The sequence below is a fragment of the Aquarana catesbeiana genome, linkage group LG05, assembly GCF_042186555.1.
Source record: "Aquarana catesbeiana isolate 2022-GZ linkage group LG05, ASM4218655v1, whole genome shotgun sequence".
NCBI lineage: Eukaryota > Metazoa > Chordata > Amphibia > Anura > Ranidae > Aquarana > Aquarana catesbeiana.
The window spans coordinates 229,653,295-229,725,383 of NC_133328.1; positions in this window are offsets into that span (position 1 = coordinate 229,653,295).

Consider the following 72,089-nt stretch of genomic DNA (forward strand, 5'->3'; position numbering starts at 1 on the left):
CGGCATCAATGGACGTCACACATCAGGTGCGTGGGGCGTGGCGTCTATGTGCGTCGGCACTCACCAACCCCCCGCATCCAGGGGGATAGAGGAGGAAGAGGAGGCCCCAGCAGACGTCGCAGCTCCCGGACATGTAGAAACTGAGGTGACTCCCTCCAACCTCATAGTAAAATAATGACATAAATCATCCCATGTGTCAGCCAAAGGTCACAGTGCAATATACAAGTAAAATAGAGTGAATTCCTTTTGCTATCTTAGCTGATGTGCTTCCATCCCTGAATCATATAAAAAAAGGGGGACAGGGGGTTTGGGACTTTATATGAGGCAATGAGTGGGTAGGTTCATCTGCCTCCATCCCTGTTATGTTAGAACAAAGAGACGAGGTTCGTTGGGACTTTATATGAAGCACAGCTAAATGTATTGAATGAGCAATCACATGTTAATGGATTTGAAACTATTTATACATAGAATAATTAAATAACATGATAATAAGAATAATATTTTCACAATTTATTGTCCATAATGACAACATAATTCACAGTATAATAATAGTAATTTAATAAAACGTCATTGTAATTCATCATCAACATAATTGAGTTAATAGTGACAATAAAATCCATAATTTATCGATCTCAGAATCAAGTGATTGCGATGGTGTAGCATAAGGCTATATTGAGAAAAATTGCAGAGTGAACAGATGGTTGGCACAGAGGGGGAGTAAGGGGGAGGCAGAGGAAGAAGAAGTGGAAATATTTGTATATTTATATACACCTACAAAAAGTTGGATATGTAAAAAGGTGGTGTTGGATGGCTGGGATACCCCGGATAGCAAGGCAAAAGGAGTGCAAAAGACATCAGTGATAATGTGATCCCCTATTAGAAGTTGCATCTGGTGCAAGTTATATAATAGTGCCAACAGATTGCTATGAATAGGAACATGGGAAAAGTAAATATGTGGAAAAAGAGCTGCACAAGGCACATTGAGGAAATTAAATCAAGAGGGGTAGGTGATGGTATCAAGAGCCGAGTGGGGGGTGAAAACATTGAACGATAGAACCCACAATAACAAGTCAAAGAGCTTAGAATAGTGTGTAGCCAATTAAACCAAATAGTGAACCTATGAACGAAAAGTTATTACCTTGAACTGAGACAAGTGTGTGGACCACCCAGTGTGTTGGAGTATGAGGTGAATATGGTATGTGCTCCACCCAGGTGCGAACCCATATAGCCACAGGTGGCCGCGGTGTGCCGCCAATGTCACCCTGTGTAATCAGAGGGGGGTGGCGTCAACACCAAAACACAAAGCGTCACTCGGCAATGGAGCTTAAACCCTCTCCTCATGTGGATTGCAGATGGATTACATCACGTCTGCGTGCGGGGTCAATGGACGTCACACGTCAGGCACGTGGGGTGTGACGTCGATGTGCGTCGGGCACCTGCCCACCCCTCTCATCCAGCGGGATACCATCGCATTCACGTGATTCTGAGATTGATAATTATGGATTTAATTGTCACCAATATTTATTTCTTATATTTATTACAGATAGTAAACCATTAATCAGGTAGTAATTTAAAGAATGCTTTAGTTTTTTTTTTCTTTTTTTTTTTTATTGAATCATATTAGTTGAAGAAGGGTACTCTAAACAGGATTTATAAGGTGGTCTGAGTATGTAAATCAGGGGTTCTATTTCTTCTCAAGTATATGCGTGTGTTGTGTAAAGTGTGTAAATTTTTTTCAATGAGATAAATATTATTAATTCTAATTTTCAGTTGGGTTATTGGTAGCAATGAGGATTTCCAACGGTAAGCTATAAGCCAGTAGCAGGGGCGGACTGATAACTCATGGGGCCCCCGGGCAATAGGAGATTATGGGGCCCCCAGGCAATCAGAGATTATGGGGCCACACAGTATACACACACACAGTATACAATCACACAGTATACACATACATGTACACACAGTATACACAGGCAGATGTAAAAAAAAAACCACAGATTTATACATACTGTCCCTGGTTTTACTGAGGCTGGCAACCCTGATGGGGCCCCCTAGTGGCCCAGGGCCCTCGGGCAGTGCCCGAGTGGCTCAATGGTCAGTCCGCCCCTGGCCAGTAGTAGTTAAACCTGTGATTGGTGTGAATAATAGACAGTTGGGGAGAGTAAGTTTTATGTTATTCTCCAAAATTCTGAAGGAAAATTTTTCTAGTTGTTTCCATAGTAGAGATACTTTATCACATTCCCAAAAAATGTCTGAGAAGGAACCAATGGAAATGCAATCTCTGAAGCATGTTTGGAGAACTGAGGGAAAAATAGCATGGAGTTTTGCTGGTGTGTAATACCTTTATTGCAGTTTCTCTAATAGTGAGTGATCTTGTGCATCTAAGTAGGTTGTTGATGCAGTCAGACCATTTTTCAGGGGGGAAGTGAGATATCGCATTTTTGTTCCCATTAGAGCATGTCTATTCCACCAAAGTTATTATACCTATTTAGAGCCCTCCCAATTAGATTAAATAAGTTGATGATCACTAAATTTCAATCAGAGGTTAATAAATTTATATGGTCAGATTTCCACCCTCATATAGCTAAATCAGTACTGTTTAAATCCCCAAAAAGTGGTGGTTTGGGACTCCCAGACTTCTGGTCATACTACCTAGCCGCACAATGGTCCCAAATAGCCCAATGGCACTTACACAACCCGAAAATGCCATGGGTTATATTTGAGATAGACTCAGTGCTGCCCTATTCTATAGCTGGGCTTTTATGGGGTAATAAAGTTCCCAATCACACCTTAGAAAAACTTAATCAAATGGTAGCTCACTCATATCAGTTATGGAAACTACATAACAAAAAACTCAGAATGACCTCCATTACTTTTCCCAATGCATCATTTATAGGTGATCCTAAATTCTTAATATACCATCAAGACATAAGTGAATTCACATGGTGGATTAACAATAACCTAATCACCCTCAACAAATTTATTGAAAATACCTCATTTATCTCCTTTTCATCACTAACAACTAAATATAACTCAGGAGATTCCTCCAAATCAGATCCTTCTATGACTCATATTTTCCAATTTCAGACATGGAAGAACCCACATTTTACGAAAATATTTGCTCCAAATTGCCAAGGGGTACCAGATTAATATCCGAGATATACTTAAATCTGATCAATATAGACACTGGAAAACGAGTTTTTAAATCATTAATAATGTTGTCCAGCAAGGGAATATGCAATGATTTCCTGTAGTATTCTTCAGTTGATTCTACATTATAATTGAATCTGTGCACTTGTCTGTCTACAAGACGTGGCAATTTTAGTTCCACTCCAAGCTCTGATGCCAATTCTGTAGCCTCCATATGCAAAGTGGAAAAAGTGCCATCAGCGTTACATCGCATATTCTCCAGGGTTGCCATGGTATCAGTCAAACAGTCAGATGCACTTGTTAAATCAATTGTTGGGGATTGAAGGAATCGACTCAGAGGAAGGGTTACTTTCAGAACACTGATGAGTGAAACCAAGGAAAATATGAATTCTGCACTGCACAGAGAATGTATGAGAGTAGATGCTGTTGAGCTAGTGCTTGAGCATTTCGATTGATATATTGCAGATAGTGCACTCACTACTTTTACACATCCATCTTGAAATCTTATGAGAGAATCTTAGTGCTCTACTCATCTAGAGCCTAACTCCTGCTTTAAAATAAAATAACGCTTTGTTGATTGGTTAAAGAATGAATTGTTTGATTTGACCACTGCTACTGAATTGCGAACTGCTGACACTTGTGAGGACTTTGAAATTGAATTGTTCAGAGAATGATTGTAGCAAGGACATCTGCAATTGTTGGGTGCTAAACGGAGAATCTCTGATACAGCACCAGCCCCCTCTGAAGACATAACACTGTCTGTTCCAATGCCAACACAATGAGTGATGTCCAGGGAGAGGTCTTTAATTATATGGATAACCATCTAGCCTAAAACTTTTCCAGTAAGACTTGGTTCTGAACCTGAACTATCAATTCCCAATCCCTTCTGGGTTGCAAATTCATAAGCATCTACACATTTTATAAAATCCTCAGGAATAGATCCATTGTAGACATATCTAAAATTGAGTGTAAGTTGTTCTGTATGTGAAATGTCTGTAGTTTCATCAAATATTATACTAAAATAGCAAGCCTCTTTAATTCTAGCTAGAATGACATTGCTGATTTCATCACTACAACACCCGATTAAATCATTTTGTGTGGATTTTGAAATGTATGTAGCGCAAGAAGATGCAGTAAGGAGATGCTTCTCTAATATTTTGTCACCGGATGCAACACGGTATCTCAGCAATTCCCGAAAGCTGCCTTCATTCACCTCCGGGGTGGAGTCATCCATTAACCACTTGCTTACTGGGCACTTAAACCCCCCTCCTGTCCAGACCAATTTTCAGCTTTTAGTGCTGTCGCACTTTGAATGACAATTGCGCGGTCATACAACACGGTACCCAAATGAAATTTTTATCATTTTTTTCCCACAAATAGAGCTTTCTATTGATGGTATTTGATCACCTCTACAGTTTTTATTTTTTGTTAAAAAAAATTTAAAAAGACAGAATTTTTTTTTTTAAATTATATTTTTTTTATATTTTGTTATCAATTTTTGCAAACAGTTAATTGTTCTCCTTCGTTTATGTACGCCGATGAGGCGGCACTGATGGGCACCGATAGGTGGCAGTGATGGGCACTGATGGGTGGCGGTTATGGGCACTGATGGGTGGCAGTGTTGGGCACTGATTGGGCACTGACTGATGGCAGCACTGCTAGGTGGCACTAATAAGTGGCACTTGTGGGCATTGATAGGTGGCACTTTTGGGCATTGATAGGTGGCACTTGTGGGCTTTAATAGGTGGCACTTGTGGGCTTTATTAGGTGGCACTTGTGGGCTTTATTAGGTGGCACTTGCGGGCACTGTGGGCACTGGTAGATGGCACTTGGAGGCACAGATGAGGCATCTGTGCCTCCTTCCTCTTCGGGACCGATGTCCCTTTGACATGAGCCGGTGATCGGCTTTTTTTTCCTCCTCACGCTGTCAGCGTGAGGAGAAAACGAAACCGATCACTGAGCTTTTGTTTACATCATGTGACCAGCTGTCATTGGCTGACAGCTGATCACATGGTAAGGGCCGGGACCGGCCCCTTACTTGGATCTGTGATTACCCGAGTCTCCGTGACTCGGTAATCACAGCGCGCACATCGCGCGCCCTGCAGGGTGCGCGCGGTGCGCGTGCATAGGGGAGGACGTCGTATGATGTCCTCCCGGAAATTGAGGTCCGCGCTGTAGCCGTCATTCGGCTATGGCCCGGACCTCAAGTGGTTAAAGCACCATCATCTTGGTGGTCACGCAGAGGTATATTTTGTCTACACAAGAATATATTTTTTTTTTTTTTGTTTAATAAATTTTTATTAAAGAAAAATATATCATGTATACAATTACAACACAAAATAGATAACACTTCTATTTTTTCAACAACATAGGATACAGTACTCATAGAATCCACCAATTAGAAAATTATAGTAGGTACATCCAGGAAGCTACATAGAGTCAGCTAAACAGCTAATTTGGATAAAAAATGTGAACTAGGTGAGCACTATACTCTAAATATAGTTTAAATAGAAAATATTGCTTTAGTTTAACATAAGTATACATCAAGACAGAGTAGTGGTAGAAAAGGAGAGAATAGAAAAGAAAGAGTTAAAAGGTGGGAGGGGAAAAGGGTAGGAAGTTGCTGGTATACTAGACCATGTATTGAGCAGAGGGGAAAATTAGCATGAATAAGTGTTTAATGGCTATGCTAGAGTGTTAGGGTTGAGGGGTTAGAGTAGGAGATTTGTATATGTGGTGGTAGACTGAAATTTTTTCCAAGGTTAGAGAGTGTTTCTGGGAGGTCCCTCTAATATTGTGGGTGATACTCTCCATGAGGTATACATTGTCAACCATTTGTAGCCAGGCCTTCATAGAAGGAATAATTGGTTGGCCCCACAAAGTGGGGATTAAGGCTTTGGCAGTGTTCAGTAGGTAAGGAATGATTGAGTGTTTGTACGCCTTTATGGGAGTTTTTGTGACATGAAAAAGAATAGCCCATGGGTCATTTGGTATATGAACATCAGCAATCTGAGCAATCAGAGTGCGAATATCCTCCCAGTACGGTTTAATCAGTGGGCAGAACCACCATATGTGTGCATGAGTAGCTTTGTTCCCACAGTTCCTCCAGCACAATGGGGAACTGGCGGGGAACATTTGGTGTAAGCGAACTGAGGTGTAATGCCACCTAGTGAGCAATTTATAGTTGACCTCTGCCCACAAGAATATAATTGACTCGACGATAGGACAAATTCGCTCTTGGTTCTCTTTCACTTTCTGAAGACGATGCAAGTTTATTTGATTAACAATTTCATTTTCCGGTGCATGGTAGGGTTTTAAAAATGTATTTCCTTTAAATACATTCTCCTGGTGATAAACAAGCCTTGCATGGACTTCCAAATCTCCATCCTTGACCTTAAGCTTTTTAAAATTAGCAAGGGGCTCCATTATCAATTTCCCATGGCCATGCCTTTGTTATGACCACCTTCCCAATGTTGCACAAACAATGCACAGTACTTGCAAAACAATCCCTTTTTGGCAGGTGAATGTACTAGCCAAGGAAAACTGTCAATATGTAGTTTTGACAAATATCTCTTTATTTTCAGAGTTTCTCTATTCTTGGAAGTCATGTCCTAACAGAGAAAGGTAGTTCATATCCAGGAGGAGGTTGCCATGGATTTTCCAATAGCAAGCATTTGGTGTAGTCATTGATTGTTTTTCCAAGATGTGTGCCAATGTCATTAATTAGGATACTGTTGGTTTGAGACGGGGTATCAACAGAGAGTGGGGACACATTAGGATCTGTTTCACAAGATATTGGCTCTACAAATGTACCAGAACAGGATGGGTGGGTAGTGTCAATTTCCATAGTGAAGTGATTTCTACTATTGGCTTTTCTCCTGATTACTTTTTTGCAATAGTACTGAAAAATGAATCTATAGTCCTGCAGTTCACTCTTTTCTAACTCATTTTGCTGTTTCTATAATTAAAGTACAAAAGTGCACACTACATAAAGTAATTGGCTTTATAGAACAGCACTGCACACACATTGTTGACATGTACATGTACCATAACTGAACCAACCCCTGTTTAAATATTGCAGGAAAACATTGCAGACATGATACAAGAGATGATCAGAGACTGCAGACATGATACAAGTGATGATCAGAGACTGCAGACATGATACAAGAGATGATCAGAGACTGCAGACATGATACAAGCGATGATCAGAGACTGCAGACATGATACAAGTGATGATCAGAGACTGCAGACATGATACAAGAGATGGTCAGAGACTGCAGACATGATACAGGAGATGGTCAGAGACTGCAGACATGATACAAGAGATGGTCAGAGACTGCAGACATGATACAAGAGATGATCAAAGACTGCAGACATGATACAAGAGATGATCATAGACTGCAGACATGATACAGGAGATGGTCAGAGACTGCAGACATGATACAAGAGATGATCAGAGACTGCAGACATGATACAAGAGAGGGTCAGAGACTGCAGACATGATACAAGAGATGATCATAGACTGCAGACATAATACAAGAGATGATCAGAGACTGCAGACATGATACAAGAGATGATCAGAGACTGCAGACATGATACAAGAGATGGTCAGAGACTGCAGACATGGTACAAGAGAGGGTCAGAGACTGCAAACATGATACAAGAGAGGATCAGAGACTGCAGACATGACACAAGAGATGATCATAGACTGCGGACATGATACAAGAGATGATCAGAGACTGCAGACATAATACAAGAGATGGTCAGAGACTGCAGACATGATACAAGAGATGGTCAGAGACTGCAGACATGATACAAGAGATGATCAGAGACTGAAGTCATGATACAAGACATGGTCAGAGACTGCAGACATGATACAGGAGATCAATGCAGCCTCACCAGTGCCCATCAAATGCAGCCTTATCAGTGCCCAACAGCAATAATTAAAAAAAACTTGTCAGGGGTTCTAACCCTTCTATCTCTATCCAAAACTACATACACTTACATTTTCAAATACCTTCTTCTAGAGCAAAGTCATTTAGCATATGGAGCATGGCCCTTTTACATCAACCTGCACTTTAAGATCCCTTTCACATGGGAGATCTGATCAAGTCTGCTGGTGAGTTTTTCAGGGGGACCTGACAAGAAAGGTCCATGCATTCCTATAGACAGGCAGATGTAAATGGTCCATTTATACCTGTCTACCTCCTATCCGATTTGCTATAAAAAATGGAAGGGGATCTGTCCTTATCTGTGTAGGCAAATCGAATCAGAAGTAGTTGGGTGTAAACAGACAGCGCAGTCCATTTACCCCCAGCCGCCCATAGAGTAGAGCAGGCTTAGTCTGTGTTTGCTCTTCAGAAACTTGGCGGAGGCAGATGTGTCATCTGCCCGCTCTGCTCCGATCAACAGGGGATTTGTCGGCCAATTCCCTGCTAATTGAAACAGAATCTGCCAGAGAAGGCGCCTGCGCTGATTGGCCGGGGGGTGCCAATCAGCGGGTCTGGAGGAAGCGATGTCCGCGGCCACCCGCGATCGCTCCCCACAGAGATAGAACAGCGGTCTGCAGATATAAACAAGGCAGACCGCCGTTCTGTCAGAGTTGAACAGAGTGATCTTTTTTCCTGCTAACCAGGAACATGGATTACTCTGTTCATCTAGTGAATCCATCCCCCACACAGTTAGCAAGCACCTCCTAGGGACACAGTTAACCCTTTGATCACCCCTGATGGTAATCTCTTTCCAGCCAGTGTCATTAGTACAGTGACAGTACATATTTTTAGCACTGATCACTTTATTAGTGTCCCTGGTCACCAAAAAGTGTCAAAAAAGTCAGTTAGGTGTCTGATCTGTCCGCTGCAATGTTGCAGTCCTGCTAAAAATCACTGATCACCGCCATTACTAGTAAAATTAATTAAATAAAAATGCCATAGATCTTTCCCATAGTTTGTAGATGCTATAAATTTTTGCGCAAACCAGGATACGCTTATTGGGATTTTTCTTTTACCAAAAATATGTAGCAGAATACATATCGGCCTAAACTGATGAAGACATTTTTTTATCGCAAAAAGCAAAAAATATTGCTTTTTTTTCTCAAAATCGTCGCTCTTTTTCTGTTTATATCGCAAAAAATAAAAACTGCAGACGTGATCAAATACCACCAAAAGAAAGCTCTATTTGTGGGAAAAAAAGGACGCCAATTTTACTTGGATACAATGTCGCACAGTCGCGCAATTGTCAGTCAGTTAAAGCAACGCAGCGCAGTATAGCAAAAAATGGCCTGGTCATAAGGGGGGGTAAAATGTTCCAGTGCTGAAGGGTGTTAAGATTGAACAAGTCAAGACTAAAAGGGCATTTTTTTTTCATACATAATGGCACACATGTATTTTGCGATTTGACTTGACACATGAATTCATTCATTTTTTTTTACTCACCTTTAGTCAAATAATTTGGTGCTCTGGTGGGGGGGGGGGGGCTCCCATGCAGGAGCAATGGAGTCCAGTTGGTTGGATCCAGTAATTTTATTGTCTGCAACCTTCTTCTTCCTGTATTCACGCCGCTCTGCAGACTGCAAGGTGGACAAGATGGAGGGAGGAGGTGGGTGGAGCCAACACTCATCAGGGGTGGAGGCCTGCAGTCAGTGTGAGTGACTGTGTGGACAAGATGGAGGGAGGAGGTGCTGCCGGTGGGAGGGGCCAATACACTCAGGGCGGCCACAGAGGAGGAAGATGATGTCACTTGTTGCTAGATTCCAGGTGGCCCAGGCGCTAGCAATGAGTGCAGGGTTGCCAAGCCAACGGTGCAGCTCTACCTACCTCCAGGCTCCGCCTGGTCCCAGCACCGCATAACTACACACTAAAGTCTCTCTGCGCCACTGATCGGCTGATGTGAGAGTGGGACAAAGAGAGACTCAGGCAGAAGCAGCGCTGCAGCCTGCAAGTGACTGTGACCAGTGTGACAATCATGTCGGTGTCATATTTTCGGCGGGGGGGGCAATTGCTCTGTTGCCCCCCCCCCCCCCCCTGGATCCACCTCTGAGTAGCTTGTGGTTCTGTTCAAGCACCTGGGGAAGGGAAACCTGGTGTAGAAGTTTGCTACTGGAAATGGTTGTGTAGATGTTGGTAAATGCTGCTGAGATTTCAACGTTCTGACTGGCCCCATGACTCTCTTTATGTTAAAAAAAGGAAATCTTGACTCTGTTTGTATCCTTTTACTCCCTCTTGCAGGGTGCAGAAGAGGTTGTTGAAACATGGAGGAGGGGTGGTGAAGCAATTAGGGAAGGAGGAGGCCAAGACTATTGCAACTGAATTGTCTTGGTCAGTTTTTCTCCCACTGAGCTCTGTGGTGGAGCTTCACATGAGTGTCCATGCTCTATGGGCCTTAGTATCTCAGAAAATAATCTATGGGTGCTTTTTCATTGTGACCTAACATTAGGAAACCCAGTTACAATGACATTTGTTATCTGGCAAAACTAGAGAGAGAGCAGGTTGGTGTTTGCTTGTGAGCACAATACCCTTTTTTAATTACAAAATGGATTAATAGTGAGTGTGAAATAAGTGTACATAACATACAATTATAAGTAGTGTCCAATTATTTCTCTTCCTGTTTTCAGTAGATATCAAAGAGAGCAGAAATGTATTCACCCACTTCACCTTTGCAGCAAATCACTATTAAGTTATGTGCTAATGACATCTGTATAACCTACCACTTTTGCCCAGTAAGCTAGCTGTGCAAAAGTTTTTTTTTTTTTTTCTAACAAACTATGAGGATCTTGCGAACTACCTGTTTTAAAAGTGACAAAATATAGAAAACAAAATATAATGGACGAGTGATAATGATCGACAGCTGCTAGCACTGATCACGTCCCATAAAGTGTGTGAAAACAATATAAATAGAAAATTACTATGCTGCGCTATCTGCGCTACATTGCACAGACAAAATAAAAATAATAAACAAACTTATAAAAGTTATATATATGGTGCCACAAACGTGAATCAGAAAGTGTTATAGTGCATATACTGTAACAGTGATGTTCTTATTAAACGCAGATCAATCCAACATAATCGGTATATAGTCCTTATTAAAGGTATAATGGTGACTTCATTAAAAATGAAAAAAAAAAATGAAAATAACGTGTTGCGGTATCCACACTCAGGTGCTCCCCACCCTCAGGCAATGGCCGCTCACCTTAGAGCATCTGACCTCGCAAATAAGTTTAGATTAAACACGCATGTGAATCACCTCACGGGTTCTAAGTTACCTGTATGGATCCAAACTGCTCACTGATGCTGTATCCTAATATATAAGCAGCAGAAAGAGACTCCATAGCGTGACACCATTTAACACAATTTTATTGTACAAACAAAAAAGCCCCAGTACAGGGTACTCACATGGGTTAGGTGCATTAAGTACGCCAATCTGTAATGTGCCTTAAAATGCTGGGTTTTGGTTGAGGTCGTATGTCTGTTCTCTGTGAAACAGACCAGCTGCTTACAACACCGTCCTGTTGGCTGTCTTTGTAGAATGTTGTTTGGAGGCACAAATTGTAAATATAAAAAATGTATGAGAAAAATGTAATATTTACCCACTTACAAAGAATAAACAATTGTCTTTTTTTAGCACAATAAGTAAAGAAAAATAAAAAATGCACACGTTTTAGCTATTTAGAATATGGTTTAAAAATGTATTAGAATTACTTCAGAAATCTTGAAGGTTGAAAATATCATTTCAGAGTCTGAATTACTGTATATCGACAGAAGGTGATATTCCTCTTAACCTACAAAAATATGAGGGAGAAGGCAACATTTAGCAAAACAAAATACAGGTAATGTTCAGTTGGCTGTTTTATGGGGAACTCAAGCTGATGTGGTACATCATGCAAAGGAGTTCGCTTTGCTAGCACTAAACTGCCTCTCAGCCAATCAGGTACTCAGGTCTGTTACCTGTCACATGATTGGCTGAAACATCAGGCGCTGTGATTGGACGCCTGATAGAGAGGACGGAAGAAGTCATCAAGGAGCATGCAGAACACTGCCGCTGACCTGCTGCGAGACAGGCAAGTGCCGTGCGATGCACACTGGCAGCATTTGATGGGGCACAATGGCGGCAATTGATGGGCACACTGGCAGCATTTGATGGGGCACAGTAGCGGCAATTGATGGGTACACTGGCAGCATTTGATGGGCACAGTGGCTGCGTTTGATGGGCACAGTGGCTGCGTTTGATGGGCACAGTGGCTACGCTTGATGGGCACAGTGGCTGCGTTTGATGGCACAGTGGTGGCAATTGATATTTTTTTTTTCAGTTTGTTTGCGCCCCCCCCAAAAAATTTTGAGTACCAGCCACCACTCTTCAAATGTGCAATACATTTGAGGTGAATGTCTTTGGAAGGTAAGATTTACACTTTTATAAATAGGACAAAAATTACATAAACTGCCTTTTTCAATGCAAGAACCAAAGCCAAATGTCAGGAAATGTATTTTTATCCAACCAAATGTGCTTTATATATAGGGTGTTGCCTAGAGGATTTGGGTGAATGTTGGGTGAATTTTCCAGCAAATCTTTTATACATATACTCCTATTTAAGTAATAGAAAAGTGTCTATGAAAATCACCTAGAAAAGCAGCAATGCTGATATACCTGTAATTTTCATTGGTACTTGATAGTAATAATCAATACTTTTTATCACATCAATAGAGTGTATGTTTAGAAAAATGTTTTATGTTTGTTTTGGATAGAGTAGGAAATGGTTAAACCTCTTGTTTTTTGTTTTTGCTGTCTGCATCCTACTGGGAGGATTTCTCATTACTACTTGTATTGCAGATGCAACAGGAAGTAAAGGCCCATACACACGATTGGACTTTTTGACAACAAACATGCAAATTAGCTGTTTTGGAGCAACATCCGACCGTAAGTACGCTCCATCGGTCAAACTTTTTCTGTTTCCATTGGACTTTTGTTGGCTGTGCGAACGCACAAACTTTCCGGCAACAAAAGTCAGATGGAGCAAAGTCTGATCGTGTGTACACAAAAGCATCAGACTTTTGTACAAACTACAGTACGCGGCCGCCAGAATGTTTCCAGCAGGAAACCCATCGCGCTGGTTCTTGGTGACAGGGTACTGTACATCTTGCTCTGGCTGCAATAAGAAAAACACATTTTCCTATTGCGGCGAGCGCGAGAGGCCCTTAGGTCTGGTATGGATTTTAAGGGGAACCCCCTACGCGGGGGTTCCCCTTAAAATCCCCCCTTAAAATTCCCCTTAAAAACGGCGTGGGGGTCCCCCCCAAGTCCATACCAGACCATTATCTGAGCACGCAGCCCAGCCGGTCAGGAAAGGGGGTGGGGACAAGCTCCTGAAACGTACCAGGCCGCATGCCCCCAAAATGGGGGGTGGGTGCTTTGGGGAGGGGTCGCCCTGCCAAGGGCCTCTTCCCGACAACCCTGGCCGTTGGTTGTCGGGGTCTATGGGCGGGGGGCTTATCGGAATCTGGGAGCCCCCTTTAATAAGGGGGCCCCCAGATCCCGGCCCCCCACCCTATGTGAATGAGTATGGGGTACATGGTACACCTACCCATTCACCTGGGGAAAAAAGTGTAAAAAAAAACACACTACACAGGTTTTAAAAGTAATTTATTAGGCAGCTCTGGGGGTCTTCTTCCGACTTTGGGGGTCTTCTGCCGACTTCGGGGTCTCTCAGGCCTCTTCTCCCTCGCTCCGATGTCATCTCCGCGCTCTCTGGCTCTTCTCCTGTGCCTTTTTCCTTCTGCCGGGCTCCTCCGCTATCTTCTGCTCTTTTGACGCTCTTTTGCTAGCCCAGTCTTCAGAGATGTCTCCTTCCCGCATCTCTTCCAGAGATGTTGACACGATGCTCTCTCTGGCTGTAATGCTGTCTGAGCGCTCCGCTATGACTTATATAGGTGGTGACCCCATCCCCCTATGACATCACAGTCCCGGGGCATGCTGGGACTGTGAGGTCATAAGGGGGCGTGGTCATAGTATGACATATCCACGCCCCCTTAATGAGATCACAGTCCCAGCATGCCCCGGGACTGTGACCTCATAAGGGGGTGGGGTCACGCCTATATAAGTCCATTGCGGAGCGCTCAGAGAGCATTCCAGCTGGAGAGAGCGTCGTGTCAACATAGGAAGAAGAGAAGTGGGAAGAAGACGATCCAGAAGTCCGGGCCACTGCTAGCAAAAGAGCGGCAGAAGATAGCGGAGGAGCCGGCAGAAGAACCAGACACTGAAGACGCCGGAGAGACCCCCGAAGTTGGAAGAAGACCCCCGAAGTTGGAAGAAGACCCCCGGAGTCAGAAGAAGACCCCCAGAGCTGCCTAATAAATTACTTTAAAAACAAGTATATTGTGTTTTTTTATTGACACTTTTTTCCCTAGGTGAATGGGTAGGGGTACGATGTACCCCATACTCATTCATGAAGGGTGGGGGGCCGAGATCTGGGAGCCCCCTTATTGAAGGGGGCTCCCGGATTCTGATAAGCCCCTCGCTCGCAGATCCCGACAACCACCAGCCAGGGTTGTCGGGAAGAGGCCCTTGTCCTCATCAACACTGGGACAAGGTGCTTTGGGGGGGCCGCAGGCGCCCCCCTCGCCCAAAGCACCCACCTCCCATGTTGAGGGCATGTGGCCTGGTATGGCTGGGGGGGGGGGGGGGCGCTTGCTCGTCCCCACCCCCTTTCCTGACCAGCCGGGCTGCATGCTCGGATAAGGGTCTGGTATGGATTTTTGGCTTTTGGGGTTCCCCTTAAAATTCATACCAGATCTAAGGGCCTGGTATGCCCCTGGAGGGGAACCCATGCCATTTTTTTATTTCAAATTTGGCGTGGAGTTCCCCCTCAAGATTCATACCAAACACAGTGCCTGGCATTGGCGGGGATCCGAGTCGGATCCCCGCACCAGTGTGAACCAGGCTCGCAAGGTGTCAATCTCGCCGATAAAAGTGGCGAGATTGACACAATATCAGACAACAATACAGAAGTTGACCAAAGGGTGGTGGTAAAGAACTGAAAAACAAAGCGATTTGGTGAAAGTTGGCTGGAAAAGTCCTGCCGTCTGTATGCAATACAAACTTATGGCCAACGCCCTTTGTACAAAAATCCAAGGGAAAGTACAAAGTCCTATCGTGTGTATGGGGCTTAAGAGAAAATCTTTTCAAATTAAAGGGAAATCCTCTCTTAGATAATTGTCTCTTTAAAAGTTGTCCCCATCAAAAGAATTCCCATTTACCCTGTTTTGGTGATCAATGTAACATTTTGAATTTCTTTAAATTTTTGTCTAGGTCACAGGTGGGACCACAGTCACTAACAAAAAAAAATAATATAGGTTTATTGGGATAAAAAACTACATCTGTGCACATTTTTAAAAATCTTTTATAATGTTCTGGAGTTTTTTTTTGCTTGTTTTTTTGATTGTATAAAAATCACTTCAAATGTACTCATGGATTGGAATTATTATCGTTTTCTATAAAATTCTGGATTATATTCAAAAACTATTTGTTTGTTTTTTGTGCTTTGCCTGGTTGCTGAACATGCTTTTTTCTTCTTTTCGTCAGCATATGACTGGACAATCAAATAAGAAGCGAACATTGATGAGGTAATCTCTTGGTACAAATTAATAGAGTTCCACTTGGCTGAGACAGTTTATTGTTCCTCTTTCAGTGTGATTGATGCTGTGTAGGTGGATAGCAGGACAGATTTTGGTATTTCTAAGCATTACATGTCAAGCACATATAATGGTTAACTGGATTGCAATAGAGTTAAAGCAACATTAAAGGTTTTTTTTTTAAATAACAATTATGTTATACAGTAGATTTGCACAGAACAGCCACGATCCTTCTCTTTTCAGGTCCCCTGCCGAGTGTCGGCATTCCTGTCTCCTCCTCTTCAGCTAGTGCCCCCAATAGCAAGCCAATTGTTCTGGGGGGCCCTGGTGCATGCTCACTCCCAAGCCCCGCTCTATGCATCTATAAGACACACAGAGCCACAGCTCGGCCCCACCCCCAACCCCACTCTCTCCTCATTGGTTCACTGGCTGTGATTGACAGTAGCAGTAGCCAATGGCTCCCGCTGTTGTCTCAGCCAATGAGCCCAAGAGAAGTTTAGCTCTCGCGCACATCACTGGATAAGGAGGGACCTCAGGTAAGTATTGGTTGGGCATGGGGGGGAGCTACACACAGAATTTTTTTTTACCTTCATGCATAGAATGATACAAAACCTTGAGCCTTTAAAACCACTTTAACTTGCTAAATGAGTATAGGCAAATTACCAGCAAATTAAATGTTGCAAAATATATGTTTAGTTGAGGAAATCAGTGTTGGTAAATAAGATGAAGCTGTATTCACTTTAAATAGAACAAGAAAAACCCTCCAAGATGCAGTACTTTTATAGGCGATGTGGAAAAGTAACCACATACGCAAGCAAGTACACTATATAAAAATATAAATTTTATTTTAAACAGAGTAAAATCATCTGAGAAAGGGAAATCAGAAGTAGGGCTTAGGTAAAAAGCAGCTTGTAAATAAGAGGAGAAACTCTATGGAACAACTGAAGGGTGAGACATCTACCCTTTTGGATTTCTCACTGTTCAGTTGTTTCATAGAGGTTCTCCTCTTATTTACATGTACATATTTTTATATACTTGTTTGCCTATGTGGTTACTTGTCTGCATGGCCTATAAAAGTCCTGAATCATGGAGGGTTTTTCTTGTTTTGTATATATTGGGATGATGACATTCTCACAGCTCCCCACCACATATTTTTCTTTTCACTTTAAATACTCATTCACATGCTAGCAAAAATGTTTTTTTTTTTTTTTTTTTATGATTAGATACTGACGGTGAACACAGTTTCACCTTATTTACCAATATTCACTTTGCAAAGTGAACAGCCTTTACCCCATTAATAAATCACCTATAAGGTGTTCTTTATAGTGTTTGTTATTAAGTATGACATTACTTAATTTAATATTTGGTACAAAAAGATATAGGTATAAGACACAATAGATTTAGATCATCTTAACTCAAATTATCTGTATAAAACATTTATTTTTATGGTCTACAAGGATGTGTAGATATATAGATTATTGTTTAGTTAAGTAATTACAGTGAAAAATACACATTTATTCAGACAGAAATCTAGATCTTATTTTTGTCAAAATTATTATATTTTACATTTTATGAAAAAGAAATACAATAGGAACAGTTTCTTCCATGTAAATTTCCCATGTGTTCCTTTCAGATTGTCCGTTGCTATAAGTCCATTGATGCCTCTGAGTTATTCTTTTTTTAAAGTTCATTATATCTGTTTGCATTCATGTCTAGTGCACAGTGCTTGTCGTTCAATTCTCCAGGTGCCTTCTTCGTAGGTACAATGGCATATAGTGCAATCATCAGTCTTTTTTTCTCTTCCTGCTGGGATTACAATAGTCTCTGCTAAGCAGTTTGGTCCTATAGTAAAGACACAAAAGTATATCATTTAAATTTCAAACAAACAATATTTCATTTGCTGTTTATAAAACAAGAAAAGCAGCCTATGTTAACAAAATTATTTCAATGGGTATAAGTACCATCATCCCAAAATGTCAAGATCAGGGAAAGAGGAGGGTAGGGTGACGGCCGCAGTTGCTGCTACTGTCAGCCAGTGTCTTCACCCCCCAACAGGGAATAAGAGGGGGACTATTACGGTACTCAGTGTAAGTATACAATAAGGGTAGGGAGTAAAAAAGAAAAATGAAAGATTTTATAAAAGTTCACTTTTAATGGAAACAACATTCATAAAATTACAATACCGCATACAATTGCGATTGTAAACAACAAAAACAACAACACTACATATAATCATAAAAAGGGGAGGTACCAAAAAGTCTGAACCAGTGGATTCCGCACAATTTTGATGGCAGATATGTGTACAGCTTTATTTCTCGACCGGTTTCGCGGTTAACACCGCTTCTTCAGGAGCACCATATCTACAATATGACATAGAGTAGTTGCAACATATACAAACATATCAACAAGTGCATATAAGATTATTGCAGCAGAGTTATTAGTAATATATCAGAACATTCCATACAAGACATAAACATTAAGGACAAGCTCACCCATTCAGGAATTCTCTGTGGGCATGCAAGACCCCATATAATTCCCCCTGCGGCGGACACAGGGGATGACAGACAGCCTCTGATGAATAAATATTGAATTAGTAGATTGTACAAATCACCATACTGTGATATCCAAAAGAAAGGAGGGGTGTAGGTGCCAATGCCACGTCTTTCAGATAGTCCAAAGTAGTGGTGCAGTGGAGGGAATTTGTGTGGAGTTCCGTAGGGAAGTAAAGTACTAGAGAAACAGGAGAAGGAAATAGAGGAGGAAAGAGAAAAGGGGGGGGGAGAAGGAAAGAGAAAAGGGGGGGAGATGAACCAGGAATGGGGGAAAAGGGATGAAAGGAAGAGAGGGAGCGAAAGAAGGGGGGAGAAAAGGGGGGAGCGGGAAGGGGGGGAGGAGGGAAAGGGGGGAAGGGGGGGGAGAAGGAAGGGCGGGAGGGAAGAGAAGAAGGGGGGAGAAAACGAGGGGGAAAAGAAAGGGGGGCAGGGGGGGAAGGGAGGAGGAAGGGGGGAGGGGAAAGGGGAGGGGGAAGGGGAGAGAGGGGGTGGGGGGAGGGAAAGGGAGGGGAAAGGGGGACAAGGGTGGAAAAAAAGAACCCAGTAAATCCCATCCATGCAAAGGAAAAATAAAAAAGATGGAAAAGCTGCACACTGACAGTAATAAGGCTGGCACTCACCAACTAAAGATTGAAAGATTATATGACGCATGAGCTGGGATGGATGAAAACTTCCCATTAAAAAGACCGTGGGTCAAAAGGGTCATAAAGAGGCATGAGAAACGTTAGCATTTCAAGCCCCCTAGAACTGGGGCCGTAAGTGCTTAACAAGGGAATCACAAGGGCTGAAACGAAAATTAATGTGTAAAGATTACCATACACATTGGTATAAAAGGGATTATTCTACAGATAACATAATAATAATACAGGTACGAACTATAGAGATCAATTGCATGTAAACAAAGGGTACTTAATTACATGAGGGGGGAAGTGGTGAATACCATAGCTAAGTATGAGGAAGCCCTCTCAAGGCTAGAAGGTGCTTGCATCAGAGGTAAGGATTACACAGCCATGGATATAAGAGTGAGTAGAGTGTCTAACAAACTCACTACATACAAGGCTGTGCAGTGGGCGCCGGGCAGCGCCACAATCATGCTGGACCTAAGGGTAGAGAGTGGAAAGGAACCAGCTAGCAGACAGCGGGGGAGAGAGGAGACTAACCTATATAGAGCGATCCTCGGCCAGCTCAGCGTCAGGAGGCTATGAGGCTCGTATAGCAGCCATTGCTGGCCGCTATAAGAGCTCCCCAACCCGGAAGTCAGGGACGGCAAGAAGGGCGGTCCCTGACGTCACCGGGTCTGTTCGCCCGCACTGCGCAGGTGCACAACCATGTGCTACTGCTCAAGCGCGCACTCCTGTCAAGGGAAGCAAGTTCCCAGACACGGAGACACAAGCAGCACAGAGGCTGCCAGGGCAAACATGCGTCCGCCGCAAGGAGAAGTGCCGGGGCCCGACAGTTGCTGACAGAACCTGATAGCAGAGGGAGAGGTTGTCCTTTTACAGCAAAGTTTGTAAACATCATGATAACATCTGATAATACATAAAAGAACGACAATATATAATTAAAGTGCATGATCATTACATATGTCACTCAGTAACAGCATCAGGGGTAGTCATTAGCAGAAAAGACATCATACATGTTAATACATCCTAAAAGAAGAAGGAAAAAGAAACAGTAACAACCCATAAGGGAGGGGGGGAAAGGGGGGGGAGGGGAAGGGGGGGAGAAGGAAAAAGGAGGGAAGGAGGGGGTAGGGAAGAACTGGAAAGGGAGGAGGGGGGAGGGGAAAGAAAGGAACGAGGGGGAAAGGAGGAAAAAGAAACGGATAGGGGGAGGGGGGGGCAGAAGGGCAACCGGGACGAAAGGAAAGGAAGGAAACGGGGGAGAAAAGAAGCGCGAAACCTCACAGAAAAGCCTTGTAAGACACTGACTCGTTAAGGCCGGGGGGGATAGTAGCATTGAGTCGCTCGATCCAAAGGGATTCCCTTTGGAGTATCAAGCGATCCCAATCCCCACCCCTGGGATTGGGTTGGACTACCTCCAGTACCAGAAATTTGACGACGGAGTTGTCAAATCTGTGGTGCAGGCCAATATGTCGGCCAATAGTGGTCAACTTCCCATTTTCCGAATCGTACAGATGGTCACCGACTCTCTGTCTGAATTCCCGGATCATTTTGCCCACATAAAAAGCTTTACAAACGCAATTCATTAGGTAGATCACCCCTTTTGTGCCGCAATTGGCGAAGGTACGTGGGGCCAAGGTCTCCCCATTGGGTAAAACAAAGTGTCTACCTTCGTGGACCCAAGGGCACCGGGGACAGTCCCCGCATTTAAATGTGCCGTTGGGTCCACTTCTCAAAGGTCTGGTAGGAGTATAATGACTAGAGGTCAGTTGATCCCGTAACGACCAAGCTCTACAAAAGACAACTTCCGGAGTGTGTCGAATGTATTTGGCCAGTGTGTGGTGCTCAGCCAGGAGGTGCCAATTTTTGGTTAGAATGTTACGGAGTAGGTTATGGTGTGCAGAGTAGGTCGTGATGAATCTCTGTTAAGGAGGAAGGTTCCCTACATTTAAAAAGTAGGGAGGTCCGGGAGCGTGACATGGCCTTGTTGTATGCTTTGCGTAAATTTGTAGGGTAGTAACCACGTAGTAATAGGCGTTCAGGTAATGCCCTGGCCTGAAGTTTAAAGTCGCTGTCGCGTGTACAGTTTCTACGTAAACGCAGGTACTGAGCATATGGTATGCTCCGCACTAGAGAGCTCAGGTGTGCGTTAGTAGCAAACAGAAGGGTGTTGCCAGCAGTTGGCTTTCTGTAGAGGTCGGTACCCAATGTTCCATCCGGTTGCTTAATAATCATCAAGTCTAGAAAAGGGATCTGCTCTGTATCGATCTTGAAAGTAAAAATTAAGGTTTAAATCGTTAATATCGAGTTCACGCAGGAATTGTAATAATTTGTCTCTGGGACCCGTCCACACCAGAAATAGGTCGTCAATATAACGATACCATAAAAGGATATCGTTTAAAAATTACGAATATTGGTTAGGAGTAGCGATGAGCTTCGTGTTCGAGTCGAACCCATGTTCGACTCGAACATCGGCTGTTCGATCGTTCGTCGAATTGCGAACGATATGGGCCGTTCGCGCCAAATTTGTGTGGCGCGTCACAGCCCATAATTCACTGCGGCATCACAGTGCATTGCTGGCTGATGATTGGCCAAGCATGCACTATGACCCGCATGCTTGGCCAATCACAGCGCCGCCTGAACAGAGAGCCGTAATTGGCCAAAGCCAAGGAGGCTTTGGCCAATTATGGCTCAGGGGATTTAGTACACGCCCCACACTATATAAGGCCGCCTGCACGGCGGCCCTGTGTAGTGTGTGTTCCAGCATTCATTGAGAGAGAGAGAGAGACAGACAGTGACATTTAATTTGAGTTAGATAGATTAGGCAGAACAGTCAGTCAGTTAGCTGCACTTACAGTGTATTGTGTATATATATATGCATCCCAGGTGTTGCATATATATATATATACACTGTATTCAGTTTAGCTAGATCCATTCTTGTTATCTTCCTACTGACAGGCAGGCTTGTCTTGTTACAGTATTTACAGCTACCTGAAGAAAATTACTGGTGTTCCTTTGATCCTATTAGTACCACAGTCAGGCAGCTAGACTATTTACAGTTAGTGCAGTGCGTCCTGCTCACAGTGTTCAGCTAGATCTGTTCCTGTTATCTTCTTACTGACAGGCAGGCTTGTCTTGTTACAGTATATACAGCTACCTGAAGAAAATTACTGGTGTTCTTTTGATCCTATTAGTACCACAGTCAGGCAGCTAGACTATTTACAGTTAGTGCAGTGCGTCCTGCTCACAGTGTTCAGCTAAACCTACAAGTTAGTGGGGTGCGTCCTGCTCACAGTGTTCAGCTAAACCTACAAGTTAGTGTGATGCGTCCACCTCACAGTGTTCAGCTAAACCTACAAGTTAGTGCAGTGCGTCCTGCTCACAGTGTTCAGCTAGATCCGTTCCTGTTATCTTCCTACTGACAGGCAGGCTTGTCTTGTTACAGTATATACAGCTACCTGAAGAAAATTACTGGTGTTCTTTTGATCCTATTAGTACCACAGTCAGGCAGCTAGACTATTTATAGTTAGTGCAGTGCGTCCTGCTCACAGTGTTCAGCTAAACCTACAAAAGTTAGTGGGGTGCGTCCTGCTCAGTGTTCAGCTAAACCTTCAAGTTAGTGCGGTGCGTCCTGCTCACAGTGTTCAGCTAGATCCGTTCCTGTTATCTTCTTACTGACAGGCAGGCTTGTCTTGTTACAGTATATACAGCTACCTGAAGAAAATTACTGGTGTTCTTTTGATCCTATTAGTACCACAGTCAGGCAGCTAGACTATTTACAGTTAGTGCAGTGCGTCCTGCTCACAGTGTTCAGCTAAACCTACAAAAGTTAGTGGGGTGCGTCCTGCTCAGTGTTCAGCTAAACCTTCAAGTTAGTGCGGTGCATCCTGCTCACAGTGTTCAGCTAAACCTACAAGTTAGTGGGGTGCGTCCTGCTCACAGTGTTCAGCTAAACCTACAAGTTAGTGTGGTACGTCCACCTCACAGTGTTCAGCTAAACCTACAAGTTAGTGCAGTGCATCCTGCTCACAGTGTTCAGCTAGATCCGTTCCTGTTATCTTCTTACTGACAGGCAGGCTTGTCTTGTTACAGTATATACAGCTACCTATAGAAACTTACTGGTGTTCTTTTGATCCTATTAGTACCACAGTCAGGCAGCTAGACTATTTACAGTTAGTGCAGTGCATCCTGCTCACAGTTTTCAGCTAAACCTACAAGTTAGTGGGGTGCGTCCTGCTCACAGTGTTCAGCTAAACCTACAAGTTAGTGTGGTGCATCCACCTCACAGTGTTCAGCTAGATCCGTTCCTGTTATCTTCTTACTGACAGGCAGGCTTGTCTTGTTACAGTATATACAGCTACCTGAAGAAAATTACTGGTGTTCTTTTGATCCTATTAGTACCACAGTCAGGCAGCTAGACTATTTACAGTTAGTGCAGTGCGTCCTGCTCACAGTGTTCAGCTAAACCTACAAGTTAGTGTGGTGCGTCCACCTCACAGTGTTCAGCTAGATCCGTTCCTGTTATCTTCTTACTGACAGGCAAGCATATACAGCTACCTGAAGAAAATTAATGGTGTTCTTTTGATCCTATTAGTACCACAGTCAGGCAGCTAGACTATTTACAGTTAGTGCAGTGCATCCTGCTCACAGTGTTCAGCTAAACCTACAAGTTAGTGGGGTGCGTCCTGCTCACAGTGTTCAACTAAACCTACAAGTTAGTGGGGTGCGTCCTGCTCACAGTGTTCAGCTAAACCTACAAGTTAGTGTGGTGCGTCCACCTCACAGTGTTCAGCTAAACCTACAAGTTAGTGGGGTGCGTCCTGCTCACAGTGTTCAGCTAAACCTACAAGTTAGTGGGGTGCGTCCACCTCACAGTGTTCAGCTAAAGCTACCTGTAGAAGGTTGGTGGTGTTCTCATACTACAGGCAGGCAGTTGATTTTGCTAGCTGCAGTATCAGTACATATATATATATATATATATATATATATATATATATCCCAGCTTAGTGCAGCTACAGGCCATTAGTATGTCTGGAAGGCCAAGAAGGAGAGGCAGACAGTCACAAGCCAATAAGAGAGGGCAAGCAGGCTCTGTGTCTAGTGCTGGTCATGGAGACGGTGCATCCTCATCAGCATGTGGCCGTGGGACACGCTTGGGCTTTTTTTCGGCAGCTGGCCGTGTTGAGCCACAACATGCAGAAGACTTGGTCGAGTGGATGACCAAGCCGTCCTCATCCTCCTCATCCTCTCTCACCCATGCCCAGGGTACTTTGTCTGGCAAAGCAGCGGCCTCTTCCCTCGGCTCAATGTCATCAGTGACTCCTTCCCTAGCCCCACCATGTCCTCCTGAGGAGTCCCTCGAACTGTTTGACCACAGTGTTGGGCACACGCTCCAGGAGGATGCCCAGCGTTTGGAAGGCTCTGATGATGATACTGAGCTCGATGAAGGCAGTAACATGAGCGCAGACAGAGGGGGTGCCCAAGAAGGACAGCAATCTGGCAGTCATGCTCCCCCTGCTGCAGCATACTGCCAGGTTTGCTCCAGTGATGAGGAGGGAGGGGATGATGAGGTCACTGACTCAACGTGGGTGCCTGATAGGAGAGAGGAGAAGGAGGCGGCACATCACCAACGAGGCAGGATGCCCTCCAGGGGCCAGCCTAAGGGCAGCACATTGACTGCATCACACCCCAAAGCTCCACATGTGCAGGGCGCTGCAGTCTCTGCGCGTTATTCAAAAAGTTCTTTGGTGTGGGCCTTTTTTGAGACGAGTGCATCAGATCGCACCACTGCTATTTGCAACATATGTCTCAAGCGTATCTCGCGTGGCCAAAACATCTCCCGCTTGGGTACCACATGCTTGACCAGACATATGTTGACCTGCCATGCAGTTCGTTGGCAAGCGTATCTAAAAGACCCACACCAAAGAACAAAGAGGACCTCTCCTTGCTCCTCATCAGCTGAGATCTCCAACCCCACTATACCTTCAGTCCTCTCTGAGACCTGCACTGAGAGGAATGAAGGTGTAGAATTAGGTGTGTCACAGCCAAGTACTTGTGGGTAATCTGCTTTTGGTACACCGACGTCAGATTGTACCAGGCAAATTTCCCTGCCCCAGCTGCTGCACCGCCGAAAGAAGTTTGCTCCCAGCCATCCACATGCGCAGCGGTTGAATGCTAGCTTGGCAAAATTGCTAGCACTTCAACTGCTGCCTTTTCAGTTGGTAGACTCTGCCCCCTTCCGTGAGTTTGTGGAATGTGCGGTTCCTCAGTGGCAGGTACCTAAACGCCATTTTTTCTCATGGAAGGCGATTCCGGCTCTCTACCGGCATGTGGAAGGCAATGTCCATGCCTCGCTGGACAGGGCGGTCAGTGGTAAGGTGCATATTACCGCTGACTCATGGTCCAGCAGGCATGGACAGGGACGTTACTTAAGTTTCACGGCGCATTGGGTGACTCTGCTGGCAGCTGGGAAGGATGCAGGACAAGGTGCAGTAGTGTTGGAGGTTGTTCCGCCACCACGCCTCCAAAATGCTAATGATTGTGACACACCTCTCTCCTCCACCCCCTCCTCTTCTTCTTCCTCCATGGCCTCTTCCTGTGCTTTGTCCTCGGAACCAGCGGTGCTCCGTAGCCATTCAAGGGGCTACGCAAGTACGCAGGCCAAAAGATGCCATGCGGTGCTTGAGCTGGTGTGCTTGGGGGACAGGAGCCACACTGGGGCAGAGGTTCTGTCAGCTCTGCAGGGGCAGGTTCAGAAGTGGTTGACGCCACGCCAACTTAAGGCAGGAATGGTGGTTTGCGACAATGGCACCAACCTCCTCTCTGCCCTCCGACAGGGTTCAAATGACCCATGTGCCCTGTTTGGCTCATGTCCTTAACTTGGTGGTGCAGCGGTTCTTGGTCAGGTACCCGGGCTTACAGGATGTCCTGAGGCAGGCCAGGAAAGTCTGTGTGCATTTCCGCCAGTCATATAATGCCAGTGCTCTACTGACGGACCTCCAAAAGGAGTTTAACCTGCCCAAGAACCGCCTAATCTGTGACATGCCCACCAGGTGGAACTCAACGTTGGCCATGCTGCAGCGGCTGCACACGCAGCAGAGGGCCATCAATGAGTACCTGTGCGACTATGGCACCAGGACAGGGTCAGGGGAGCTTGTTTTTTTTCCCCACGCCAGTGGGCCATGATCAGGGATGCATGCACTGTCCTGTCACCATTTGAGGAGGCCACGAGGATGGTGAGCAGTGACAGTGCATGCATCAGTGACACTGTCCCCCTTGTCCACCTGTTGGAGCACACGCTGCGTGGAATAATGGACAGGGCACTTGAGGCAGAACAGAGGCAGGAAGAGGAGGACTTCCTTAGCTCTCAAGGCCCCCTTTATCCAGACAGTGTTTCTGCATGCCCGCTGATCACACAGGAAGAGGACGAGGAGGAGGAGGAGGAGGAGGAAGATTGTGTCAGTATGGAGGTGGAGCCTGGCATCAGCAGCAGTCTTTAAGGGATCAGTCCCAAGAAACGCATGGACTTGTACGTGGCTGGGAGGAGGTGGCTGTGGACCATGTCGTCCTTAGTGACCCAGAGGACTCCGGACCGAATGCCTCAGCAAACCTACGCTGCATGGCCTCCCTGATCCTGCAAAGCCTGCGTAAGGATCCTCGTATTCGTGGTATCAAGGAGAAGGACCAATACTGGCTGGCAACCCTCCTTGATCCACGTTACAAGGGTAAGGTTGCGGACCTTATCTTGCCATCGCAGAGGGAGCAGAGGATGAAACATCTTCGGGAGGCCTTGCAGAAAGGTCTGTGCAACGCGTTCCCAGAGACTGGGAGGTTACAAACTAATGTTTCTGGACAACGTGTTGCTGAGGCTTCAGTCAGTCAAAGAAGGAGCGGTGGAGAAGGTGGCCGTCTGACCGATGCGTTCAGACAATTTTTTGGTCCGCAGCCCCAAGGTATGATCGGTTCCAGCAACCATCGCCAGCATCTGTTTTACATGGTGCAGGAATACCTAGGGGCAAGATCAGACTTGGACACCTTTCCCACCGAAAATCCTCTGGGTTACTGGGTCTTGAGGATGGATCACTGGCCAGAGCTTGCACAGTATGCAATTGAGCTACTGGCCTGTCCTGCATCCAGCGTTCTCTCGGAACGCACATTCAGTGCTGCTGGAGGCTTTGTAACCGATCACAGGGTGCGTCTGTCCACCGACTCGGTCGATCGACTGACCTTCATAAAAATGAATCAGTCTTGGATCACCACCAGCTACCAAGCACCTGATGCTGATGTAACCGAATAATTTTTTTTTTAATCTCAGATCCCTTCAAAGACTGCCTATGCTGATGCTGAGTGACTATCCCTGAGTAATTATCCTCTTTCTCCTCAATCATCACGCTGATAGCTTGAAAGAACATTTTTGGTTCTGGGCGCCACCACCAATGCCTAAGGCACAATTTTTCAGCCCCTGTTTAACAGGGGAGTGTGATTACAATTTTTGATGCAATTCTTTGCAGCAGGGCTCGTTCCTGCGTTCCAACTAGAGTGTCTGTGAGGGGTTGCAGTGTTGTGGCACCAGCACCAGTGCCTAAGGCCCAATTTTTCTGCCCCTGTTTAACAGGGGCGTGTAATTACAATTTTTGATGCAATATTTTGCAGCAGGGCTCGTTCCTGCGTTCCAACTAGAGTGTCTGTGAGGGGTTGCAGTGTTGTAGCACCAGCACCAGTGCCTAAGGCCCAATTTTTCTGCCCCTGTTTAACAGGGGCGTGTAATTACAATTTTTGATGCAATACTTTGCAGCAGGGCTCGTTTCTGCGTTCCAACTAGAGTGTCTGTGAGGGGTTGCAGTGTTGTGGCACCAGCACCACCACCACCACTACCACCACCACCAAAGGCCCAATTTTTCTGCCCCTGTTCAACAGGGGCATGTAATTACAATTCTTAATCTAATATTTCACAGCAGGGCCCATTTCTGCACCCACCAAGAGCGAGTGAGGACTTACAGTGTTGTGGCACCAGCACCACCACCACCACCACCAAAGGCCCAGTTTTTCTGCCCCTGTTCAACAGGGGCATGTAATTACAATTCTTGATCTAATATTTCACAGCAGGGCCCTGTGAGGGCTTACGTTGTTGTGGCCACAACAACAACTAAGGGCCAAATTTATGCTGAGTATGTAGGGCAGGCCCCTTGTCACGGAATGTCCCACACTCCGCTTGAGTGCTTCCGTCATATACCACTTCCTCCCAGTCTGTATACAGATATCCCAACCTCTCTGAGCACAAACAAGGCAACACTTACTTGTTGCTACCAAGAACTCACTTCAGAACCAGAATACAGTCTTATATACACAGGAGAAGATTACTCTAACAATACAAACGTAACCTAATTAACATGAGCTAATTATCTAATCCTTTATACAGCCTAGGTGACTGAGACATGACCTTTCGCCCAGACTTGTGGTCACCGAGCTTCACACAGTTATATCAACACAATATCAGTTGTCCCGTCTCCTACATTGTATAGAGGACAATGTCATTAGCTCATTCAATTAACATAAACACAGGTTGATGACACCAGCATCTCCTCACAGGATGTGTCCCAACAGAATGAATCAGTCTTATCAGCAGGGGGCTGCTGGAGGAACCCCCCCTCCCTCTTCAGGGACACAGATCCACAGCAAGGAGTCCCCAACAGAATCAAACAACCAACAAAATATACATATATATACACGACTGAGTCCGATTAATACAGTTCAAACCGGACCTCCAATTCACCCCACAAAGAGCACCGTTCCATTGAAAATCCAGGGCCCATAATCAAAAGGCAACAGGCTAGCGTTCAGTCCTCTCCAATAGCCTCTGTCTCGGGTGAGTCTGTCACATTTCTCCCCCATCAAAGGTTGACTAACAAGGTCCCAGACCTCCACCTGGTCTGGACATACGTTAGTCAGGCAGAGTGAACTCACATAGTCTTCCCGCATGATCTCCATTCTTGGCTGCAAGGAATAGTTGACCTCAGTAGGTGTGGGGCAGAGGTCATTTACTCTCTGTCTGGCTGCCAGGGCTTCAGCTGGATTGTTTTTAACATTCCTGGGCTCAGTCTGCTTCTGGGCAGAGGAGTCAATCACCCCTGCTTCTTAAAGCTGTAGAGGGACACTAGGTGCTAGGCAGAGGCCAGCCGTGCTCTTCCCTGTTGCCAGCGAGAGGTTGGTAGCACTCTGCTCTGTGGCCAGCACTTCTGCTGAGGACTCTGCATCCTCCGCTCCAGCTAACCGTTGGGGCAGGAGGCTGGTTTCCTCCACTCCCAAACTGTGTAGTTGCCATTGGAAAAGGGAGCCAGCTGCTTCCTTTTCTATTCCCTCATCTGGCTGCTGGGACGACATGTCGATGGTACTGTCTCCCAGGTACACGGATCTTTGCTGGGGAGGAAAGCCCGCTTCCTCCACCCTGGCCAACTGTTGGGGAGGGACAACACACACCTCCTCTCCCTTCTCCCCCTGTATCTGCTGCTGGGAAGTGATTGCCATCTTCTCAGCCTGAGCCTCCACAATTGCTGCAGGTGTGGGGCAGAGGTCTTGGACCCTCTGTCCGGTTGCCAGCACTTCTGATGGGGGTTTGCCAGGTGGTTCCTCCTCTACAGAAACGTCTATTAAATCCCCAGTCTCTGGAATTGGTAAAAGTGTGGGGCAGAGGTCTTGGACCCTCTGTTCAGTTACCAGATCTTCAGCTGGAGAAGTTTGTTTTAACTCCATAGATGCTGCTGGCAGAAAATCACATGTCCCTGTCAGTGTTGTGGGAGAAAGGCCGACTACCTCTTCTCTCAGGGAGGCTGAAGCCACTGTTGGTGCTGGGCAGAACACAGTGAACTTTGGCCCTGATAGCAGCTCTTCTGCTGGAGGCTCATCAGGTTGTTCTTCCTCAGCAGAAAAGTCTATCAAATCCCATGTCTCTGCAACTGATGTCTGGGGATAGAGGTTCACCATCTCCTGTCCATGGAACCCAGAAGATGCTATCATTTCTGGGCAGAGGTTAGCAGAGCTCTGCCCTGTTGTCAGCACTTCAGGTTTGGGGACGGCAATCTCCGGATTTTCCACTGCCGATTCTCTGGCATGCTGCTGAACTTGTTCTAGCAGTTTCCTGTATGCCCTTTCCAGATGCTGTTCCTTCCTTAGCAAATGGTCCAGATCAGGTTTGAGCTCTGAGACCCCTGCAAGACCGAGCATAGACTCTCTATAGTCTCTCAGGTCCTCAAGGTCAGGTTCCCCTTCATCGCCAAACATAAAAAGATCTGTAAGGCTCTCCCACAGCAATCCAGGGCCGCCAAAGTCATATCCCTCCGGAGAGCACTCTGTTGTCTCCCCTAAATATCCCTCCTCTGCGTGCCATTGCAGAGCCCGATAACGATTGTCCAGCTCTATCTCCTGCTGGACCAACCTGTCCAACTCAGTCACCCATTGCTCCTGGGGCTGCTCTCCCAGGAATGCCATCCGCAATGCCCGTTGGTCACTGGCCCGTTGCTCTTGGGTTGGAAAGCACTTGCCCTGTTTTATACCAGCGAGACGGAGGGCTGCAATCCAGAGCTCCACCCGAATTTGCTGCCTAAGCTCCAGGTATTCATCCTCAGACACAGTCCTGGTGTATGTTGAAAGGATGATCCGCAGCAGCCCCGGGAATTCTGATGCCAGGTCCATATCTCCGCTGGGGTGACTGAAGTCTGCTATGCTGATCTTGGATCCAGTTGGAGGTTTGGATGTCCCAGACTTCAGGAAGCTTTCCCGCTGCTTGCCACCAATGTCACGGAACGTCCCACACTGCGCTTGAGTGCTTCCGTCATATACCACTTCGTCCCAGTCTGTATACAGATATCCCAACCTCTCTGAGCACAAACAAGGCGACACTTACTTGTTGCTACCAAGAACTCACTTTATTCAGAACCAGAATACAGTCTTATATACACAGGAGAAGATTACTCTAACAATACAAATGTAACCTAATTAACATGAGCTAATTATCTAATCCTTTATACAGCCTAGGTGACTGAGACATGACCTTTCGCCCAGACTTGTGGTCACCGAGCTTCACACAGTTATATCAACACAATATCAGTCGTCCCGTCTCCTACATTGTATAGAGGACAATGTCATTAGCTCATTCAATTAACATAAACACAGGTTGATGACACCAGCATCTCCTCACAGGATGTGTCCCAACAGAATGAATCAGTCTTATCAGCAGGGGGCTGCTGGAGGAACCCCCCCCTCCCTCTTCAGGGACACAGATCCACAGCAAGGAGTCCCCAACAGAATCAAACAACCAACAAAATATACATATATATACACGACTGAGTCCGATTAATACAGTTCAAACCGGACCTCCAATTCACCCCACAAAGTGCACCATTCCATTGAAAATCCAGGGCCCATAATCAAAAGGTAACAGGCTAGCGTTCAGTCCTCTCCAATAGCCTCTGTCTCGGGTGAGTCTGTCACACCCCTACTTTCAAACATCTAACTTACAAACGACTCCTACTTGCAAACGGAAGGAGACAACAGGAAGTGAGATGAAATCTACCCCTAGGAAGGGAAATTCTCTCCTGTAAGAGTTAATATGGGAAAAACATTTCTCCTTTCCACTGATGCTTTCCAATCCTTGTTCCACAAAAAAACCCAAATTTTCAAAAAACACTTGTCATTGGGACAAAAAGTGAGGTGAAATCTTCTAAAGAGGAGGAAAGACAGCAAAACAAATGTCACAGGGGTGATAACCCTTCCCTATGTTTTCCAAAAAGCTTAAAAAAGATTTTTTGGCTGGAGCTAAATACGTTAAAAATGTACCCGTTCAAAATGACAAACAGATTCTACTTAACAACAAACCTACAGTCCCTGTCTTGTTTGCACCGCCTGTATACTGCTGTTCAGAGTATATAGAGCCTTGTGGCCCCTTACCTTTCCTTATTTTAATTTGGGTGCAGGGTTCCCCTTAATATCCATACAAGACCCAAAGGGCCTGGTAATGGACTGGGGGGTACCCATGCCGTTTGTCTCACTGATTTTCATCCATATTGCCAGGACCCGACATTACATTAAACCCGCAAGCAGTTTTAAATGAGATTTTTTCCTTTAAAAATGACATTTGGTGCAGGGACTGTTCTAAGCACGGGAAACACGCGCCACTTTACAGGCATACTATAGACACCCCCCAGGTATGATATTTAAAGGAATATTTCACTTTTTTTTTTTTTACTTTAACTATCATTAAAATCACTGCTCCCGAAAAAATGGCCGTTTTTAAAAGTTTTTTTTGCATTGATACATGTCCCCTGGGGTAGGACCCGGGTCCCCAAATCCTTTTTAGGACAATACCATGCAAATTAGCCTTTAAAATGAGCACTTTTGATTTCGAACGTTCGAGTCCATAGACGTCAATGGGGTTCTAACGTTCGTGCAAATTTTCGGTCCGTTCGCAGGTTCTGGTTGCGAACCGAACCGGGGGGTGTCGGCTCATCCCTAGTCATGAGCATGGATGTGCCTCTCCAGCCGCCTAGATATAAGTTTGCATAAGCTGGGGCACACGACGTCCCCATTGCAACTCCCTGTATTTGCAAAAACAATTGGTTATTAAATGTAAAATAATTTTTCGTTAATATGAAGTACAGCAATGCAAGTACAAACTGATTTAAGGGCCATGTAGTTGTGTCCTGTTCAAATAAAAAGGAACCAGCCGTCCGTACGCCCTGCTCGTGGGGGATACTAGAGTACAAAGCCTCAATATGAACAGCCATGAGCAGGGCGTCCGGAGGGATCTGGATTCCCTCAAGGCGTTGCAATAGGTCCGTGGTGTCTCTAATATAGGATGGGAGGCTACGGACATGAGGCATTAAAATGCGTCAACAAATTTACTGGCGTTGTCAGTTAGCGAGCCTAACCCCGAAACTATAGGTCTTCCTGGAGGGGTTTGCACATTCTTATGGGTCTTGGGTAAGGAATAAAAGGTAGGGATGCGGGGAAATTTGGGGACCAGGAACTCCAAGGTGTCTTTGTCAATGAGGCCTGTGATATAGGCCTCAGTGCAAAGAGCCTGGAGTTCCTGTGCAAAGGAGGATACATGGGTAGAAGTAATGGGTCTATACCAGTTCTTGTTGTTGAGAATGGCAAGGCACATTAGTTGGTATTGGTGGTTGGTCATAAGGACAATATTCCCACCCTTGTCCGATTGTTTTATAACGACGTCTGAGCATCGCTGCAAAGATCGAAGAGCTCGAGTTTGACTTGGATCAAGGTTCGAAGGGAAATCAGGCCATTTCTGTTTCTTAAGGTCACTTATTGTTGCTCGGAGGAAGGCCCAGATCTCCGGGCAGGTATTAAGGTCGGGAAACCTACGTGATCGTAGGCGGAATGACTTGGGCAATGGTGTTTGTTTGGGAGCAACGATTGGGCCAGACGTATTGGGTAAAGGAGATGCAGCCGGGAACATCCCTGTTGCGGGCTCAAGTAAAGAGATGTCATCAGAAATTCCATGATCTTGTGAAAATGTAGGGTCCCCGGTATCACCCTCATCGAACAGGAGCATCAGGTCACGGAGCGCCCTGAACTCCTCCATAGAGAAGCCCTTGGTACGCTCCGCGAGCTCACGCTCCAGGCCGAGATTAACACGATCCTTATCGTAGATATATCTGAAAGTTAAGTTGCGTGCAAACAGATACAAGTCCTTAATTGTCTCAGTGACCCTTAGTACATCAAGAGGACAAAAACCTAGTCCTAGCTGCAATAACGACATTTCCTCGCTATTGAGTGTATAAGGGGTGAGGTTTTTGACATTGAGGTTGGTGTGGCGTGAGAAGGAGGGTTCTGTTGGGGTAGTGAGGGTTTCAGGACGTAAGCGTCTAGGTTGCTCTGTTGTTTTTTCAAATCTAAAAAAATAGCATCTTCATTAATTTTAGTATATTTATTTGTCATTAAAGCCGAGTTTAGGATTTTGGGAATCGTGCCATGCAATGTGGAGTGGCCAACTGCCCCTTCTAGAGGGGCATTGGTATCATGTGGGGTTTGTGTTGGGGGTGCATGTGTGGATCTAGGGCCTTTCGGGCCTTTCTTATCTTTTTTAGAGTTCGTTGGTGGAGTGTTACCTCCAAAACGAAGTCTCTTACGTGAAGAATTAAGTGCAGATGAGGTGTTGGGTTGAGTGGTGCTTAAAGAGGATATAGTAGAAGAGAGCGAGGAATCCGATTCAATGTCCGTAGTGAAATTTCTGTTATTATTGGTACGAGGAGGGCCTCGTCTACCCCGGCTCCTTCCGGGCCAATGGTAGGCCAGGCCCTCAGCAAAGGCTGATTTGTCCTTCCCAAATTTGATTTGTTTCTTAACAATAATGTCCTTATTCATACTTTCCAAGCGTTCTCTGAGCTCTTTCCACTTATTTTTAAGATCGTATTGTCCATTAAATGAGAGTATTCGATGTTGAGTCACTCAATGGTCGCTGTCAAGGAGGGTCATATCGTGAGTATACTGAGTAATAAGAAGTCCAATTAATTCAAGACTATTTTTCGTCAATATGTCTTCCCATGCTTTCTTGAGGTCAACTGAAGGATCTTTTAAAGTGGGAAATATCTGGCCCCTTAAACCAAGGGGGCAGATTTTCTCACTGACATATAGTTTGAAGTATTCGATATGCCAATGTAAGTGTGACTTACGTTTAAGAAGTTTTGACATTCGAGCAAAAACGTTTGGATGTCATCTTCAGTTTTGTGTTCATTCAAGCATGCGGTTTTAAGATTGGACATAAAGCCCATCCAATCCGTGCCTAAAACATCCATGTTATGACTAACTGCAACAGGCAACCCCTAAATTATGTTATGATGACAAAGGGTAAGGAGATTACAGAGCAGGTAAGCACAATGAAGAAAAATCGAAAAACATATAAAGGCACTGTCACAGACCTAGCCGGGACAGAGGCTGTTGGAGAGGACTGTATGCAAGCCTGTTGCCTTTTGATTATGGGCCCTGGATTTTCAATGGATTCATTCTGCTGGGACACATCCTGTGAGGAGATGCTGGTGTCATCAACCTGTGTTTATGTTAATTGAATGAGCTAATGACATTGTCCTCTATACAATGTAGGAGACGGGACGACTGCTATTTTGTTAATTAACTGTATGAAGCTCGGTGACCACAAGTCTGGGCGAAAGGTCATGTCTCAGTCACCTAGGCTGTATAAAGGATTAGATAATTAGCTCATGTTAATTAGGTTACATTTGTATTGTTAGAGTAATCTTCTCCTGTGTATATAAGACTGTATTCTGGTTCTGAATAAAGTGAGTTCTTGGTAGCAACAAGCAAGTGTCGCCTTGTTTGTGCTCAGAGAGGTTGGGATATCTGTATACAGACTGGGAGGAAGTGGTATATGACGGAAGCACTCAAGCGGAGTGTGGGACGTTCCGTGACAGGCACTAACAAAGGGGGCGTATCGATAGGTGTTGCTGTTCACCTAGGGATACACAACAAAAGTGGGTGTATTATCCACCCTATGTATACTACAAGAAAAGCAGCCTATGTTAACAAAATTATTTCAATGGGTATAAGTACCATCATCCCAAAATGTCAAGATCAAGGAAAGAGGAGGGTAGGGTGACGGCCGCAGTTGCTGCTACTGTCAGCCAGTGTCTCCACCCCCCAACAGGGAAAAAGAGGGGGACTATTACGGTACTCAGTGTAAGTATACAATAAGGGTAGGGAGTAAAAAAGAAAAATGAAAGATTTTATAAAAGTTCACTTTTAATGGAAACAACATTCATAAAATTACAATACCGCATACAATTGCGATTGTAAACAACAAAAACAACAACACTACATATAACCATAAAAAGGGGAGGTACCACAAAGTCTGAACCAGTGGATTCCGCACAATTTTGATGGCAGATATGTGTACAGCTTTATTTCTCGACCGGTTTCGCAGTTAACACCGCTTCTTCAGGAGAACCATATCTACAATATGACATAGAGTAGTTGTAACATATACAAACATATCAACAAGTGCATATAAGATCATTGCAGCAGAATTATTAGTAATATATCAGAACATTCCATACAAGACATAAACATTAAGGACAAGCTCACCCATTCAGGAATTCTCTGTGGGCATGCAAGACCCCATATAATTCCCCCTGCGGCGGACACAGGGGATGATAGACAGCCTCTGATGAATAAATATTGGATTAGTAGATTGTACAAATCACCATACTGTGATATCCAAAAGAAAGGAGGGGTGTAGGTGCCAATGCCACGTCTTTCAGATAGTCCAAAGTAGTGGTGCAGTGGAGGGAATTTGTGTGGAGTTCTGTAGGGAAGTAAAGTACTAGAGAAACAGGAGAAGGAAATAGAGGAGGAAAGAGAAAAGGGGGGGGGGAGAAGGAAAGAGAAAAGGAGGGGGGGGGGAGATGAACCAGGAATGGGGGAAAAGGGATGAAATCAAGAGAGGGAGCGAAAGAAGGGGGGAGAAAAGGGGGGGGAGCGGGAAGGGGGGGAGGAGGGAAAGGGGGGAAGGGGGGGAAGGAAGGGCGGGAGGGAGGTGAAGAAGGGGGGGAGAAAACGAGGGGGAAAAGAAAGGGGGAAGGGGGGGAAGGGGGGGAAGGGAGGAGGAAGGGGGGGAGGGGAAAGGGGAGGGGAAGGGGAGAGAGGGGGGGGGAGGGAAAGGGAGGGGAAAGGGGGACAAGGGTGGAAAAAAGAACCCAGTAAATCCCATCCATGCAAAGGAAAAATAAAAAAGATGGAAAAGCTGCACACTGACAGTAATAAGGCTGGCACTCACCACCTAAAGATTGAAAGATTATATGACGCATGAGCTGGGATGGATGAAAACTTCCCATTAAAAAGACCGTGGGTCAAAAGGGTCATAAAGAGCCATGAGAAACGTTAGCATTTCAAGCCCCCTAGAACTGGGGCCGTAAGTGCGTAACAAGGGAATCACAAAGGCTGAAACGAAAATGAATGTGTAAAGATTACCATACACATTGGTATAAAAGGGATTATTCTACAGATAACATAGTAATACAGGTACGAACTATAGAGATCAATTGCATGTAAACAAAGGGTACTTAATTACATGAGGGGGGAAGTGGTGAATACCATAGCTAAGTATGAGGAAGCCCTCTCAAGACTAGAAGGCGCTTGCATCAAAGGTAAGGATTACACAGCCATGGATATAAGAGTGAGTAGAGTGTCTAACAAACTCACTACATACAAGGCTGTGCAGTGGGCGCCGGGCAGCGCCACAATCATGCAGGACCTAAGGGTAGAGAGTGGAAAGGAACCAGCTAGCAGACAGCGGGGGAGAGAGGAGACCAACCTGTATAGAGCGATCCTCGGCCTGCTCAGCGTCAGGAGGCTATGAGGCTTGTATAGCAGCCATTGCTGGCCGCTATAAGAGCTCCCCAACCCGGAAGTCAGGGACGGCAAGAAGGGCGGTCCCTGACGTCACCGGGTCTGTTCGCCCCCACTACGCAGGTGCACAACCATGTGCTACTGTGCAAGCGCGCGCTCCTGTCAAGGGAAGCAAGTTCCCAGACATGGAGACACAAGCAGCACAGAGGCTGCCAGGGCAAACATGCGTCCGCCGCAAGGAGAAGTGCCGGGGCCCGACAGTTGCCGACAGAACCTGATAGCAGAGGGAGAGGTTGTCCTTTTACAGCAAAGTTTGTAAACATCATGATAACATCTGATAATACATAAAAGAACGACAATATATAATTAAAGTGCATGATCATTACATATGTCACTCAGTAACAGCATCAGGGGTAGTCATTAGCAGAAAAGACATCATACATGTTAATACATCCTAAAAGAAGAAGGAAAAATAAACAGTAACAACCCATAAGGGAGGGGGGGAAAGGAGGGGGAAGGGGGAAGAGGGGAAGAGGGGGGGGAGGAGGGAAGGAGGAGGTAGGGAAGAACTGGAAAGGGAGGAGGAGGGAGGGGAAAGAAAGGAACGAGGGGGAAAGGAGGAAAAAGAAACGGATAGGGGGACGGGGGGAAGGGGGGCAGAAGGGCAACCGGGACGAAAGGAAAGGAAGGAAACGGGGGAGAAAAGAAGCGCGAAACCTCACAGAAAAGCCTTGTAAGACACTGACTCGTTAAGGCCGGGGGGGATAGTAGCGTTGAGTCGCTCGATCCAAAGGGATTCCCTTTGGAGTATCAAGCGATCCCAATCCCCACCCCTGGGATTGGGTTGGACTACCTCCAGTACCAGAAATTTGACGATGGAGTTGTCAAATATGTGGTGCAGGCCAATATGTCGGCCAATAGTGGTCAACTTCCCATTTTCCGAATCGTACAGATGGTCACCGATTCTCTGTTTCATTCCCGGATCATTTTGCCCACATAAAAAGCTTTACAAACGCAATTCATTAGAAGAGGAGACTAACCTGTATAGAGCGATCCTCGCCAGCTCAGCGTCAGAAGGCTATGAGGCTCGTATAGCAGCCATTGCTGGCCGCTATAAGAGCTCCCCAACCCGGAAGTCAGGCAAGAAGGGCGGTCCCTGACGTCACCGGGTCTGTTCGCCCGCTCCGCCTCCCCCTTTTCTCCCCCCTTTTTTCGCTCCCTCTCTTCCTTTCATCCCTTTTCCCCCATTCCTGGTTCATCTCCCCCCCCCTTTTTCTCTTTCCTTCTCCCCCCCCTTTTCTCTTTCCTCCTCTATTTCCTTCTTCTGTTTCTCTAGTACTTTACTTCCCCACAAATTCCCTCCACTGCACCACTACTTTGGACTATCTGAAATACGTGGCATTGGCACCTACACCCCTCCTTTCTTTTGGATATCACAGTATGGTGATTTGTACAATCTACTAATCCAATATTTATTCATCAGAGGCTGTTTGTCATCCCCTGTGTCCGCCGCAGGGGGAATTATATGGGGTCTTGCATGCCCACAGAGAATTCCTGAATGGGTGAGCTTGTCCTTAATTGTTTATGTCTTGTATGGAATGTTCTGATATATTACTAATAATTCTGCTGCAATAATCTTATATGCACTTGTTGATATGTTTGTATATGTTACAACTACTCTATGTCATATTGTAGATATGGTTCTCCTGAAGAAGCGGTGTTAACCACGAAACCGATTGAGAAATAAAGCTGTACACATATCTGCCATCAAAATTGTGCGGAATCCACTGGTTCAGACTTTGTGGTACCTCCCCTTTTTATGGTTATATGTAGTGTTGTTGTTTTTGTTGTTTACAATCGCAATTGTATGCGGTATTGTAATTTTATGAATGTTGTTTCCATTAAAAGTGAACTTTTATAAAATCTTTCATTTTTCTTTTTTACTCCCTACCCTTATTGTATACTTACACTGAGTACCGTAATAGTCCCCCTCTTTTTCCCTGTTGGGGGGTGGAGACACTGGCTGACAGTAGCAGCAACTGCGGCCGTCACCCTACCCTCCTCTTTCCTTGATCTTGACATTTTGGGATGATGGTACTTATACCCATTGAAATAATTTTGTTAACATAGGCTGCTTTTCTTGTAGTATACATAGGGTGGATAATACACCCACTTTTGTTGTGTATCCCTAGGTGAACAGCAACACCTATCGATACGCCCCCTTTGTTAGTGCCTTTATATGTTTTTCAATTTTTCTTCATTGTGCTTACCTGCTCTGTAATCTCCTTACCCTTTGTCATCATAACATAATTTAGGGGTTGCCTGTTGCAGTTAGTCATAACATGGATGTTTTAGGCACGGATTGGATGGGCTTTATGTCTTTATGTCCAATCTTAAAACCGCATGCTTGAATGAACACAAAACTGAAGATGACATCCAAACGTTTTTTGCTCGAATGTCAAAACTTCTTAAACGTAAGTCACACTTACATTGGCATATCGAATACTTCAAACTATATGTCAGTGAGAAAATCTGCCCCCTTGGTTTAAGGGGCCAGATATTTTCCACTTTAAAAGATCCTTCAGTTGACCTCAAGAAAGCATGGGAAGACATATTGACGAAAAATAGCCTTGAATTAATTGGACTTCTTATTACTCAGTATACTCACGATATGACCCTCCTTGACAGCGACATTGAGCGACTCAACATCGAATACTCTCATTTAATGGACAATACGATCTTTAAAAATAAGTGGAAAGAGCTCAGAGAACGCTTGGAAAGTATGAATAAGGACATTATTGTTAAGAAACAAATCAAATTTGGGAAGGACAAATCAGCCTTTGCTGAGGGCCTGGCCTACCATTAGCCCGGAAGGAGCCGGGGTAGACGAGGCCCTCCTCGTACCAATAATAACAGAAATTTCACTACGGACATTGAATCGGATTCCTCGCTCTCTTCTACTTTATCCTCTTTAAGCACCACTCAACCCAACACCTCATCTGCACTTAATTCTTCACGTAAGAGACTTCGTTTTGGAGGTAACACTCCAACAACGAGCTCTAAAAAAGATAAGAAAGGCCCGAAAGGCCCTAGATCCACACATGCACCCCCAACACAAACCCCACATGATACCAATGCTCCTCTAGAAGGGGCAGTTGGCCACTCCACATTGCATGGCACGATTCCCAAAATCCTAAACTCGGCTTTAATGACAAATAAATATACTAAAATTAATGAAGATGCTATTTTTTTAGATTTGAAAAAACAACAGAGCAACCTAGACGCTTACGTCCTGAAACCCTCACTACCCCAACAGAACCCTCCTTCTCACGCCACACCAACCTCAATGTCATAAACCTCACCCCTTATACACTCAATAGCGAGGAAATCTCGTTATTGCAGCTAGGACTAGGTTTTTTCCTCTTGATGCACTAAAGGTCATTGAGACAATTAAGGACTTGTATCTGTTTTCACGCAACTTAACTTTCAGATATATCTATGATAAGGATCGTGTTAATCTCGGCCTGGAGCGTGAGCTCGCGGAGCATACCAAGGGCTTCTCTATGGAGGAGTTCAGGGCGCTCCGTGACCTGATGCTCCTGTTCGATGAGGGTGATACCGGGGACCCTACATTTTCACAAGATCATGGAATTTCTGATGACATCTCTTTACTTGAGCCCGCAACAGGGATGTTCCCGGCTGCATCTCCTTTACCCAATACGTCTGGCCCAATCGTTGCTCCCAAACAAACACCATTGCCCAAGTCATTCCGCCTACGATCACGTAGGTTTCCCGACCTTAATACCTGCCCGGAGATCTGGGCCTTCCTCCGAGCAACAATAAGTGACCTTAAGAAACAGAAATGGCCTGATTTCCCTTCGAACCTTGATCCAAGTCAAACTCGAGCTCTTCGATCTTTGCAGCGACGCTCAGACGTCGTTATAAAACAATCGGACAAGGGTGGGAATATTGTCCTTATGACCAACCACCAATACCAACTAATGTGCCTTGCCATTCTCAACAACAAGAACTGGTATAGACCCATTACTTCTACCCATGTATCCTCCTTTGCACAGGAACTCCAGGCTCTTTGCACTGAGGCCTATATCACAGGCCTCATTGACAAAGACACCTTGGAGTTCCTGGTCCCCAAATTTCCCCGCATCCCTACCTTTTATTCCTTACCCAAGACCCATAAGAATGTGCAAACCCCTCCAGGAAGACCTATAGTTTCGGGGTTAGGCTCGCTAACTGACAACGCCAGTAAATTTGTTGACGCATTTTTAATGCCTCATGTCCGTAGCCTCCCATCCTATATTAGAGACACCACGGACCTATTGCAACGCCTTGAGGGAATCCAGATCCCTCCGGACGCCCTGCTCATGGCTGTTCATATTGAGGCTTTGTACTCTAGTATCCCCCACGAGCAGGGCGTACGGACGGCTGGTTCCTTTTTATTTGAACAGGACACAACTACATGGCCCTTAAATCAGTTTGTACTTGCATTGCTGTACTTCATATTAACGAAAAATTATTTTACATTTAATAACCAATTGTTTTTGCAAATACAGGGAGTTGCAATGGGGACGTCGTGTGCCCCAGCTTATGCAAACTTATATCTAGGCGGCTGGGAGAGGCACATCCATGCTCATGACCAATATTCGTAATTTTTAAACGATATCCTTTTATGGTATCGTTATATTGACGACCTATTTCTGGTGTGGACGGGTCCCAGAGACAAATTATTACAATTCCTGCGTGAACTTGATATTAACGATTTAAACCTTAATTTTTACTTTCAAGATCGATACAGAGCAGATCCCTTTTCTAGACTTGATGATTATTAAGCAACCGGATGGAACATTGGGTACCGACCTCTACAGAAAGCCAACTGCTGGCAACACCCTTCTGTTTGCTACTAGCGCACACCCGCACACACTCCCTAGTGCAGAGCATACCATATGCTCAGTACCTGCGTTTACGTAGAAACTGTACACGCCACAGCGACTTTAAACTTCAGGCCAGGGCATTACGTGAACGCCTATTACTACGTGGTTACTCCCCTACAAATTTACGCAAAGCATACAACAAGGCCATGTCACGCTCCCAGACCTCCCTACTTTTTAAATGTAGGGAACTTTCCTCCTTAACAGAGACCGTAAGATTCATCACGACCTACTCTGCACACCATAACCTACTCCGTAACATTCTAACCAAAAATTGGCACCTCCTGGCTGAGCACCACACACTGGCCAAATACATTCGACCCACTCTGGAAGTTGTCTTTTGTAGAGCTCGGTCGTTACGGGATCAACTGACCTCTAGTCATTATACTCCTACCAGACCTTTGAGGAGTGGACCCAACGGCACATTTAAATGCGGGGACTGTCCCCGGTGCCCTTGGGTCCACGAAGGTAGACACTTTGTTTTACCCAATGGGGAGACCTTGGCCCAACGTACCTTCGCCAATTGCGGCACAAAAGGGGTGATCTACCTAATGAACTGAGTTTGTAAAGCTTTTTATGTGGGCAAAACGATCCGGGAATTCAGACAGAGAATCGGTGACCATCTGTACGATTCGGAAAATGGGAAGTTGACCACTATTGGCCGACATATTGGCCTGCACCACAGATTTGACAACTCTGTCGTCAAATTTCTGGTACTGGAGGTAGTCCAACCCAATCCCAGGGGTGGGGATTGGGATCGCCCGATACTCCAAAGGGAATCCCTTTGGATGGAGCGACTCAACGCTACTATCTCCCCCGGCCTTAACGAGTCAGTGTCTTACAAGGCATTTCTGTGAGGTTTTGCGCTTCTTTTCTCCCCCGTTTCCTTCCTTTCCTTTCGTCCCGGTTGCCCTTCTGCCCCCCTCCCCCCCCTATCCATTTCTTTTTCCTCCTTTCCCCCTCATTCCTTTCTTTCCCCTCCCCCCTCCTCCCTTTCCTGTTCTTCCCTACCCCCTCCTTCCCTCCTTCCTCCTCCCCCCCTCCCCTCTTCCCCCACCAATCTTTAGGTGGTGAATGCCAGCCTTATTACTGCCAGTGTGCAGCTTTTCCATCCTTTTTATTTTTCCTTTGCATGGATGGGATTTACGGGGTTCTTTTTTCCACCCTTGTCCCCCTTTCCCCTCCCTTTCCCTCCCCCCTCTCTCCCCTTCCCCCTCCCCTTTCCCCTCCCCCCTTCCTCCTCCCTTCCCCCCTTCCCCCCTTTCTTTTCCCCCTCATTTTCTCCCCCCCTTCTTCTCCTCCCTCCCGCCCTTCCTCCCCCCCTTCCCCCTTTCCCTCCTCCCCCCCTTCCCGCCCCCCCCCTTTTCTCCCCCCTTCTTTCGCTCCCTCTCTTCCTTTCATCCCTTTTCCCCCATTCCAGGTTCATCCCCCCCCCTTTACTTTTTCCTTCTCTCCCCCCCTTTTCTCTTTCCTCCTCTATTTCCTTCTCCTGTTTCTCTAGTACTTTACTTCCCTACAGAACTCCACACAAATTCCCTCCACTGCACCACTACTTTGGACTATCTGAAAGACGTGGCATTGGCACCTACACCCCTCCTTTCTTTTGGATATCACAGTATGGTGATTTGTACAATCTACTAATCCAATATTTATTCATCAGAGGCTGTCTGTCATCCCCTGTGTCCGCCGCAGGAGGAATTATATGGGGTCTTGCATGCCCACAGAGAATTCCTGAATGGGTGAGCTTGTCCTTAATGTTTATGTCTTGTATGGAATGTTCTGATATATTACTAATAACTCTGCTGCAATAATCTTATATGCACTTGTTGATATGTTTGTATATGTTACAACTACTCTATGTCATATTGTAGATATGGTTCTCCTGAAGAAGCAGTGTTAACCGCGAAACCGGTCGAGAAATAAAGCTGTACACATATCTGCCATAAAAATTGTGCGGAATCCACTGGTTCAGACTTTGTGGTACCTCCCCTTTTTATGGTTATATGTAGTGTTGTTGTTTTTGTTGTTTACAATCGCAATTGTATGCGGTATTGTAATTTTATGAATGTTGTTTCCATTAAAAGTGAACTTTTATAAAATCTTTCATTTTTCTTTTTTACTCCCTACCCTTATTGTATACTTACCCTGAGTACCGTAATAGTCCCCCTCTTTTTCCCTGTTGGGGGGTGGAGACACTGGCTGACAATAGCAGCAACTGCGGCCGTCACCCTTCCCTCCTCTTTCCTTGCTGTTTATAAAACACTTTTTAACAGAACGTTTAAATCATTGTTTTTTATAGCTTATAATGATTACTTGCAGTTTGCTTACGTTCAGTTTAATTAAACTGTAAAGGCTTGCACAATAAAACAACAAAACAAGGAAAAAGGGACTTTAAAGGTTGCCACTCATAACTCCTGATTGTATGTGAGTACTCAGAATGGGAAGGAGAAAAATTGCGCTAATACAGTCCATGTAGAGTTTGCAGGGCACAAACAGTTCCAATAGTTGTATATGTGGTTGGAAAAAAGAAGACCACCCCGATGATATAATCACAGATAGGTATACCACCACCTCTTAAAAAACACGCCTACCAGATAGCAAGCAAATTAGGGCAGATGGCTTTGTCCCAGCCCAGGCCTTTGTTTTCCACGGTTCACCAGGATCCTGTATACGTGTTGATATGCCCCTCAAACAGATATCATGAAATCTATAGCTCTGTAGGAATGGTTTAACAATCAACCCAAAAAGGAAAATTAATAGACCATAGTGTGATACTGTATTGTATAGGGAACACCCCAGTGACTATCAATACAAACAAGTGCACTGCCACCTTACAGAAAACACGCTTACCAGATAGTACACAATTTGGACATATGGCTTTAACCCAGCCCAGGCCTTTGTTCAGCAGAGGATCCCAAGGATGACATGAGGAATGATACAACTCTCAGGTGAATGACATAGTCTCCAAAGCTCCGTGACCAGTACGTCAATAATCAGCCCAAAAAGGAGATAAGATAGACCATAGCGTAATATTGATGCTATCCTGGTTTATTAAATCAATTTAAAAAGTTGCACTTACATTTAAAAAGGCTTTAAAAATACATAGAACAAACGAAGCCGGCCAGCTACAATACAAGCTCCCGTTCTTCTCATTGAGATGGCATGGTGACGTCAGCACGTTACTTCTTCATACACGTTTCGTCAATATGATATTCTCAATGGGGAATGGGCAGCGTGCTGACTCACCACCATAAATACTCCCACATCTCGGTCTGAGTCCCGGATATGAAGATCACATCGCCATGTTGGATATGGGCAGCTCCTCACTTGCGGAAGAGACTTGCCCGCGATACAATAACAAATAGTACTCCTCAACGGGAATGTAATTTAAATGAATAAGAATAAGGATTAAAAAAGAAATAAAAAAGGAAAAAAAAGAAATAAGAAAGCTTAGTATTACATTAATATATTCATTATCTGCAAAAATGAATATTAATTTGAAATTGTATGTTTAGATTATTTAAACTTATTTGCCTAGTGATCATGAATTTGCATCAAAGTGGTCAAATATTCTAATTGGACCCACTTGGCAATACCAAGAGAAAAAAGAAAAAGGAAAAATACTTGTGGATGTTAGGTGTTTAACATGAATACTATAATATATGAAATTAATACTTACTTAAAAACTAATCATTAAAGTGAATAATAATTATTAGTTGATTAATCAAAAAATCAAATAATCAATTTAAGGCAAAATTAATATTAATATATTATGCATGCCAATAATTTAAATGTTCTACACACATTAATTATGAATACATGAACAATCAATATATATAAAATTAAAGTGAAAATGATGTATTGAAAATAGTGAAAAATAATGAAACGAGTACAAATGTGAGTGACAAAAAATATATATATATATAAATTGGTGAAAAATTAAATAATATATTGTCACATAAGTGAATACTATATACACAATATATAAATACATCTCTGGGCCATAAAAGACCCTTAGATGCAAAAATACACCAAAGAGTATGTAATAGATCCTGGCAATAATTATGAATAGAATTTCCAAAAAATCATTTTTTTTTAACTATTTTTTTAAAATTCAAATAAAAAAAAATTAAAAAAAACAAAACCATATACATGACTCAGACCAGGTTTACTATGTTGTGGTACTTTATGAATTATCAATAAAAGCGTTTACATTGACATCAATGTTCAGCCCATAAGGCACATACATCTTGGCCTTCTATATCCAGGACATCTCTAATTTTGAGATCTCCCTCACCAGTGAGCTATCCCTTCAGTTAGAACTAAATTTGTTGATACCCAAAAAGAGGGTGTTTGAAGGATCCTTGTTATGCTTAAGTAAATAGTGTTTAGACACTGAATGATTCTTGAACCCAGATTTGATATTAGTGATGTGCTCATTCAGGCGGACCTGTAGGGGGCGTTTAGTCCTCCCTATATATTGTAGTCTGCACGGGCACTCCAACAAATAAACCACCCCTGTTGTTGAACAGGTAATGAATGGTCTAATGTCGTGATGTGTCTGTGTACTGGTGGACACAAAACTGGTGGTTCTCCTATGGGTACAGTTGTTAAAAGAACATACCCTACATCTCCAGCATTGGTAATACCCTGTCAATTGATTGAAAAAATCTATCTTGTTTTTGTGGGGATCAAAAATGTTGGGGGACACTCTATTCCTCAAAGCGGATGCCCCTCTGAAAACCACCTGTGGCTTATCTGGTAAAATTGTCCTCAAGATTCAATCATTATTAACAATATGCCAGTGCCTAGACACCATCTGTTTAATGCTTTTATGTTGTAGGGAGTAGGTGGTTACAAATGGGACACCCTGTGAAAAAAGCACAACCTCTTGAGGTAGCCTTTCCACAAGGAGGTCTTCCCTATTGAGCTGTTTAATCGACTCTAAAGTGTTCCTCAATCTATCCTCCGTATATCCTTTTTGCAAAAATCTATGGGTAAGGGTCTCTGCTTGTGCCAAAAATTCATCATGGTCAGAGCAATTCCTCTTCAACCTTAAATATTGGCTCTTTGGAACAGAATTAAGCCAAGGCTTATAGTGACAGTTATCCACAGGAATATATGAGTTCCTGTCCATGGATTTGAAATAGGTGGATGTGGTCAACTTATCACCCCCTCTCTTATTTTCAAATCCAAAAAATCAACTTCACATTGGCTCATATCATACTTAAGTTCTATGTCCCTATGGTTTGCATTCAGGAAAGTTATAAAGGACTCCAGGGACAGAGCATCGCCATCCCATAGGAGGAGGACGTCATCTATGTATCTCGTCCACAAAATTAGGTGGGGTACTCACCGAGCATAGATGACATCCTCCTCCCATCTGGCCATAAATAAATTGGCCGAGCTGGGGGCACATTTAGCCCCATGGCCACTCCCCTGCTTTGTCGATAGAACTGATTACCAAACCAAAAATAATTATGCGAGGTGGCATATTCCTAAGGTTCCAACAAAAAAGAAATCTGACCAGCAGGAAGTCCCGAATCCCTCTTAAGGAAACACGAGACCGCCTCCAAACCAAGTGCATGCAGAATTATGGTATAAAGTGATGAAACATCCACAGTCACAAACCACATACCAGGCTTGGGAATAATCTCAGATAGTACATTACTGACATGTCACAAATCTTTAATAAAAGATGGCATTTTCCGAACAAGAGGTTGTAAGTAAAAATCAATGTATCTGCCCACCCGGGACGTTATTGAATCAATGCCACTAATAATAGGGTGTCCAGAGGGGCAGACAGGATCTTTATGGATCTTTGGTAGATAGTAGATCGTAGGCGTTCTCGGCGTCTTAGGTACCAGAAATAAACCCTCTTTTTTGTTCAGAATGCCCGCTTTTATGCCCTTAGACACTATCTTTTCTAGGTCTCTCATATATGTAAGTTTGGGATCCGAAGGAAGGGATGTATATGTATTACTATCACCCAAAATCCTGTACATTTCGGTCATGTAGTCCTTTCTGTCAAGGACTACAATCCCCCTTATCTGCAGGTCTTTTCACGAGATCATTGTTTTGACACAAAGAATCTAATCCCTCCTGCATAATTTTATTGTTCCTGGCCTTCTTAACCTCCAAAGATTCAAGGTCTCTCAGAATGACATCTCTAAACACCTTTAAAGATGGCGCCAAGGCACCAGGAGGTTTAAAAAGGGAGGCGTTAGCTAATCCAGAATGAAGATAACCCCACCATCTTGGTTATTATTCCTAATGATAGGGTTAATAGTTAAGTATCTTTCAATATTCAATTTTCTTTTTTTTTTTTTTTTCATCAAAGAGTTTTATTAGAAGGTTAATGAAGCTTAACAAACAAAGCCATTTAGCAATAAAAATCTGCAATACATGTTCAGTACATCCATTAAACACTGTGTACAGCGGCTACCCACTTTATGAGGATATTAAGCAGAGTTTAAGTTATAACCGCCTACTTTTGTACTAGAGATGCAAACAAAGATCCTGAGAATTAAACCTTTCTGTCGCTATTATAGAATTGGAATTTGGATCAATCAGAACATTTCAAGCGGCATACATAGCCAACTGTTAGCTTTGGATTTTTTTTTTTTTTTTTTTTTTTTTTTTTTTTTAATGGAGATAACATAATTTTATTATTTGACAGGACAAAGAGTAGAGATAGTGAACAAAAGAAGAAGTGGCGAATAAAAAGATAGGTAAAGAGAAAAGGGAGTTAATAGAATGAGGCCCTCCCGTAAAGAGATGGCGTCCCCACCCCCTCGGTCCCCTGTGCGTATATTTGTCGTATGTGGAACTACGAAGAGTTCCCACATCCAGAGATGTATTAAATATTCATAATTTGTTCATAAGCCGCAGAACACCTGAAGATTAGCCATGGGGTCCATGTTTTGTGATATCTTTCTATGCTATCTGTGGATTGGGCTAGGAGGTCTTCCATATGACAGATCTCGGAGATTTTCCAAAGCCACTCCTTAACCAGAGGAGCCTGTGTGCTTTTCCACCGTAGTGGAATCAGAGCCTTAGCGGCATTCAAGAGGTGCTTCGTTAGAGATTTTTTATATCTCTTGTAGGGGAAATTCGAGATGTGGAGTAGGCAGCATGCTGCATCCAGATTAATATTAGTCTCTGTTATCTGCCGTATGATATCCCTTACTTTCGTCCAAAAAGTCTCAAGAATTGGGCACTGCCACCAAATATGTAAGAGGGTGCCTGACTCTCTATTATATCGCCAGCATCTATCTGAGGCTTCAGGAAACCATTTCTTGATTTTATGTGGAGTGGCGTACCAGTGAGTTAGGAGTTTATATGCTGTCTCCTGTGTTTTGGTGCTAATGGAGCATTTATGAGCCAACGTACAAGCCGTTAGCCATTGGTTATCTGTTATATCTCTTTGCAAGGCGCTAGACCATTCTACTCTAAATCTGTCATCCGTATTTGATATAGGGTTTTGAAGCCAGGAGTAAACAACAGAGGTTGTCTTGTGAAAGTCATCTCCTCTGTGACAAACTGTCTCTAATTGAGTCATGGGTCTCCGGAAGTGAGGTAGTTTGTTCCTATCCATAACGAAGTTATGTATCTGGAAGTATGACCACCTGGACAGATGAGGGATATCAGCCTCCTCCTTCATCACTGAATAGTCTTTGATTTTGCCATTCCTAATGCAATCTCCTGCAGTCAGTAAGTTTGTTATGTCCAGAGTCTGGAAGTTCCCGCCCGCCATACCCGGAGCAAAATCTGGATTATTCTGGATCGGAGTCAGTGGGCTCAGCTGTGTTGTTAAATCATATTTTTTAACCACCGTCTGGAAGGCCTTCATGGTAGCCCCCGTCAGAGGGTGTTGTTGTGTGGACTCATGGAGTTTACCCCAGGGAATCCATGGGGTGAACCTGAGTCTGCCCAAGGTCACTGACTCTTCCAATTGGACCCAGTCTTTTGACTTTCCATGACAGTGCCAATCAATCACCCTGGTAAGGTGAGAGGCTAGATAGTAGTTGTGGAAGTTGGGTAGACCCATGCCCCCTCGCTCCTTGGGCCTGGCTAGCAAGGAAAATCCAACTCTAGGCCGTCTATGACCCCAAAGGAAGCGTGTGAGAATAGATTGTAATTGCTTGAAAAAATGTAGTGGTATCCCAACTGGCAATGATCTCAACAGATATAATAGTCTCGGGAGGATAGCCATTTTAAGGATAGCTGCCCTTCCGAACCAGGAGAAAAATTTGGAGTTCCAACCAAGTAAGTCCGAGGCAATGTCTGTTAGCATTGGTGGAAAGTTCTTCTCGAAAGTTTTTGACAGTCTTGAGGGTATCCATACCCCTAAATATTTGAGTTCACTGGTTACCCAGCGGAACGAACAGTTCCTCTGTGTTTTAGCTAGCAGGTCTTCTGATAGCGATAAATTCATTGCCTCAGACTTAGAGTAGTTGATTTTGAGGTTCGATATGTAGCCATAGTGCGTGAATTCCGCTATCAAATTTGGGATTGTAATATGCGGTTTAGTTAAAAAAAACAAAAGATCGTCCGCGTAGGCGGCTGTCTTGTAGGTTTTGTTGGCCACTTCAAATCCCGAGATGGATTCATTCCTGTTAACGTTTCTAATGAACGGCTCCAGTGAGAGGATAAACAGCAACGGCGACAAGGGACAGCCTTGTCTCGTCCCATTTGAGATTTTAACCTTGTCCGATAAAATGCCATTGACTTTTATCCTAGCACAAGGGTTCTGGTAGAGGGCTGCAATCCACGTCATCATGTGCGTTCCCAGGCCTATATGGCGACATACCTCTAGCATGTAGTCCCAGGAGACCCGATCGAAGGCCTTCTCCGCATCTGTGGACAGGAGAAGGCCCTCGATGTCCTGTGTATGTGCTGCATGTGTCAGAAGTAAAGCCTTTATAATGTTGTCCCTTGCCTCTCTACCAGGCATGAAGCCAACCTGATCCTGTCCAATCAGTGATGTAAGGAGCGGTATTAGTCTATTGGCAAGTATCTTAGTTAATATTTTGAGGTCTAAATTCAGTAATGAAATAGGCCGATAACTTGGGCACTCTGCGGGGTCTTTCCCAGCTTTATATATTACTGTTATGTGAGCTGTCAAAAAGTCAGTGGGTACTTGTCTGGGTGAGGAGAGGGAATTTAGGGCTCTTGCCAATGGGTTAGACAAGATATCACTAAAGGTCTTATAATAGATTGATGTATAGCCATCAGGCCCCGGGCTCTTTCCAGGTTTAAGTCCCTTAATGGCTCCCTGTATTTCAGTCAGTGTTATCTGTTCTTCCAGAGGGGTTGTCTCTGCGGTCTCTAGTCGTGGTAGACCACTCTCATTCAGGTATTCTTGTATGGCCCGTATTCTATCGGTCAGTATTGCAGGAGGTCTTTTTTGTCTCGGTAGATTGTAGAGTTTTGAGTAGTAGCTATGAAACTGAGACGCTATAGCTTCAGGAGTTACCTCCATGGTCCCCTCCGGTGACCTAATTCCCGCTATCACATTGGCAGCGTATGCCTCTCTCAGGGCTCTGGCCAGAAACCGGCCAGTCTTATCCCCCGACTCATAGTATATCCTTTTTTTAAAAAATAGGGATCTCTGCGTTTTGGTGTGAAATAATTCCTGTAACTTTTTCCTGGCTTCCAGTAGTTCTGCGGCTGTCTGTATAGCTAGAGATTGTTTGTGTAGGGCTTCTAGGGAGTGTATTCTTTTGGTTAAGTCCCTCAGTTCTTTTTCCTGTTGTTTCTTGCGTTGTGCCCCAAACCTAATTAGTTCTCCCCTAATCGTGCATTTATGTGCCTCCCAAATCATCAACGGATCCATATCTGGTGTGTTGTTATGGGTAAAAAAGTCAGTTATTGCTTCACGTATGCGGGGGAGTAAGTCAGGATCTGTTAGCAAAGAGGAGTTCAATCTCCAAGTGTTTGCCTTGGGCGGAGTGTGTGTAAGGTCAACTTCCAGGGAGATAGGCGCATGGTCAGAAATTGTCTGAATGCCAATGCGGGCCCCCTTCACCATCCGCAGGTCCCTCTGGGATATGAATATGTGGTCAATGCGGGAGTATCGATCATGAGGGATCGAGTGAAACGTAAAGTCTCGAGTGTTTGGGTGGAGGAATCTCCACGTGTCTACCAATTGTAGAGAGTTTAGGTGTTTTTTGATTGTTTTGAGGGCCCTGTACCTTATGCAAGACTTTCCAGTGGAAGAGTCTATAATTGGGTTTAAAGGGACATTAAAGTCTCCTCCCATGATTAAAGTTCCCTCTGCAAAGCCCTTTAGTTCATGTATGATCTTCTGGCAGAAGGTGACCTGGGACGCATTCGGGAAGTACACATTGGCCAGCGTCACAGTCTTATTTCCAAATGTGCCTTTGAGAAAAATATATCGGCCCTCCGGGTCTGTCAGTCGGTCAGTAAGGATAAAGGGATTGTCTTTCCTAAGAAGGATGGTCACCCCTTTAGTTTTTGCTAGGTCATTAGTTGCATGGTATGCCCTATTGAAATATGCATTGGTGAGTCTGGGAATTTGATTGGTACGGAAGTGGGTTTCCTGTAAAAAAACAAACTGAGGCCTACCTTTTTTCAGCTCCCTGAGAAGTGAAACCCTTTTCTCCGGGATGTTCAAACCCTTAATATTATGGGAAATCACCATAGGCCCTTCTCCCAATGATGAGTACGCCATTATTGTAATGTAGGTGTGGGGGCTTGTCAGGCTTATTCTGCGGAGACAAACAAAAGTTATATACTGTATACGCAACTGGTTAGGAGACCAAGGGGTCGGGGTACAGAAAGATCCGAAGTTTTTAGAGAAAAGTAGAATATAGTTGAGAGAATTGAAAGTAGTGGATTCAAGAGAAAGAAGATAGTGAATCCTATTTCAATGGAGAAATTTTCAAGTAAATGTACTTTAGACGTATAACAACTTTTCTAAAGCAATTAGGTAGTACACCTGGGTCGAGAAATCTCTGACCCACGTGTACTTTGTGGGTTCGTGGGTGGTTCGCCACCAAAGTGGTGGAGTCACACCTAATAGTATCGTGTAGAGGAGCAAGTCCCGCTTACTAGACACTAGTAATCAGTGCAGTGCAAAAATGTTTTGTTTTTTGTGACTTAGATAATGTAAACCACACAATTCGGAACTAAATAAAGTAGAACGACACAGCCTGTAAAAAAAATAGGCAAGTAAAAAGTGAAGACAAAAGGTACTAATGTCTTGTAGGAACAACCCTAATTTGATAAAATAATAAACTCTTTTATAGAACCGGGACATCTTCCCTGGAGTCTGTATGTGGTATCTTGTTTCGGGTTCCTCGCCATCTCCCGCTTCGTTACCGTATGAAAGTCTCTCGTTTGCTGAGGCCCAAATTAGCGAACTTCTGCTGTTGTCAGTCCTCTTGGGTCAAATCAGCATTTTAAAGCATCGTCCAGTCAAATATTAGCAGTGCGAGAGGGCCTTCCTTTCTTCCTCCTTTCCTCCCTCCCACCTGCCTCTGCAGCAACTCTGGTGCTTATGTGAAGAAAGTCCTTCTGCTACCTTGATGTGGTTGAGAGGAGTTTAAGTAAGAAGTGGTCTGTGGTCAACTGGCATCAAAACTGTGGTGTGGGATAGAGGCAGGAAAAAAAGAAAACAAAAAGAAAAGGAAAAAAGAAAAAAAAAAAAAAAAAAAAAAAAGATACCGTCCTCCAGGGTTGAAATCCAATTGCGTCACTCCGTCACTTGAGAGCCGTGAGGCATTTGTCTCCTATTAGGAGTCCCTGAATGGTGGCCGCCTCCACGTCCATGTCTCATTCGCTTAGGAAACTGCTTCTCAGGGGTGGAAGATGGTGAGGAGTGGGGACTTCTCGTGGTCGGTGGGAGAGCAAACTCCTGGTACCAGTCCGGTAGTTCCACTCCGTCTAAGCCCAGGCCTGTACAAAAATCCGGTAGATCAGCTGGTGAGCGTAAAGTATGTTGCTTTCCGTCCAGTGTCACCACTAATGCAAAAGGGAAGCGCCATGTGTAGCGTAGATCCAGTTCCCTAAGTTTGTCCAGCAGGGGTCGCAATGCTCTGCGGTTACGCAGGGTGATTTGGGAAAGGTCTTGGAACAGCATAATGTGTTCACCATTAAATACAATTTGGTCATTTCTGCGGGCCTTTCTCATGATTTCTTCTTTCAGTGGATAGCTCTGGAGGCAACAAATGATGTCTCTTGGAGGGGCTGTATCTGGGCCCCTTGCTCTAAGAGCTCTGTGTGCTCTCACAAACTCTATTTCCATGTCTTCCTGTCTCTCTAAGAGAGAATTGAATACACGTTGTAGGGCCGGTATTATCTGGTCCGGGATTACCGTCTCAGGGATCCCCCTCACCCTTATGTTATTCCTCCTTCCGCGATTATCAAGGTCCTCTAAATGTCTGTTCATTTCAATGAACTGTTCTGCATGAGAGTCCACCACCTTTTCCAACCTATGTATGGCCTTATCCCTGCGCTTGCCTGCGGCCTCCACATGCTCCATCTTGTCAGACAGTGAGAGGAGGTTGGACTTCAGGTCTGTGATGGCGGCAGAAAATGTGGATTTTATATCTGCGGCAAACCCAGTCATGTCTGCGTATGTGAGGGGCTTGTTGGAGCGATTACGTCCCCTACCTGAGTCCTCCTGTGTGGATTGGGAGTCCTCACTGAAGTCCTCCTCATCGTTTGGTGCCCGCGCCATATTGGGGCCTGTACTGCTGCCTCGTGGAGACGGCTGAGCCTGTAGGAGTTCTGCTATGCTTCTGGCAGCGGCAACAGCTGCAGAATTGCGGCGTGGTCTGGAGTGCGGTGTCTGCTGATTCCGCTTGCCCATCTCCCGGTCTGTGCTCTCGGGTTGTCCGGCTTTAGGCTGTGTCGTTCCGGGAGCTCCTCTAGCACACGTCCATCTTGGTCGCTCGCCAAGCCACGCCCCCTCAATTTTCTTTTTTATTTACAAACGATTTTTATTATGTAAAAGGTCAAGGTATAAAACAATTACAATGATGGTACAGGTATACATACAAATATCTTTAACAGTGAATGTTGTACAGGAAATAAAAAAGGGTTATGGTTATTCAGATTAAATATTGCACAGTGTCATAAATATGCCAGTTATCATGGAGGGAAGAAGGAAGGGCAATTACGTATGTGTTAAGGAGAGGAGGTGAGGAAAATTAAATAGAAATTTTTCTAAATCAGAGAGGTGGTGTCCCAGAGGGTCCACTTTTTTTGATAAAGAGGCATAGAGTCATATAACGTGTGGTGAATTTTTTCAGAAAGTCTGATGTTCGACATGCGGTTGAGAATTTGTGACCAAGGTACCGTAGTGGAGCGCCAATTGAAGGCTATAGCCCAATGAATGGAGCTGTGAAATGTGTGGATTAGCCTTGTGCTAGTCATTGGAATATCCTGTATAGGGGAGAAAAGAAGGCATATTTGGGGTGTAAGAGAAAACTTCCTACCAGATATTTTTTCAATGATTATGCTAGCCTTATGCCAGGTGTTTTTTATATGGGGACAATCCCAAAAGATATGTAAAAGTGTACCCTGAGAGGGGCAACCCCTAAAGCAGAGTGGGGATAGTGAGGGATAGAAAGAGTTAAGTTTAGCGGGGGTAAGATACCATCTATAGAGCAATTTGATGGATGATTCTCTGATCGAGGTTGTTTTGGAACATTTATGGAGATTTGTAAAAATAGTATCCCATTGATCAGGAGTAAATGAGGTATTAAGATCTGATTCCCATTGTAGCATGGGATGTGACTTCTCAGGCATGTTGGTCTCATTTAAACTTTTATATATTCTGGAGATTAAACCACTATCACGGGGGAAAGAGATACAAATTTGCTCAAATTGTGTATAGGGGGGATGAAGTGTAAGTGAATGATATTTCTGATAGAATTGTCTTATATTTGTATAGTTCTCTAGTTCAGAAGGTAGAAAATCATATTTTATTTGTAGACTGGAGAAAGTGAGGAATGAATTGTTGTGGAAGAGCGATTTTAAATGTGTTAGGTTATGTGACTTCCAATTCGTTAGAGAGTTTTGATCTTGAGCTCTGTCTGGGAGGGGGAAACGAGGGTCACCTAGAAAGGAGGCCAAGGGGGGAATGTCAGAAGATAATTTGAATTTAGAGGCTTGTCTGTTCCATAGTTGAAGGGTGTGAGTGACAATGAGATTTAGGGGTTTAATTTTTTGTGGTGGGATAGTCTTGGACCAGAGAAGTCCTTGTAGATTGTAGGGTAGGACAGATTCTTCCTCGAACCGGAGCCAAGGGATTTGAAGTGAGGGGGCATACCATTGGGCTAATTGGGTAAATCTGGCCGATAGGTAATAAAGCCAAAGATTAGGAATGCTGAGGCCTCCTTTTCCTTGGGGTCTAAACATAAGGGAATAGCTGAATCTGGGTTTCTTGTTTAGCCATATGAATTTGTTGATCTCTCTCTGTAAGGAATCTAATGTTTTTTTATGTAGAATAATAGGAAGGGCTCTGAAAAAAAATAAAAGCTTGGGTAGTATCATTATTTTTACAGCCACTATTCTACCCGAGAATGAAATCTGGTATGATGACCAAAGTTTAAGTAAATTTTTAATACTATTAAATAAAGGAGGATAGTTTGCTTGGTAAAACGTTTTATAGGAAGAAGTAATTTGGATGCCTAGATATCTAAATGAATCCATATTCCAATTAAATGAGAATTTGTCCTTAAGTGAAGCTATTAAGGCTGGAGGAATATTGATTGGTAAAGCTGAGCATTTAGATAGATTTACACTCAGGCCTATCAGGTCGTGGAAGATGGCAAGGGTTTTAGTTAGGTTGGGTAGGGAGATAAGAGGGTCGGTTATAAACAGAAACACGTCATCTGCGTAGAGACTTAGTTTGTATTCCTTGGATCCCTTGGAGTATCCTTTAATGTCTATGTTATTTCTAATCGCGCAGGCAAGGGGTTCTATCGCGAGGGCGAAAAGTAGAGGGGAGAGGGGGCAACCCTGTCTGGTACCTTTGGTTAGGGGGAAAAAGTCTGAGTTGTTGCCTGGGAGTTTGATACGTGTTTGTGGGTTGTGATAGAGAGCCTTAAAACCATGTAAGAATTCATTGTTGATGCCATATTTGGGGAGTAGAGTGTCAAGATATGACCAGGAAACGCTGTCAAACGCTTTATGTATGTCGAGACTGAGTAGTAGTGTGGATTTGGAATTTGTGTTGGAGTCTTGAATGATATTTGTGGTCAGTCGTATATTGTCTGTTATTTGTCTGTTAGGAATGAAACCCGTTTGATCAGGATCAACTAGTGGGGAGATAACAGCCGATAATCTGTCTGCCAAAATTCGGCCAAATATTTTTAGGTCATTATCAATAACTGATATTGGGCGGTAGTTTTGAGGGGTGGAGTGGTCTTTATTTGGTTTGGGAAGAAGAGACATGTTGGCTAATAGCATTTCAGATGGGAATTGGCCGCCTTGTAAAATACTATTATATAGTTTAGTAAGGTGTGGGGTAATGGTAGGGGCAAATTTTTTATAGTAGGACGAGGAATAGCCATCTGGGCCTGGGGCAGTGGATATCTTTAAAGTTCTAATAATTCTGCAAACTTCTATGTCTGTACAAGGGGCATTGAGAGATTCTATTTGGTCCTTAGAAAGAGTGGGCAATGTAATGTTGTTAAGCCAATCAAGGGAAGACTGTTTGGGGGCTGATTGTGATGTGGAAAGAAGATTTTTATAGAAGTCTAAGAACAGTTTCATGACTTCTTTGGGATGGGACACCATATTTCCAGATGGGTTCCTTAATTTGTATGGGTGGGGTGGTTTTGTAGATTGATTAAGTTTTCTAGCGAACATGGTGGAATATGAATTACTGTTGAGTAAGAATCTGGCTTTAGACCACCTGAGGGCCTTTTCGGTGTCCGATGCTAATAATGTGTCTAAGGTAGTGCGTTTCTCTTGAATCTGTTTAAAAAGGTCACTAGATGGGTTTTGGTTGTGTCTGTGATATAAATTATCTAGATCGTTTGTAAGGGATCTAATATCTGCAAGTTTGTATTTGTTTTTAATTGAGGCAATATTTATCAGATGGCCTCTCATTACCGCTTTATGTGCCATCCAGATATTTGTAGGAGACATATCAGGTGTTACGTTGTGTGCGAAGTATTGCTCTAGGTGAGATAGAATTTGTTGGTTGCTTGATGGATCTGTGAGCAAGGAATCGTTAATTCGCCATGAGTGTGTTGTGTTGGCTAGACCTATGCGTGAAGTGTTAAAGGAGATTATATGGTGATCCGACCAAGGACATGCATGTATATCTGCTTTAGAGGAATTGGCCAATAGGATTGGGGTGCAGAAGATATAATCAAGTCGTGCAAAGCTGTTATGTGGGTGCGAATAGAATGTGTAGGATTTGATACCTATGTTGTGGGCTCTCCAAGTATCTACTAATTGATGATTATATAGTGATCTGTTCAGCGATTTAGGGAAAGCTTTAGAGGAAGGGACAACTCTGCTTCTGTCCAGAACCGAGTGAGCTGCTAAATTGAAGTCCCCACCCACTATTAGATGTGCGGAATGATAATTATCCAAAGTCTCAAAAAATTTGTTAAAAAAGTTTGAGTGGGCCTCGTTAGGAGCATATACTGAGGCAATGGTAACCGAACGTCCTTTAATTAAGCCTTTCAAAATCAAATAACGACTTTCTGGGTCCTTAAAGACATTCTGAACCTCAAAAACCACAGAGTTCCTAATAAATATGGCAGCACCCCTAGATTTTGTGTTGTAAGTAGTGCAATAAAATTGGCTGAAACTTTTGTCAATGAATTTAGGGTGTTTGTCTGTAGCGAAGTGAGTTTCTTGCATTAATATTATATCAGCTCCTAATCTTTATAGTGGCGAAAAGCTTTCTTTCTCTTGTGAGGTGAATTAATGCCCTGGGCATTGTGAGAAATCACCCTAAGCCTCATTGTATTGGTGTTAGAAAGCGATGATAATTATAAGGTAGTGTCAATGGATCACATGGCCCAGGGCAAAGCATTTGGCAAAGTTGGTATGGTGATAGTAAATTGGATAATAATGATAACGTCGATAAAGAAGAATTACCTGAGATAGAGAAAAATCTGGTGATCACTGTGTTACCATCTATATCTTCATATATACGATATATCGGAATATACCTCAAAATTTTGCATAAGTGTTTTTTTGTTGACCTTTCTATATCAAATAATATATTATACTTATATATGTGTAGACTGAAGATTTGGGTACCTGAACCGTAGAACCCTAGAAAAAATAAACTCCTAGATAATAACAGTGCTACATTGCGCAACAATGCACCATCATAACATCTTAAGTAAAATACAGAGAATTTGTTCAACCTTTTCAAAATTTTGTAAAAATAGAATATTTTAGTATAATTATGAGAAAAATTATTTATAGCTTGGGGGTCAGGGTGAGAAGCACTGCCTGACCGAAAATAAAATTGTAGTGGACAATATTGTCCATTACTCTCAAGTGGAGCATCCATCATTAAAACAATGGATAGCAGGGTCAGTCGTAGAAATGTATCCACTATTTGAACCATGCTTTTGGAGTCCATTGTGAGTAGGGGAACAAACTAGCTGAGGCGGAGCAGATCAGCCTCAGCGAGGATACTATAGACAAAAATATAAGAGCATGCCGTGACGTATGTTGAAAAAATTAGTGGAGAAAAACCTCATAGATGGAGAGAAAAAAAAAAAAAAAGGGGTTAAATGTATATGATCGCATAAGATTGCATGGTAGGAACTGTGAAATACCTACCCAATACCTTTTAAAGGGGTAGAACTACTTTATTAAACACAGTAAATCAAACCTCAAAATTTGTAAATTTTTAGAACTGTAAAAATTGTTCTATGAACCCTGCGAAGGAAAAGGAGACAGAAAAAAAAAAAATTAAAAAAAAAATCCTTTTCTCCTTCTCTTCCTTCTTTCTCTCCTCCCCCTACAGAAGTGTGAATTTTCAGCCGTAGGTATGCGAAAAATTTTAACTTCAAGCATCCAGATTTCTGAGTGATGGACGCCATCTTCCTTGTCCACGACGCGTGGCTGGGGTGGCCCAGATCGGTGAGGTATGAGGGGTGGCAGGAGGTCTTGCCACCGCCCCTGGGTCTAAAAGACCCAACTTTACCAGGAGATCTTTACCTTCCTCGATGTTGAAAACTGTATAAGTTGTGCCATTGTGTGGCACTGTTAATTTAAATGGAAAGCCCCAGCGGTATCTGATGTGAGCTGATTGTAATACTGAAGTTATCTCTTTCATTTTGCGTCTCCTTTCCAGGGTAGCTTGTGAAATATCAGGAAATATTTGAATTTTTGTTCCATCCAATTCAATGTTATGCATATTCCTGGATGCTCTTAGTATGCTTTCTTTTGTGATAAAGTCTTTCATGCATAGTATAATGTCACGTGAAGGTTTGTCTGGGGGTGGCTTAGGACGCAAGGCCCTATGGATTCTGTCACACACAAATGAGGATGGAGGTAGATCGGGAAGGAGATTGTGGAAGAGTTTGGACACCGCTGGCATCAGTTCGGTGACCGATTCTGGAATACCACGAATCCTCAGGTTGTTCCTACGGTTTCGATTGTCCAAATCTTCCACTTGAGATTGTAAGTATGAGTGGTTTTCAGCTAACAGTTCAAAGTCCCTTCTAAGATCGTTGTGTGCAAGTGATAGCTCATCATGCTTGGTTTCAAGAACATCTGTTCGTCCTCCCAGGGTTGCTATTTCTTGTGTGAGTGTGTTTGTTGTTTTTTGGAGTTCACACTGTATTTTGTCAACAAGTTTTTCGTAAATCTTGGTTAAGCTGGAGTCCAAATCTGCTTTTGTGATCTGAGAGGGGAGATCACTGTTCTGTGTTGGAGAGGACTTGTGCGAAGGGCCACTGGCAGTTGTAGGGGACTGTACCAGCGACGAACTAGCACCTTTATGCGCCATTTTATTCTGCTCCTTATTGCGCAGAGGGTATGTGATTAAAGAGTGCTGTTGCGCACGGCGATTGTACGCCTTCTTGCCCGACGGCATGCACTAGTATGAACTGCAGGGATGTTTATAAAAAATATAATTATTTAAGGTAATTGATCCTTGCAGTGTGTGTTAAATCCTCGCTGAATAGATGAAATTCTCAATTACAAATGGTGAACTGCATCGCGTCTCGCAAGCGCCCCCACTTAGTTATGATTATGACTTTAGTTCATCTTATCACCCCTATCCAAGGGCAATAGCTTGTTCCAAATTTGTTGTGGGGCTACATGTTGCCCGAAGAGGTGTACTCTGAGCTTTGTGGGGGTAAAGATCAAACAACCAGGACTTTTGAAGAATCAGGCTATGAGATGGTGGGACCACACCCCTGTGAGCGGGGCGATTTTGTAATAACCTGGGGTCTGGACCCGGTCCAGGAGGGACGAGGGAGCTACTGGTGGGCCCACGGTGCAGCAGGAAGGCCGTTCCTCACCTCTGTTCCCAGAGTGTAGTCCCATGCAGGGTATTTCTGGCGGTATCCAGTTCTCACAAAATCCCGCCTCTCGGTCCACGGAGCCGCCACGGGTATGTACGGAAGGTGCTGACGTCTGTTCCGCTGTGAGCAGTAGACGAGTGTGGAGGATCTGCAGGTCCCAAGGCCCCGAGATGCCAGATGGAGCCGGCAGTGAGACTGGTAGGGCTAATGGACGGCTGGGACTCTCCAGGTAGGCAGGGGTCTGTTCAGGGGATGCCCAGGAACCTGGATGGAGGACCCAGTGGGGGATCCAGCAAGCACTGGGGCAGGATGGCAATGGATTCTGTCCAGGACAGCACAGCTCCCTCACAGCGCTTCTCAAGATGGCAGCCAGTCCCCAAGTAATGGAGCCGGCCGTAGGCCGGATAGAGGGGCGAGTGGATGGCCGGGATACTCCAGACAGACAGGGGATTGTTCAAGGGGTGCCCAGGGACCTGGATGGAGGACCCAGTGGGGGATCCAGCAAGCACCGGGGCAGGATGGCAATGGATTCTGTCCAGGACAGCACAGCTCCCTCACAGCGCTTCTCAAGATGGCGGCCGGTCCCCAAGTAATGGAGCCGGCCGTAGGCCGGATAGAGGGGCGAGTGGATGGCCGGGATTCTCCAGACAGACAGGGGATTGTTCAGGGGGTGCCCAGGGACCTGGATGGAGGGTTTGGTGGCGGAATCCGATAACCCTGGAGCAGGATGGCTGTGGATTCTGATCAGGGTAACAAAGCTCCCTCACGGCGCGTCTAAGGATGGCGGACCGACCCCCAGCAACACAGCGGTGCACAGTCTCTTTAAGGGGGTACCCAGTATGGAAAGGATAGGCGACTGCCCAGCTACTCACTGTGCCCAGAGGATGAGATAGGCCGAGTCCGCAGGCCGCAAGATGGCGTCCGGCCGGAGGGTACCGGAGCTGGTTTTAGGGATCTCCAGTCCACCATCCACCGCTGTACAGGTAGCCCCCGACCCCCGGAGTCACTGATGTGCTGGGGCAAGATGTTCCTTTGATCCACGGGATCCGGGATGGAAGAGCCGAGGCCTCCGGGGGATCCGTAGGCCTCAAGATGGCGACGGGCGTCAGCGGTGCGGGCCAAGCCGCAGGCCCAAATCTGATTTAGGTCGCCCAACTTCACTAAGAGCCACCTAGGGCAGTAGCAGAGGGGGCCCAGGCACCGGTTCAATTGAAATGCAGGCTCTCCGAGGTAGATTATGGCAGGGATGGCACTGGATTATCTCTGCCTGTGAGGAGCTCAGCTCTAGCACGTCTTCCCTGGCTCTCATCCCTCAATATTCAATTTTCTAACAAATTTGTGCACATCCAAGTATGTTTGGAATTTGTCCAAACTCCTAGGTGGCACAAATTTGAGGCCCTTATCCAAGACTACTTTTTCAGAATCCGTTAAGGTTTTGGTACTAATATTGAAAATCCTATTTCGGGGGTGGGCTCTTATTCCAAAATGGAGGGTTGGGGCGATAAGGTGCCTGTTCTTGCATATAGTTTGATCTACTTTGACCAGAAGAGTGTTGTGGTCCCTGCGGGGGAAGAAAACCCCTATTGTGACCATAAGGTCTCTGGGGGGACTAATAAAGACTCTGACCCCCACCCTTGTATGGCTGATTCCCGTTGTGGAGTTCCATTTGTTATTGTATCACGGGCAAGTCTCTTCCGGAAGTGAGGAGCTGCCCATATCCAACATGGCGATGTGATCTTCATATCTGGAACTCAGACTGAGGTGTGGGAGTATTTATGGTGGTGAGTCAGCATAACCATTCCCCATTGAGAATGTATTTTTAAAGCCTTTTTAAATGTAAGTGCAACTTTTTTAACTGATTTAATAAACCAGGATAGAAACAATATTATACTATGGTCTATCTTATCTCCTTTTTAGGCTGATTATTGACGTACTGGTCATGGAGCTTTGGAGCCTATGTCATTTACCTGAGAGTTGTATCATTCCTCATGTCATCCTTGGGATCCTCTGAACAAAGGCCTGGGTTGGGTTAAAGTCATATGTCCAAATTGTGTGCTATCTGGTAAGTGTGTTTTCTGTGAGGTGGCGGTGCACTTGTTTGTATTGATAGTCACTGGGGTGTTCCGTATACAATACAGTATCACGCTATGGTCTATTAATTTTCCTTTTTGGGTTGATTGTTAAACCATTCCTAAGGAGCTACGGATTTCATGATATCTGTTTGAGGGGCATATCAACACGTATACAGGATCCTGGTGAACCGTGGAAAGCAAAGGCCTGGGCTGGGTCAAAGCCACCTGCCCTAATTTGCTTGCTATCTGGTAAGCGTGTTTTTTATGAGGTGGTGGTATACTTATCTGTGATAATATCATCGGGGTGTTATTCTTTGATGTTTTCCAACCACATATACAACTATTGGAACTGTTTGTACCCTGCAAACTCTACACGGACTGTATTAGCTCAATTTTTCTCCTTTGATTATTTTTGTGTTATATCTCACATTTCATTTCTGCTTCAGGATTGGTCCATCAATGTCATTGTGATTGTTTGTTTTCTGTTCTTAGCACAGTTTTTTCCTTTTTTGTTTGTTTTTTTTTTTTATGTGAGTACTCAGCTTGACTATAATTACAGGAATTATAATTGTTTGTTGTAAATAACTGTGATTTTCTCCCCAATATAAAAAGGATCTCCCGAAGAAGCCAGTTATTGGCGAAATGCGTAGCCATCAGAGATCAAGACCAGTACTGCCATTATTTTTGTGATCTAGCCCAATACATTTATGGATAATTGTTGATGTCATTACTCCTTTTGAGGTACAGTTATGTCTCATAGGGGCTAGGTCCTTTTAGAACAAATATACTATAATTCAATTGGGGCATACAGGCTACACTTATGACAAGTGTTTGAGGTTTTTTTATAAATATTTATGGAATTTGTATTGTGAGTAAACATTTGTATTTTTATAATTCTTTGTGAGTACTCACTGCCTTTATCTGGAGTTATGAGTGACAACCTTTAAAGTCCCTTTTCCCTTGTTTTATACTTCTTTTGCATGTGGTGCCACATCAGCAATTTGCGCTTCATTTTTCTGGCACACTAAAAGCATTCTACACATCTATAATCATTGAATAGTAGTTTTGCACATCAGTTCTATAATATCATCAGTTTTCTTCATGAAACTTGGTATTGTCTATTACTAAATGAATAGCCAAACAACCAGGAAGGATTCAAATAGAAGTGAATCAATTACAATTAAAACATAATTACATTTTAGAAGATAGCAGGAAGCATATACTGTAAATGACTGAATAAATGTTAATCTTTACAAAATATAGGACTAGATTTTCTAAAGGATATGACCGAGAGTGGGGAAAAATTGCTATGGTATGCTTGCTTTGCAAGCACACATCAGTACACAAATGTGTGTGTGCATATGAAACACAGTGTAGCAAATTGTAGCACTGTATGGCTAACAGAGGACAGAATTAGAAATAGACTTGGGAAACTTTAATAAATCACCGGGACCAGATGGCTTGCAAATCAAGGAAATTACAGCTCCAGGTGGTATCGCTTGTGTTCACACCATCCTAGTATGTAGGAGATGAAAGGTGCTGGCTTAGCAAAGTCAAATGGCAGAAAATGGAGAAAGGACGGCCGCACTCCAAAATAATGCCTTTATTGAATGAAGCTAAATCCATACATCAATCAGAGACACAGGTCCAGATGATAGCTGACGTGTTTCACACCGTTAGTGGCGCTTAATCATAACTGTAGGACTACCGATCGCAATCTGTCTTTTATACACAACAAAATAAATTATGGTGGTCACCTGACCAGTTGTATCCAATCCAGATAGCAATCAGCTGTGGTCCTGCAAAAACCTTTCACACATGTGGGGGAGGAGTGATCAGGGAGCCGATCAAGGCAACCAATATATTAAATAATTTCTTTCTTAAAAGATTAGGTCGGGTCTCCCATTTACTACAGGAGTTTATTTTATTGAGCCTTGAATTTTTGCTCACACATAACTTTTTCTTGTTTGATGGTGAATTCTATATATCTCCAGACATGCAGTGCTTCCATGGGAGCCACATTTTCTCCATCATTGGCCAATTTGTACATGGGATGGTGGGAGAGGGATCGTATTTTTGGATCACATAGCCCCCGCCACACAATATTTTATTGTTGCTTCATAGATGATCTGCTGTTCATTGTCGCTGATGAACAATTCAACATGGAAACTTGGTTGGACTATTTAAATGAAGGCATTATTTTGGAGTGTGGCCGTCCTTTTTCCATTTTCTGCCACCAGATGACTTGCACTCGAGGGTACTCAGGGAACTCAGTCAACTAATTGCCAGACCGTTGTTCCTAATTTTTTCTGACAGTCTGACTGGAATGATACCAGCTGATTGGAGAAAAGTCAATGTAGCACCAATATTTAAAAAGGGGTCAAAATACATCCCTGGGAATTACAGAACAGTTAACCTTACATTAATAGTATGCAAACTCTTGGAGGGGATGATAAGGGACTATATACAGGATTGTAGCAATGAAAATGGTATCATTAGCAGTAATCAGCATGGATTCATGAAGAATCGTTCTTGCCAAACCAATCTAGTAACCTTCTATGAGGAAGAGAGCTGCCATCTAGATAAAGGAAGGCCATAGATGTGGTGTATCTGGATTTTTCAAAAGCAATTGACACAGTTCCCCAAAAAACTTTTACTGTACAAAGTAAGGTCCGTTGGCGTGGACCATAGGGTGAGTAAATGGATTGAAAACTGGCTACAAAGGCGAGTTCAGAGGGTGGTGATAAATGGGGAGTACTTGGCATGGGGGAATCAAGGATTGAAAAGGACCTGGGGTCCTAGTTGATGATATGCTCAGCAATGGCATGCAATGCCAAGCTGCTGCTAACAACGCAAGCAGAATATTGGCATGCATTAAAAAGGGGATTAACTCCAGAGATAAAGTGATAATTCTCCCATTATACAAGACTCTGGTCCAGCCACACCTGGAATATGCTGTCCAGTTCTGGGCACCAGTCCTCAGGAAGGATGTACTGGAAATGGAGCGAGTACAAAGAAGGGCAACAAAGCTAATATAGGGTCTAGGATATTAGTTATGAAGAAAGGTTGCGAACACTGAATTTGTTATCTCTGGAGAAGAGACACTTGAGAGGGGATATGATTTCAATTTACAAATACCATACTGGTGACCCCACAATAGGGTTAAAACTTTTTCACGGAAGGGAGTTTAATAAGACAAGTGGCCACTCATTAAAATTAGAAGAAAATAGGTTTAACCTTAAACTGCGTAGAGGTTCTTTACTGTATGAGCGGCAAGGATGTGGAATTCCCTTCCACAGCCAGTGGTTTCAGCAGGGTGCATCAATAGTTTCAAAAAACTATTAGATAAGCACCTGAACAACCGCAACATACAGGGATATATACAGGGATATACAATGTAATACTGACATATAATCACACACATAGGTTGGACGTGATGGACTTGTGTCTTTTTCAACCTCACTTACTAAAATGTTCACTGTTTCTACAGAAGACAAGCTATCAAATGTAGTAAAAAGACCCATAATTTTGCAACATTGAATTTAAAAGTAGCAGTAGGTCAAACACCACCTTTTAAAAGGTCACATTCTGGCATAATTACAGCATTTTAGATTGATAGTTAAAGATAACCTTCTGATACTGGCCAAATTGTCAGTATAAAAAATGTACTTCTTTTTAAATATTATGTTTTTAGTTGCTAAGGCTGCGTTTTATCACCATGGGGAAAAATTTCAATGCTTGCTATAAATAAGAAAAAAATACCAGGCACCAGATAGAGATAATAGTCTTTATACCAGGCAGCACATCCAATGGTAATCCTCATCACATGCAATTTAAAAAGATTAAGCAATGGCAGATCATTCTTTTTTTTTCTTTTTTCAACTACTCGGACGTTACTAAGAAATCATCATTACTACCTTGTAGTTTCACCACTGGTCACAGTATATTGGGGCTGTTGATTTCTTCTTCATTATCAAATACAATAAATTGGCATCTTAATCTACCAAATTGTATGTTCAAATGTGCAATAAATGTGAGGTGAATGTCTTTGGAAGGTAACATTTACACTTTTATAAATAGGACAAAAATTACATAAACTGCCTTTCTCAATGCAAGAACCAAAGCCAAATGTCAGGAAATGTATTTTTATCCAACCAAATGTGCTTTATATATCGGATGTTGCCTAGAAGATTTTGGGTTACTGTTGGGTGAATTTTCCAGCAAATCTTTTATACATATACTCCTATTTAAGTAATAGAAAAGTGTCTATGAAAATCACCTAGAAAAGCAGCAATGCTGATATACCTGTCATTTTCATAGGTACCTGATAGTAATAATCAATAATTTTTATCACATTAATAGAGTGTATGTTAAGAAAAATGTTTTATGGGGGGCGTGGCCGGATGCCGACCGAGATGGCTGCCTGCTAGCTTCGCTTCGGGCTACATCAGCTTTTCATGGCGACAACGATGAGTAAGGCATCCTTCTCTCCCAGCGTACAGCCGCACAAGATCCCCGAGACAACCTGGGGGATGATGAAAAGGAGGAATAAACGATCGGCTCTGTAGAAACTCATGGAGTTCTTCCTGCAGCCGAACCAACGATCACCCCAAGATGACGCCAGCAGACACAGAACGGCTCCATGAGGAGGACCAGGGGCAGCCCGCACACAGAAAAGGGACCCAGAAGGAACGGGTCTTCCTCCACTCCTGACGCAAACCAGCTCCATGACATCTACACCCTCAGCCAGCCCAGCTAAATCTAAGCTGAAATTGACACAAGAAGCAGAACAAGAATCTGAGGTGAGCCCAGTAGACATGTGCATTCGTTTTCATCTGAATGCATTTTCGTCCGAATTTCGGGTATTTTCGTTATTGTTTTAACAAACGATAACGAACGTGCAGAATCCGAAAACTGAAAGATCCGACATAAACAAATGCTTTATTTTCATTTTCATTGCGACAACAGTTCGATATAGATAGGAGATTCAAAATGATGCTGACAATAGCGATCTGTGTCCATCGAACCTGTGGTCGAATGTGCCTAACCTTAGCTCTATTAGTCCAAGATTATTCTACATAGAGAGAAAAGATTTGACATAGAGAGAAAAGATTCGACATTACAGAGACAATAGCGAAAAAGTTTGAATGTGCCTAACCTAACTCTACTAGTCCAAGATTATTCTACATAGAGAGAAAAGATTCAACATAGAGAAAAAAGGTTCGACATTATAGAGACAGTAGCAAAAAAGGTCGAATGTGCTTAACCTAACTCTATTAGTCCATGTCATGAACCTTGGAATGAAAAAACAATGCAGCGCTATACATAAAAATCAACACAAATGTGACTATCAGCTGTGCAGCATGATAGTAATTAACTAAATATAAAAAATGCAGGAAGCCAAATACAATATTGTATTATTATAGTGAGTCCATGATCATATTAACGACCAATAACGTGAACATTATGGTCATATAAATGTTCAACAAAGGTGAGCAGTATAAATGTAAGATGAGTGAGAGCTATCTCAAGGGTGCTACGTGGTTTCACAGAGGTGGTGTTCCAATACTCAGTATCCACAGCAAAGAATGAATGGAGCAAATACGCTTACCGGAACAGGTGGACACGTTTGCAGTACGGCTAGGTGTCATACAGGCTTAAGGATCGATTGATCCAAATAGATGTTTGTTGTAGAGGCGTATACGGCAGGTTCCACTGGTTCCTTTGTAGCAATGGTAAACGACCTAAAGACATCAGATGTTCCAGGTCTGGTTGTACGCACTTCTCCGACAGGTGTATATAGGAGGAATGCACCTTTCACAAAGCCATCATGGAGACATGGAAAAGGAAAAAAAGGCTCCACATAGTGCTTAAATCCAAAGAAGCAGGTTTATTATAAACCAAATAGGGTAAAAATCCAGATAACAGCAGCCAAGATAAAAGTGATCAGAATAAAAAGTAGCGTGGTACTAGGAACAAAAAATCAATCTTGAGATACCTCTCACTCATCTTACATTTATACTGCTCACCTTTGTTGAACATTTATATGACCATAATGTTCACGTTATTGGTCGTTAATATGATCATGGACTCACTATAATAATACAATATTGTATTTGGCTTCCTGCATTTTTTATATTTAGTTAATTACTATCATGCTGCACAGCTGATAGTCACATTTGTGTTGATTTTTATGTATAGTGCTGCATTGTTTTTTCTTTTCACTGTTCACATTGTCACTACTTTGTTGATGCTGGCTGCTATACACCCTCTCTCTCTTTTTTTCAGTAGCGCAGCCATATCGTTATTTTATATTATGAACCTTGGAATACTGGATTGTCATGAAGCTCGGAATACTGAAGTATTTCTCCTTTGATTCCATTACACAGTGGGGGGTAGTCTGCTCTGTCTTAAGGCTAACCCCCTCCAGACGGCTCCATGGTCTGGAAGGAAGGCATTGTTCTGTGTTTGACCATTTGTTTATGTACTTTAATTACCCCCTGGGGCTTCTCTGTGTCATTATACGTATCAGACCACCTATTCAAGCTATCGGTGCTGACCTTGTTTCAAGTCCTCATTTGCATGGACAAGAGGACCTGAGTGAAGACTAAAGTGTACTTTATAATTGACCAATAGGAAAGTGGTTGTTGGGGGCGGGGTGTTCAAACTGCTGTGTATAAAAGTGTGTTGTGTGCATCAATAAAAGTGAGATTCCTGTTTGAACTTACATACAGCCTGCCTGGTGTTTGTTCTGAGCTATCACAACTGGATTAGATCGGCACATAGCTGTAGTAATCCTGGAGCATTGGATGACCGAACCATCAGATGTTGCGATCTGCAATCTGATTCTATAGCTGCAGAGGAGTGTCGGGAGAGTTGAACCGAGCGAGCAGGGGCTTGTTACAGTCCAAGATTATTCGACATAGAGAGAAAAGATTCAACATTATAGAGACATTAGCAAAAAAAGGTCGAATGTGCCAAACCTAACTCTATTAGTCCAAGATTATTCGACATAGAGAGAAAAGATTTGACATTAAGACTCGATGAAGCAGTCACCGCGAGCGGACATTTATGGTCAAATGCTCCGCCCATAAGCTATAGACGAATTCTAATTAATAATTAATAAATATAATTATTACTAGTGTCATACAATATTAGAATTCTACTATAGCTTGTAGGTGAAACATTTGTCTGGAAATGTACAATTGCGGCGTCGTACAGTTTAGCTGCTCCATCGAATCCTCTTAGAACATTCAACAGACACCATAAGCCTTCAATGACAGATTCGACCTTAATTATATTGGATTTTCGGATGAATGCATTTTTTAACAAAACAAAATGAATAAAAACAAATTTTGGGAGTAACTAAATAAATGTATTTTTTGGACGAAAACAAAATATTTCAGTGTGCACATGTCTAGAGCCCAGTCACATAAACAACCCCTGTGAGCTCTGCCCTGTCAAACTCCAAAGGTTGCATATCCTACATTGAATCAGCCAGTTCTTGACACTACTCTCAGAGACATGTTGTTAACACTACAAAACACTATTCACTCAGACATCACCAACTTGATGCATAACTTTTCCACTGAAATTTCCTTTCAGGGAGAGAGAGTCACAAACATAGAACCAAAACTGGGAGAAGTGACTTCCTCTTTTAATGATCTTGTAGATGTTCAAAATGAGGAAGCAGAGGATATTGAACGGATGAAAGCCAAAATAGCAGATTTGGAGGACCGTTCCAGAAGGAACAACCTAAAAATCAGAGGCATACCAGAGTCCAGTCAACAATCCCCGATACCCCTTCGGGGGAACTGCTTATCAACCGTATACACTGGCTACCCAAGCCGTCACATCTCCCAGACTCCATTCTGAGAGATACCATAGTCCAAATCCACTTCTTTCACGTGAAGGAAAATCTGATGCTCGCTACTCGTAACCCAGATGCATATCCTCAATCTTACAGCAATCTGGCCTTTTATGCTGACCTATCTAAATACAATATGCTCCAATGCAAAAAACTTTCTACCATCCCAAAACCCCTCCAAAATCACCAGATACAGTATAAAGGGGGTCATCCGGTTAAGCTAATAATCACAAAATAAAATAAGCCCTACACTGGTCATACTCTTAATGAAGGCCTATCGCTGCTGCGACAATGGCACCTCCTGGAGCCCATACAGCAATGTCAGCAAAGCCGAAATCAACACAATCGCAATAATAGTGATTGGGACGACTTTGATCCCCCAGATGAAATGATAACTTAATTT